This window comes from Arvicanthis niloticus, chromosome 6 (genome assembly GCF_011762505.2).
Source record: "Arvicanthis niloticus isolate mArvNil1 chromosome 6, mArvNil1.pat.X, whole genome shotgun sequence".
In the NCBI taxonomy this organism is placed as follows: Eukaryota; Metazoa; Chordata; class Mammalia; order Rodentia; family Muridae; genus Arvicanthis; species Arvicanthis niloticus.
Genome location: NC_047663.1, coordinates 104426707 through 104498795, shown reverse-complemented (window position 1 = coordinate 104498795; position 72089 = coordinate 104426707). Strand labels below are relative to the sequence as shown.

General features: G+C 38.8%; 1 protein-coding gene across 1 annotated transcript; it reads right to left on the bottom strand.

Moving 5' to 3' along the window:
• Window positions 1-48097: 48097 nt before the first annotated feature.
• On the bottom strand, window positions 48098-49525 carry LOC117710213 (sperm motility kinase 1-like). The gene has a single exon (XM_034504956.2). It carries the CDS (start codon window positions 49523-49525, stop codon window positions 48098-48100), a length of 1428 nt encoding a protein of 475 aa, XP_034360847.1.
• Between the last annotated feature and the right edge of the window lie 22564 nt (window positions 49526-72089).

The window sequence follows — 72089 nt, the reverse complement described above, 5'->3', positions numbered from 1 at the left end:
CCCCAAAGAGTACAGGTTATTTGACTCTGCTGGCCTTTCTGTGGAGTTCCTATCTCCTGTAGCTTTCTTATTTCCCCAACACTTCCATAAGAGTCCCTGAGCTCTGTCAATTGTTTGGCTGAGGGTCTGTGCCAGTTGCTGGGAGGAACCTCTCAAAGGACAGCTATGCTAGGCTCCTGTCTACAAGCATAACAGAGTGTCATTAATAGTTTTAGGGACTGGTGCTTGCCCACGGAATGGATCTAAAGTTGGGCCTGTTATTTATTGGTTGGCCATTCCCTCAGTCTCTGCTCCATCTTTGTCCCTGAATTTCTTTTACACAGGACAAATTTTGGGTCAAAAGTTTTGTGTGTGTGTGGGTTGTGCCCTTATGCATCTACTTGGGGTCCTGCCTGGCTACAGAAGATGGCTCTAGGGCCCACATCCCCACTGCTATGTAACTCAGCATTGTCTCCTGGGAGACTCCTCTATCCCAGGTCTCTAGGATGTCCTGGACATGCTCCCCACACCCCAATTCCCAGCAGCTACAGATTTCCATTTATTCTCCTGGCCTTCTAGCCCTGTCTCCAGTCTCTTCCCATACCTGATCATGACCTTCCCCCCCCCCCCCCCATTCTTCTCTGCATCCCCTCTCCCATCCAGTTCCCTCCCTCCTATTTTATTCTAAGTGAGATTCAAGCCATATCTCTTGGGCATTCCTTCTTGTTTAGCTTCTTTGGGAGACTGGAAATTCTTAACATATGCATTATGATACCATGTCCAGATTAAAAGGAGATTTGAGGGCAGAGGAATCAGCATTTGAATAACACAAGGATATCCTTTACACAATGCACAAAAACATTAAAGCAAGAGGATCATGTAGTTTTTTTTCAGTTTGCTTATATGGTGAATTATGTTTATGGATTTCCATATATTGAACCATCCCTGCATCCTTGGGATGAAGTCTACTTGTTCAGCTATTTTTGATGAGTTCTTGGATTCTTTTTGTGAGTATTTTATTGAGAGTTTTTGCATCAATGTTCATAAAGGAAATTGGTTTGAAATTCTATATCTCTGTTGAGCCTTCATGTGGTTTAGGTATCAGGATGACTGTGGCCTCATAAAATTAGTTTGGCAATGTTTCTTCTGTTTCTGTTTTGTGAAATAGTTTGAGGAGTATTGGTATTAGCTCTTCTTTGAAAATCTGGTAGAATTATACACTAAAACCATCTGGCCCAGGCTGTTTTTTGTGTTTGTTTCATTGGATGGTTTGTTTTGGTTGGACTACTTTTAATTACTGCTTCTATTTCTTTAGGTGTGGTAGAACTATTTAAATAGGTTATCTGATCCAGATTTTAACTTTAGTGATATTTATCAAGAAAATCATCCATTTCACTTAGATTTTCCAATTTTGTGGTGTATAGGCTTTTGAAGTACAATCTAATGATTCTTCAGATTTCCTTCATGTCTGTTGTTATGTCCTCCTTTTCATTTCTGATTTTGTTGTTTTATGTCTCTCTCTCCCTCTGACTTTTAGTTAGTTTGATTAAATGCTTTTCTATCTTGGTGATTTGTTTTTTTTAAAGAACCAGCACTTGGTTTTAATTGAGAGGAATGAGATAAGATGATTCTCTGACAGGCTTCAAACTGGCAATTAAGGAGACTAGGCTTAAATTTTTGTTCCCAAGAACTGGGCAATTCAAGGCAAGTCCAGGCCTCAGAAGCTGCCCTGTTCTCTGGCCTAAGGCAAGGACAATGAGTCAGCAACAGTTACCAGACTTCCTTAGCAATTGTTTCCAGGCCTTTTTCCTAGTAATGGAATGTCCTTAGAGATGGAGTAAGATAAAAGTCACCTATCTCAAAATCCCCTAATGTGCTTTAAATCTGGCCTGCAAGCTCACTTGGTTGTCTCTCAATCTTGGTAATGGGGAGACTCCAGAATTCTGGACTTCTGTAGAATAAAACAATCTTTGTGTTTACATACTATTTGAGACTGGGTGTCATTCTTCAGCAAATCATGAACCCTTACATAATGACACTTTTTATTGTTCTGTCTGTTTCTAATTTAGTAATTTTAGCCTGGAGTTTGACTATTTTCTGCCATCTATTCCTGTTGGGCTACATTTGTTTCTTTTTCTTCTAGAGCTCTCAGGAGTGTTGTTAAGCTGCTAGTATAAGGATTCACTATTTTTTTCTGTGAAGACACTTAATGCTTTCCCCTCAGCACTGCTTTCATTATGCAGCATAAGTTTGTCACATTTCAATATCAGCATAATTTCAGGAAATATTCCAGGTCTTTTTATGGAAATTGGATTAACTCTTAAGGGAAAAATATGAAAGGTTGTCTAACTTGCCTCTCCTGATTAATTTGGGAAGAATTGATACAGGAAACCAGAGGACTCAAGGCAACTGAGAACTCATGAGCAATTTGTACAAAAAAAGTCATTATAATTATTATAGCTCCTTTGATCCCAGAATTAAGAATTTGCAGTTCAGTGGAGAAGCCTGCTTCACAGCCCAGCATGTTCAAGGTTCTATAAAGCACAACAACATTATTTTTCTTCAGAAAATTATCTGAAGTATGGAATATTCTTCATCTATTCTTCAACTATTTTTTAGAAATTTTCTTCTTGAGATATATCAACATCAGATGTTCTCATTCCATGTCACAAATCCATTATATCCTAATGTAACCTTAATTCAAGACCAACATGATCCACCTTTTATTTTTATATTTTAGTATATTCAAAAAGCATGTAAGTATATATAGAAAAGGCAGTCTGTCAACAGATGCTGAATACAAAGATGAACAGGGAGGGGACAAAAAAACAATAGTGCTTACCCTTAAAGATCCAAGAAATTTGGAGATCCATCCAAACCAGGATGGCCACAGTTGTGATTGTGAAAAATGGGAAACAGTTCATCATAACTGTTTTATCTGAAAGGTAAATTGTTAAAATTTATCAGATAAATTAAAACAGCATAAACCAGAGAATTCTGGGCAATCCAGATGCTATTTCAATAAGAGAAAAATCTAGTGCCAACTTATTTTCTAACAGAGTAGTTTTAACTTCTACAAGTCCTTGATTTAATTATCTTAATATTTGAACCGTAAGATTAGTGGTTGTGTTAAGCCCATTTTGTGTTCTCCTGCTGAAGGCCTACCACAAGGCCAGGTGCAGACAAAATAAAACAACAACTATAGTTGTTGCAGAGATATACATAAAATTATAATTGCCACCAGTCAGTGGGAATTTCTCTGTTTTTATGTATGACAATTTGGTGTCAGCAGTGTAGGAATGACATGGCCAATGCCAAATAAACTAGAAAACTGCACTATAAGAATAAAAAAATTATGGTTCCAGAAAAATTATAATTAATTATAATTTCCAGAAAAAATCCAGCCTATAAAGAAATCCATTCCATGTGTTAAGGATTATTTTTTACAACCCAATCCTGAGAGTTTTCCTTATTGTAGTCAAAACATAAACAGTGGCTAAAGAAGAAGTACTGGAAATTTTCCAGAAATTATGTTGTTATGGGGTATAGTATTGTCTTCAACAATGTTAAGATATTCAATAGAATAGATTTCTAATTCCAGAAAATAGTTTCTGTAATAAAATTTGGATAATAGGGTCCCAGTCAATGCAAAGAGAAAGTCTTTTTAAGTCTCCTAGTAGTCAGTTGCAACCATAGATTATTATCCTAGCATCCTAATAACCTACAGCCAATTTGGAGATAGACATATTACTTTGTGCCACAAGTGTATCTTTCTTGGCATTATTCCATTTTTGACCATTACTATATAGCCTTGGTCCTTAAATTCAGCTTATAATTTATTATTCTAAGATCAGTGTTTTCCCTTTATGATAGGATCTGATAAATTATTCCATTAAGTATACTTGAGTTGAACTTGTTAAAAAAATTATTCATCCACTTTTCCCCAGTCATCAATGCCAACTTCCTGAAGTTCAATTAACACAAACATGAACATCTTAACACTGTAGATCAGCCCAACTTTGGTGCTTTCCATAAGGAAGTAGACAATACACAAGAAGCAAAGATTAGATGAATACATATTAATGTCATTATCAAAAGAACCAAAATCATAAGAATTATAGCCTGATGGTTTTGCTCTACGGTTGGTTGAGTTTGTCACCACATATGGATCTTTGCTTGTTGAGCTTGTGGAGATTGCCCATTTTTTTGAACTGGTGATCTGCGTTTTATTGATGAATGTTTCCAGTAGGTCCTGATTGTTAAAACTCTTGTGATTTCATATCAAAATTTTACATATTCATACCTGTTAAACTGAATCTGTAACAACACAAACAATGCCATTTTCCCCATATTTCCACATAACTACTATACCACTCTCAGATAGAAACTTCTATTGCATAGAAAGTTTCTCTTAATTTTTTTTTTAAAAATGAATCTCCTGCTTTTCAGTGCTTTTCAACAGCAGGCATGATATACTCATCTAAGGTTTCAAACTTTAAAGTATATAATTTTTATAAGTTAATCATGAGAGAACCCCAAAACCCAGAGGAGGCTGGACTCCCAGGAGTTCTAACATGCTCAATAGTGTAAGATGCTGAAGGAGCGATGGGTGAGACATGCTAATGCCAGAACAAAGAATGATGCTGACCTGTGAGTTTGCTGAGTGCCCTGATCATGGTTACTGAGAAGCTGTATTGAACATATACGTTCCCGAACCACCATTGCTTACCTATATCCCTGATGGGACAAGCTGCCTTGCCTCAAGACCTTGTGGAACAAAGAATCAACAAGAGAATATATAATGACTCTTGTATTGTTATTAAATATGACAATTATTCAGACTCAATTATGGACTGGTCTAGAAATCAATCCAATATTGGAAATAAGAATCTTTATTTGGAAGTCTAGTTCTGGACATTTTCAGAGACATATTTGGAAATTAACTGCAGTTCTATATGATGTTATTTTAGCAAGAGAAAAGTTTGGGCAGGATCTGGATTTCAAGCAGGTGTTAACACATGTGTTAAGGCTCTTTTAATTGTTAAGTTAAGACACTTTTGTTTCTTCTACAGTATTTAATGTAAATTGCATTCATTGTACAGCTTCTGATTGTGTTTGTGTTTTGAAATCTGGCATGTCAGTAATGGAGGTCTATCAGCCAGGTTTTCTTTTTAGTGTCCTGAGTATCACAGAACCTTGGCATTCTAAAAAATACCTTGCAAGTACTCAAAGAAATGAATCAGGCTTTAAACAGAAGAAAGAGGGTAGTGGGCTAGATTATTGTTGGTATAACAGCTTTAATTACATTGATTACTAGCACCACTGCTTCTGCAATTGCTATAACACAATAAGTCAAGACAGCTATTTTTGTTAATCATTTAGCAAAAAAGTTACTAATATGTTGAATATATAAGAGGATTTAGATAGGCATTTGGAAGAATGGATTGATGCTCTTTATCCTATTCAAATTATTGGAAGGAGGTTCAGAATTTAAGGGTAAAGAGCCATCTCGAATGTCATGCCAAATACCACCATTGGATTTATGTTAGTTCTAAAATTTACAGTGGTAGTCATTATAATTAGGAAGAAGTTTAAAGACACTTGCAGTGTATTTGGCATAATTCTAACACCTCTTGGATGTTTTAATGATACATAGGAGCTTATGCAGTTAAAAAGTGCTGCTCTCCTGAGGATTGGTTTGGCAAATACTGAGGATAAAATTACCCATGGCCTGAGGTCAGTATTTCTATTTTGGTCAAGCTTCAAAAACGGGAAATATAGCTTGATTATGCTATTCCTTTTTTTGTTCAGGGAATACTTTTATTCCTGCCCATCATGTTAAAGCTTGTCTTTAACAACAGCAACATGTTGGCAGCCAAAGTACATGGCTTGAATTTGAAAATGGACCACCCAGACAGAGTTATTAATTTAACAGCCTGGCAAGCCAAGGACAGGTAATATTATGCACAGAGCCTTACCAACCTAAGACAGAAGTGCACTACTTTTGATAATGCATATTCCATGATGGATAAGGAAGGCATTCTTGTCAGAATGATGTAAGATAGGCTCAGTCTTGTTAATGAAATTAAAAAGGGGGAGAGGTAGAGAACTTTTGGGGCTGCTTGGCAAGAATCTGACATTGGCCAAGGACAAGAAATTAGGCTTTAGGCAGGAATCTGACATTAGACTAGAATAAAGAAGTAATTTCAGGTAGGAATCTAAATCTTAGGCTAGAACAAAGAAGTAATTTCAGGCAGGAATATAAATATTAGTCTAGAATAAAGAAGTAATTTCAGACAGGATTCTAAATTTTAGGCTAGAACAAGAAAATAGGCTTCCAAAATGAAAATGACCTTGGGCTAGGACAGGGAATTAAGCTCAGATACTTTAGTCATCCTGATAAGCCCTTAAAAACAGTGATCATGGCAGTGTTCACGTAATTGTGTTTAATGCCTTCCTTGTTGCTTGACTATTTGTGTTTATTGTCTTGCTTGTTTCTTGACTATTTGCATATATTGTATTGCTAGATCCTCAACTAGAGCTGACCTTAATACATGCATGTAATTAAAATGGTATAAAAGCAAAAAGAAGGAGAGGGAATGGGATAGGGGGTTCTAGGAATGGGAAATGGGGAAAATACATCTGTACATCTGTACATCTATATTGTAAATAAATAAAATATCCAATAAATATTAAAAAATCATGAGGGAAAACTAGAGAAACAGTTCACCTTGTTATATTTTAATAGAAAGTATCAAGATATGATTCTGATATTTCACAATGGCTTAAAAAGTCGAGTTTTAAGAACCATTTTATATTTTATGCTATAATCAGAAAAACAAAAAGCCAATGCAAGATACATGGGAGTATTGACAGTATTAATTTCCTTCAGAATACCTAAATAAATGCTGGAATAAATGAGTAATTATACAATTAAGCTTTCCCTAGAGAATGTAGAAGTCTAGTAGAGTACAAAGGGGTTGGGGGCAAAATTGATGTGTACTTACTTAAGGTAACTAAAAAGATGAGTAATGTCCATTGGTCAGAGTCCAGTGGGTCCATTTTTGGTTACTAATTATGGCGTAGGAGAGATACAAACTGATTATATGGATTGTTTACAATCTAGACAAAGAAAACCATTGTTGCAAGATCAAGACTAGACCATGTAATTTTATGCCACTGTTGAAAACCTTTGATAGTTGTAAAGCACACCAATTTATCTACTTGATCATACTTTTTACTAGGGAGCCAGGAAGTACTGAGTTCAATTTGATATGTGTCACACATATCTGATAGATTATCAATTGTTCAACTTGAAAAAATGTCAAAGAGATAAGTTGTAAATAGCCCTGGCTTTGTATTTTGATGCTAATTCCACTTTCCTGGGAGGGGCTGCAGAGGAGGAGTGAATCAGTATACAGATGACTTCTTGTGAACCTTCTGCATACCTTAATTTGTAAAATAAAGGCTAGAGCCAGTGATTGGGCAGTAGAAGGGGAGATGGAGAAAAATGGTTTGGAGGAGAAGAGAGAGAAGAAGGTGACAGGGGAGAAAGATGATAGAGGAGGAAGATGTGAAAGAACAATGGAGGAGAAGCACGTGGCTTGGAAAAACTGCAAGTTATAAGGGATCTCATAGCTGGGGAATAGAGTAGTGTAATGGTAAATCTGCCCAATCTAGGTGTGCAGCTTATATTCATAATTATTGAGTTATGTTTTTTTTTTTTTTTTTTTGGACTGGTCTTATTTGGGTTGGAGATTTACCCCAACAGAGATAGAACTATTTTCATTTCTATGATGGAAGTCACTTTAAAAAGTGCTTCTAAATCTGTGACATATTATGAGCTAGTCATAGAATTACATTGGGGAAGAAATATCCCTTAGCAATACATATACAACATATACCTCATTATGCTGTGTTGATGAAAAGCATTATTTATAAAATCATTATGAATTGTCCATCCTAGACTGACCATCCACAATTGGTACCATCAGTAAAACAGGCAAAGGTTCCATCAATAAAGGACATGTAGAAGACACTGGGAACTACCCAAATAGTATATTTTTAAAAGGAGAATAGATTGCTTTAGGCTAAACTTTGAAACCACATAGAAAAACATGTATAACAGGAAATACTGGTTGGTCTCTCCCTTGAATCTTGTCTTTGTAAATGAATTATGTTTGTATTTAAAATGACTACAAACAATTCTGGGCATATTAAGGACATTTGATGATTTATTGTGCTTTATTGACTTTATGTTTTATTTCCCTCTGTTTTATCTGTTTGTTATAGATTAGTAATTTTGGTAAGATTAAAATTTATAAACTAAGGTAATTTATCTCTGTTTAGATTTTGAGCCTGAAAAATTACAGTCCACCCCATTTGGATCTTCAACTCCATTTGGGAAGTTCAGATTACATGCTCTACTCACTGCCCACAGTCTGCAGGACTCCCAGGAGATCTGCTGCAGCCAGGAAAACAGGTGAGACCACCCACTCAAATAACTGCATTAGCTGGGACCTCAAGGAGCCTAGCAGATGAGGGACCCTCATCCAGCAAAAACAAAACAAAACAAAACAAAACAAAACAAAACAAAACAAAACAAAACAAAACAACTCTATCTCCCTTCCCATCTTCACCTCAGCCAGGGCAGATCACTGTGTCTGCCCCTCTGACCACACCACAGTCTACAGGACTGCCAGGAGATCTGCTACAACCAAGGACTTAAGAGGCAGCCTCCAGACAGAGATACCCAGGAGAATTAACATCAGAAACAATGAGATAGCAAGAAACAAGAAAAAGACCACAAGCAACAAAAACCAATATATTTTGGCACCATCAGAACCTAGTTCTCACACCACAGCAAGCCCTGGATACCTTAAAACACCTGAAAAGCATGGTGCTGATCTAAAATCCCATCTCAGGAAGATAATAAAGACCTTTAAGGAGGATATGAATAACTCACTGAAAGAAATAGAGGAAAACACAGTTACACAGGTAAAAACCCTTAAAGAGGAAAAAAATAAGTCACTTAAACAAATACAGAAAAACACAATCAAACAGGTAAAGGAATGGGACAAAGTGGTCTGATTTCTTTATAAGGGCATTTAGTGCTATCAAGTTTCATTTTAGTACTGCTTTCATTGTGTCCCTTGAGATTAGGTATGTTGTGCCTTCATTTTCATTGAATTCTTTAGAAAGTATAAATTCTTTAGAAAGTCTTTAATTTCTTTATTTTGTCCATGGCCAGGTATCAGTGAGTAGAGAGTTGTTCAGTTTCCATGGGTATGTGGGTTTTCTGTTGTTTTTGTAGTTACTAAATCAAGCCCTAGTCTGTGGTGATCTGATAGGATGCATGGGATTATTTCAATCGTTTTGGATCTGTTGAGGTTTGTTTTGTGACCAGTTTGTTATGGTCAGTTTTGGAAAAGTTACCACAAGGTGCTGAGAAGCTATATTCTTTTGTTTTAGGGTAAAATTTTCTCTATATATCTATTAAATCCATTTGGTTTATAACTTCTATAAGTTTCACTGTGTCTCTGTTTAGTTTCTGTTTCAATGACCTGTTTATTGGTAAGAGTGCTGTGTTTAAGTCTCCCACTATTATTATATGGAGTTCAGTGTGTGTTTTGAGCTTTAGTAAAGTGTCTTTTATAAATGTGAGTGCCCTTGCATTTTGGGCATAGGTGTTCATAATTGAGACTTTCTCCTGGTGGATTTTTCTTTTGATGAATATGAAGTGTCCTTCCTCATCTCACTCGGTATCTTTTGATTGAATGTCTATTTTATTGAATATTAGAATGGCAACTTCAGCTTGTTTTTTGGGACTATTTGCTTGAAAGACTTTTCCAGCTTTTTACTCTGAGGTATTGTCTATCTTTGTCATTGAGGTGTGTCTTCTGTATGCAGCAGAATGCTGGATCCTGCTTGCATATCCGGGCTGTTAGCTTATGTTGTTTTACTGTGGAATTGAATTCATTAATGTTGAGACATATTAAAGATAGATGATTGTGAGTTACTGTTATGTTTGTTGTTGTAGATGTCATTATATGTACATGATTCTCTCCTTGTGTTTTTTTTTGTGAGATGATTAATATCTTGGTTGTTTTTTGTTTGTTTGTTTGTGTAGGTACCCAACTTGTATTGTAGTTTTCCTTCTAGAATCCTCTGTAGGGCTGAATTGGTAGATAGATATTGTTTGAATTTGGTTTTGTCATGAAATATTGTGTTCTTGTAGGGTCTGCATGACCACTGTCCAGGTTCTTTTGGCTTTTAGGGTCTCTGTTAAGGTCTGCCATTATATGTTACTTGGCCTTTTTCCCTTATAGCATTTAATATTCTTTTTTTAAATTGTAGGATTAAAATTTATTTGTTAGGTAATTATATATAAAGTTAATATCCATAATCTTAGGCTTGTGATGTATACAAACACATTTGACAGGGCCTTCTCAGAATTCAGTGGTCCAAAAGAGAAATGTAGATAATGAAAATATTCAAGATAATCACTTATTATAAGGAGCCAGAATAAATATGTAATTGTGTTCAGCAAAGTCAAAGTAAAAAACAAAATCCTAAGAGTGTAATTATATCTTGTGCTGTTACCAAACCACACATTATTTAGGGAATTACAGAAAATATAATTTGAATTTCTCAGGATTTACCTTATTGTGAACATTTTTTTCATTATCATGTCCTTTAATTTAAAAGTACCTTTGTTTTTGAGATTGCCATGTACATGTAATATACTTTTGTAATATGCTGCATTTTTATTGTATATTTTATTTATTTACAATACAAATATCATCCCCTTTCCCTATTTTCCCTTCCTAGAACCCCTTATTCCATCCCCCCTCCTCCTTTTTGCTTTTATACCATTTTAATTACATGTATGTATTAAGGTCAGTTCTAGGTTGAGGGTCTAGCAATACAATTGATGCAAATAGTCAAGGAACAAGCAAGAGAATAAACACAAATAGTCAAAGAACAAGCAAGGCATTTCTGTGTATTTAGTGTTTTGATTATTATGTGACAGGAAAATGTTCTTTTCTGGTCCTATCTATTTGGTATTCTATAGGCTTCTTACACATTTATAGCCATCTCTTTCCTTAAGTTGGGGAATTTTTCTTCTATGATTTTGTTGAAGATGTTGAAGATGAAGAAGCATGGGTCTTTTGAGCTGGGAATGTTCATTTTCTTCTATTCCTATTATTCTTAGGTTTTATCTTTTTATTGTATCCTGGATTTCATAAATGTTTTGGTTTAGAAGTTTTTTTGTTTTGTATTTTCTTTGGCTGTTGTGTCAATACCTTCTAAAGTAGCATGTATACCTGAGATTCTGTCTTCTATTTCTTGTATTCTTTTGTTGATACTTGCATTTGTAGCTCCCGACTTCTTTCCTAGGTTTTCCATTTCCATGGTTGCCTCCATTTGTGATTTCTTTATTGTTTCTACTTCCACTTTTAAGTCTTGGACACTTTGTTCAATTCCTTCACCTGTTTGATTGTGTTTTTCTATATTTCTTTAAGGGATTTATTTGTTTCTTCTTTAAGGGCTTCTACCCATTTATCTGTGTTTTCCTATATTTCTTTCAGTGGTTATTATTATCCTCCTTAATGGACTCTATTATCTTCATGAGATAGGATTTTATGTCAGCATTGTGTTTTTCAGGTATGTTGCTGTATTCAGGGTGTGCTGTGGCAAATGAACTGGGTTCGAATGGTGCCAGAGTATATTGGTTCCTGTTGCTTATGGTCTTGTACTTACTTCTTGCCATCTAGTTATTTCTAGTGCTAACTTGCCTCAGTGTCTGTCTTGCACCTGCCTCCTGTGTCCCTGGATTGCTGCAGGTCTCCTGGGAGACCTATCTCCATGGCTGCTGCATATCTCCTGGGAGGCCTTCATACTATGGGTTCTTCAGAAGGACATACACACTGATAATCTGTTGCCCTGGGTGAAGCAGATCTCTTGGGAGGCTTTTAGACTGTGGGCTCTTGAGAGAAGTGAATAAGCTGATGATCTGTGTGAATAGAAGGTAGATGCAGCAAGGAAGGTGGAGTTCAAGCAGAAGACATGGGCCCTGAGTCTGCTGGGCTCCTGGGAGAGAGGGGGGTCCCAGCTGCTGCAGTTATTTGGGAGGTTCCCTTACTTGTTACCCTGGGTGTATCAGATCACCTGAGAAACCTTCAGACTCTGGAGTCTTCAGAAGGACAGACACACTAATCATCTGCCCTGGTGGAAGGTGCAGTCCAGAAGGGAGGAAGATTTATTATTATAAAGGAATATTTTCCAGAATAAAAAGACATGTGATTAATCTTACAATTGCCTTTATAACAACTCTATCTTGGCTATGTTTTTATTGCTATGATAAAACACTATGGCTAAAAAGCAAGTTGGGAAGGAAAGGGTTTACTTGTCTTACAGTTCCACTTTATAATTCATCATTGAGGAAAATCCAGGACAGGAATTTAAAGAGGGCAGAAACCTGTAGATGGGAGCTGTGACAAAGGCCATAAAGCAGTGCTGCTTGGTGGCTTGCCATCCCTGGCTTATAGAACCCAGGATAACCAGCCCAGGAATGACACCACTCACAACAGACTGGGCTCTTCTCCATCAGTCTCTAATTAAGAAAACTCCTTATGGCCAGGTCTTACGAAGGCATTTTTTCAATACAGGTTCTCTACTTTTAGATAACTCTAACTTTTGTCAAGCTGACATAACCTAGCCAGTAAACTGTCACTTAACCATTTCCAAATGCTTAAAACTTTAAAAAGTCAGCAAAGGCATAGGTCTTATGAAGGCATTTTTTCAATAGAGGTTCTCTACTTTTAGATAACTCTAACTTTTGTCAAGCTGACATAACCTAGCCTGTGGGGCAGAAATCTCGCAGGCGGGGGGAAGGGAGGGAGTCCGGCGACAGAGTCTCAGGGCGGTCCGGCACCAGGGCTTCCCACGCCGCCAGCGGAAGATTCCACATTCACGCAGCTGTCGGTGGGCGGGCCGGTGGCTGCATCGACAAGGTTCCAGGGTTCCAAAAGCTGGGAATCAGGCGGAGAGACCATGGACACGTGGAGTCCGGTTTTCCAAAGCTTTTATTGTTCATGGCATGGTGAATGGATGCAGGTGTTGTGCGCTTCCCCCGCCAAAGGCCAGGGGAGACCAGTCTTATAGGGAAGGGAGAAAGGGGAGGGAATAACTTAATTAGCTACGCCCCTGGCCTTTTGATAATTCATTAATATTTAAATCTCTGGAGGTAGAGACTTGTTAATCACGCCCTCTACCTGTCCTACGTGACTGAAAATAACAGGTTAAATGGAGTTACCTCCAAGGCCCAACATCCCACCCTCTTTTCTTTCATAAAAGGAGGGGCAACTCTGTGTTAATGAGAGATGTGGACCACATGGAAGTAGTCTGGAGTCCCAGAGCGCGGGGAGACAATATGTCGTCCCTGACAGGCAATGTCCTGTTGGGTCTCCTGGCTATCTCAAACCCAGCGCTCTATCAAGGGGGCCTAGGAACAGGGCTAAACATCCTACCGTCCCTAAAAGGGTCTCCGGGGTTTAAAGCCCGTTCAACCAGGCTATGTCCAAACCATGTCTTCACGGCCCAACACTAGCCAGTAAACTGTCACTTAACCATTTCCAAATGCTTAAAACTTTAAAAAGTCAGCAAAGGCATAAGTGATTTTCGAAACATTTTCAGTTTTTATTACCATGAATTGATCATGATAACCTTAGGAATTCATAAATCTTAAACCTCAGATCTCATTCCAAAAATACAAACAACATGAAAGATTAGCTAAAAATTTTCTCCAGAAGCTACCAATTCTGTCAAAATGTTTAGCAATAAGAATTTCTTAGCTGACTCTCAGAATATGGAAACAAACAAACTTAAACTTGACCAAACAAGGCAAGAAATTTAAAGAAGATACAAAACAATAGCACAATGAAATTGAGAATGAATGTAAGGAGTATAAATTCCCGAGTGATGCCAAGAAAACACAAACATAATGCCAATGAAAATAGTAAAGACAATCATGGACATGAGAGTAGAGTCAATAAGAAGATAAACTAAACGAAAATGAAGATGGGATTTAAAAATCCAATGATTCAAGAGAAAACTAAAAGGAAAGCTTTGCAAACAAAATGAATGAAGCAGAAGATAGAATAACAGGTGTCAAAGATAGAATATTTAGACTAAAATGTTATGGAGTTGGCTAATGCTTGCATTATGGATTCCCAAATTGCACGAGAATCCTGCATGTAAAATGCTGAGGGTCTCTGCCTCCAGCTGGTTCTAATTGGTAAATAAAGTTGCTGGTGGCCAGTAGCTGGCTACGGAGACACAGATGTGACTTTGGGATTCTAGGGCAAAGGGACCAAGTAAGAAGCCAAATTGCCATGCCAGGGAAGGAGTTAGATGCAGGCTTAAGAGCTTCAAAAGACAGAGTAACAATCATGTAAGAGCCAGGGAAGAGTGGACCCAGCCCCCTCCCCAATTGGGTCTGAGGTAGCAAAAATAGAATACAGATTTTAATAATTAAGTAATAACTCAGGAATGTCAGATGGGGAGGCATCAGCAATGTAGAAGAACTCACACCACTGCCCCTGGGAAGATTAGAATTGATTAATCAACTACAGCAACAGCAAAAGAACAAAGACTATGAACATTTCTTTAAAGATAAAGTTTTTTTTTTCAAGAACACATAGGGAATGTGGGACACAATGAAAAAAAATGAAACTTTTAAACAATAGACATAAATAATAAAGAAAAATCTCAAGTCAATGGCATAGACCAGATCTTCAACAATATCATAAGGGAAAACTTCTACAAACTAAGAAAGACAAACCTACATAGATATAAGCCCATAGAACACTAAATAGGCAAGACCAGAAAAAACTGACCACAGCAAGAATAGTTAAAACACTAAGTACACATAACAAAATATATGTATCCTAAGCTTTAAAAAGAGAAAAAATTAAAAACATATAAATAAAACTCATTAGCATAACAATTGATATCTCAGTAGAGACTTTGAAAGACAGAAAAATTTGGAGCAATGTATTCAAGTACTATAAGACCACATTGGCCAGCTTAGATTATTTGACTCAGAAAAACTATCTGTCATTGCCCCAGTCCAACGGGGCATTGAACTAGGATCAGAAGACCTGGAAGAGAGAACTGGAGGACAGGGGATGTAAAGAATGAGCGACTTGTCTATAGTCTGATCAAACCAATGATTCTAATTTTTTCACACAGGGGTTATATACATAAAAAGGGAGGATGTGGGGAAGGAGATGACGCAGGAGCATAGGTGTTCTCAGTGGGAGTACAGATATCTTCCAGAACAGGGTTTTGGCTGGGTGAAGAATCAGGGAAGAGGTCACTATGATTCTGTCTATGATTCACTTGTCCTTATCTATGCTGGTACTCTCCACCAAGGCTACCTATCCACAAGGTCTATGACTACCAGTTCTTATCCAGGCTGGTAAATTTCCACCAAGGCTGCCTATTTACAAGATCTTATAGCCAACTGTTCAGTGTTTTTCCACAGACACCAAGACTTTGTGTTAGCAGGCATGTATGTCTGACTCAGGCCTATGGCTGATTTTAAGCTTTCAGTATATAGCAAGGCTGCTCCCAACATGTTATAACTGAAGGGAAAACTTTCCATTATATGAATAGCTTTAAAAATGTATATTCAACAAATCAACCTTAAAGAAAGAACAAAAGGCAATATTTTTTTAACAGAAAAGAGAATAATTATAGGTGAGAGACTGTGGAAATAAATATGAAGCCATAATTATTATAACATGAACTACCACTGAGAAAACAAAAACACCAACAAAAATCAGCATCATGATGACAGAAATTAACACTCATTTCAATAATAACCTTAAATATCAATGGTCAGTCTTCAATTAAAGGACACGAACTTACCGAATGGATCAAAAACAAAACACTGCTACATGTTGTCTACAAGAAGAAATTCTTACCTTTAAACATAAGCAATGCCTTTGAACAAAAGAATGGGCAAAAATACTCTATTCTAATGGGACCAAGAATCATCAGCTGTAGCTACTCTAATATCTGACAAATTAAACTTCAAATTGAAACTATTCAAAAGATATGAAAAAGTTATACTTTATTCTAGTAAAATGAAAAGTTAACCTAGAAGATGCTGTTCCCTCTTCAGATTCATCCCATTAGTGGGAGCAGACACTCAGCGGGGTCTGCACCCTTGGGGAAACTGTATCCTGAGCCATCCCTGGAAGGCCAGTACCCTCAGGGAGACAGGTAAGGCCAGCGGCACACCACCCTATGCACCAGACCCACAGCTGGGAGTAGGAAGCTTGCAGGACCCCCCCCCACAGGTACCCAACCCCGCCCCTGCGGAACTCCACTCCCCTTCTGCCCTCTCCAGATCCATCCCAGTAGCGAGAGCAGACACCCAGCAGGGTCTGCACCCTTGTGGAGACTGTCCTGAGACATCCCTGGGAGGCCAGTGTCCTCAGGGAGGCAGACACTCAGAGGGTCTACACCCTTGTGGAAACTGTATCCTGAGAGGCCAGTGTCCTCAGAGAGAAAGGTAGGGCCAGCTGCGCACCGCCCTATGCACCAGAGCCACAGATGGGAGTAGGAAGCTCTCAGCCCCCCCCCCCCCCCCGTACTGAAACCCTGCCCTTGTGGAATTCCACTCCCCTTCTGCCCCTCTTTTGATCCCAGTGGTGGGAGCAGGCATCCAGCGGGTCTGTACCCCTGTGGAAACTGCATCCCGAGTCAGCCCAGAGCAGTCAGTGTCCTCAGAGAGGCAGACAGCCAGCGGGTCTGCACCCTGGTGGAAACCGTATCCTGAGACATCCTAGAGAGGCCACTGACCTCGGAGCAGGGGGCACCATACCCAGAGTCATCCTAAAGGAGCCACAGAACCCAGAGCAGCAGTCACTTTATCCTGAGACATTCTAGAGAAACCACTGCACTCAGAGCATCGAACACCTAATTGGTCTGCTCTCAAGAAGACACCTTACCCTGAGACATCCTAGAGGAGACACTGCACTCAGAGCAGCTGGAGCTCAGGATCACAGGATCACAGAGACATCTGGACCCTGAGGAGTTCTGACACAAGCAAGATAACTGGAAAGACAGTCCCCAGTCAGAACCAGTGAGAGAGGGTAGCACTAGAGCTAACAAAATGGTGAAAGGCAAGTGCAGGGACGTAAACAACAGAAACCAAAGTTACTTGCCATCACCAGAACCCAGTTCCCCCACCATAGCAAGTCCTGAACACCACATCACACCAGAAAAGCAGGACTCAGAATTAAAATCATTTCTCATGATGATGATGGAGGACTTTAAAAAGGACATAAACAACACTCTCAAAGAATTTGAGGAGAAGGCAGGTAAACAGCTAGAAGCCCTTAAAGAAATGCAAGAAAACACAACCAAACAGGTGAAGGAATTACAGAGAACTGTCCAGGATCTAAAAATTGAAGTAGAAACAATAAAGAAATCTCAAAGGGAGACTACCCTGGAGATGGAAAACCTAGGCAAAAGATCAGAAGTCATAGACGCAAGCATCACCAACAGAATACAAGAGATAGAAGAGAGACTCTCATGCGCAGAAGATACCATGGAAAACATAGACACAATGGTCAAAGAAAATGTGAAATGTTAAAAGCTCCTAGCACAAAACATCCAGGAAATCCAGGACACAATGAGAAGACCAAACCTAAGGATAATAGGTACAGATGAAGGTGAAGATTCCCAACTTAAAGGGCCAGTAAATATCTTCAACAAAATTATAGAGGAAAACTTCCCTAACCGAAAGAAAGAGATGTCCTTAAATATACAAGAAGCCTACAGAACCCCAAATAGACTAGACCAAAAAAGAAATACCTCCTGTCACATAATAATCAAAACATCAAATATACAAAGCAAAGAGAAGATATTAAAAGCAGTAACGGAAAAAGGCAAAGTAACATATAAAGGCAGACCTATAAGAATTATACCAGATTTCTCACCAGAGACCATAAAAGTGAGAAGATCCTGGACTGATATCATACAGGCCCTAAGAGAACACAAATGCCAGCCCAGACTACTATACCCAGCAAAACTCTCAATCAATATTGATGGAGAAACCAAAATATTCCATGATGAATCCAAATTTACACAATATCTTGCCACAAATCCAGCACTTCAAAGGATAATTGGTGGAAAACTCCAACACAAGGAGGGAAACTACAACCTAGAAAAAGCAAGAACCCTAAAAGAAGGTAGCTATACAAACATAACTCCACTGACAATAACATAAATAACAGGAAACAACATTCATTTTTCCTTAATATGTCTTAATATCAATGGACTCAATTCCCCAATAAAAAGACATAGACTATTAGATTGGATACATAAACAGGACCCAGCATTTTGCTGCATACAGGAAACAAAACTTTGTGAAAAAGACAGACACTACCTCAGAGTTAAAGGTTGGAAAACAATCTTCCAAGCAAATGTCCCCAAGAAACAAGCTGGAGTAGTGATTCTAATATCAAATAAAATCGTTTTCAACCAAAAGTAATCAAAAAAGATAAAGAAGGACACTTCATATTCATCAAAGGAAAAATGTACCAAGAGGAACTTGCAATTCTGAACATCTATGCTCCAAATGCAAGGGCACCCACATACATAAAAGAAACTTTACTAAAGCTTAAAGCATACATTGCACCTCACACAATAATAGTGGGAGATTTTAATACCCCACTCTCAGCTATGGAAAGATCATGGAAACAGAAACTAAACTGAGACACAATGAAACTAAGAGAAGTTATGAACCAATTAGACTTAACTGACATCTATAGAATATTTCATCCTAAAACAAAAGAATATACCTTCTTCTCAGCACCTCATGGTACCTTCTCCAAAATAGACCATATAATTGGTCACAAAACAGGCCTCAACAGATACAAAAAGATTGAAATAATCCCTAGTACCTTATCAGACCACCATGGACTAAGACTTGTCTTTGACTTGGACAAAAACAATGGAAAGCCCACATACACGTGGAAACTGAACAATGCTCTACTCAATGATAACTTGGTCAAGGAAGAAATAAAGAAAGAAATTAAAGACTTTTTAGATTTAAATGAAAATGAGGACACATCATATCAAAACCTGTGGGACTCATTGAAAGCAGTACTAAGAGGAAAAATCATAGCTCTAAGTGCTCACAAAAAGAAATTGGAAAGAGCATACATTAACAACTTGACAGCAAACCTGAAAGCATTAGAACAAAAAGAAGCTAATATACCCAAGAGGAGTAGATGGCAGGAAATAATCAAACTCAGGGCTAAAATCAACCAAGTTGAAACAAAAAGAACTATACAAAATATCAACAAAACCAGGAGCTGGTTCTTTGAGAAAATCAACAAGATAGACAAACCCTTAGCCAGACTAACCAAAGGGTGCAGAGACAGTACTCAAATTAATAAAATCAGAACTGAAAAGGGAGACATAACAACAGAAACAGAGGAAATTTAAAAAATCGTCAGATCCTACTACAAAGGCCTATACTCAACAAAATTGGAAAATCTGGATGAAATAGACAATTTTCTAGATAAATACCAGGTACCAATGTTAAATGAAGAGCAGATAAACATCTAAACAGTCGCATAACCACTAAAGAAATAGAAGCAATCATTAAAAACCTCCCCACCAAAAAAAGTCCGGGGCGAGATGGTTTTAGTGCAGAATTCTATCAGACCTTCCAGGAAGACCTAATACCAATTCTCTTCAAACTATTCCACAGAATAGAAACAGAAGGAACATTACCCAATTCATTCTATAAAGCTACAATTACGCTCATACCTAAGCCTCACAAAGACCCAACAAAGAAGGAGAACTACAGACCAATCTCTCTTATGAATATCCATGCAAAAATACTCAATAAAATTCTCGCAAACCAAATCCAACAACACATCAAAGCAATCATCCATCATGATCAAGTAGGCTTTATCCCAGGAATGCAGGGATGGCTCAATATTCGGAAATCCATCAATGTAATCCACTACATAAATAAACTCAAAGAAAAAAACCACATGATCATCTCACTAGATGCTGAGAAAGCATTTGACAAAATACAACATCCCTTCATGTTAAAAGTCTTGGAAAGATTAGGAATTCAAGGTCCATACCTAAACATAGTAAAAGCAATATACAGCAAGCCAGTAGCCAACATCAAACTAAATGGAGAGAAACTTGAAGCAATCCCACTAAGATCAGAGACTAGACAAGGCTGCCCACTCTCTCCCTACCTAGAGCAATTAGACAACAAAATGAAGTCAAAGGGATACAAATAGGAAAGGAAGAAGTCAAAATTTCACAATTTGCAGGTGATATGATAATATACTTAAGTGACCCTAAAACTTCCACCAGAGAACTCCTAAACCTGATAAACAACTTCAGTAAAGTGGCTGGATATAAAATCAACTCAAACAAATCAGTAGCCTTCCTACACTCAAAAGATAAACAGGCTGAGAAAAAAATTATGGAAATGACACTGTTCACAATAGATACAAATAATATTAAATATCTTGGAGTGAATCTAACCAAGCAAGTGGAAGATCTGTATGACAAGAACTTCAAGTCTCTAAAGAAAGAAATCGAAGAAGATCTCAGAAGATGGAAAGATCTCCCATGCTGATGGATTGGCAGGATTAATAAAGTGAAAATGGCCATCTTGCCAAAAGCAATCTACAGATTCAATGCAATCCCTATCAAAATTCCAAATCAATTCTTCATAGAGGTAGAAAGAGCAATTTGCAAATTTATTTGGAACAACAAAAAACCCAGGATAGTGAGAACTATTCTCAACAACAAAAGAACTTCTGGGGGAATCACCATCCCTGACCTCAAACTGTACTACAGAGCAGTAGTGATAAAAACTGAATGGTATTGGTACAGAGACAGGCAGGAAGATCAATGGAATAGAATTGAAGATCCAGAAATGAACCCACACACCTATGATCACTTGATCTTTGACAAAGGAGCTAAAACCATCCAGTAGAAAATGGACAGCATTTTCAGCAAATGGTGCTGGTTCAACTGGAGGTCAACATGTAGAAGGATGCAAATCAATCCATTCATATCTCCTTGTACAAAGCTCAAATCCAAGTGGATAAAAGACCTTAACTTAAAACCAGATACACTGAAACTAATAGAAGAGAAGGTGGGAAAGACCCTCGAATACCTAGGCACAGGGGGAAAGTTCCTGAACAGAACACCAATGGCTTATGCTCTAAGATCAAGAATTGACAAATGGGACCTCATAAAATTGCAAAGCTTCTGTAAGGCAAAGGACATTGTCAATAAGACAAATCGGCAACCAACAGATTGGGAAAAGATCCTAACCAATCCTTCAACCCATAGAGGGCTAATATCCAAGATATACAAAGAACTCAAGAAATTATACTCCAGACAACCATATAACTCTATTTAAAAATGGGGTACAGAGCTAAACAAAGAATTCTCAACAGAGGAAACTCGAATGGCTGAGAAGCACCTTAAGAAATGCTCCACATCCTTAGTCATCAGGGAAATGCAAATCAAAACAACCCTGAGATATCACCTCACACCAGTCAGAATGGCTAAGATCAAAAACTCAGGTGATAGTAGATGCTGGCAAGGATACAAAGAAAGAGGAACACTCCTCCATTGTTGGTGGGATTACAAGCTGGTACAACCACTCTGGAAATCAGTCTGGCGGTTCCTCAGAAAACTGGACATAGCATTACCTGAGGATCCAGCTATAGCACTCCTGAGCATATACCCAGAAGATGCCCCAACATATAATAAAGACATATGCTCCACTCTGTTCATAGCAGCCTTATTTATAATAGCCGGAAGCTGGAAAGAACCAAGATGTCCCTCAACAGAGGAATGGATACAAAAAATGTGGTACATCTATACAATGGAGTATTACTCAGCTATTAAAAATAATGAATTCGAGAAATTTTTAGGTAAATGGATGGATCTAGAAATTATCATCTTGAGTGAGTTAACCCAATCACAAAAAAACACACAGGGTATTTACTCATTGTTAATCAGATGTTAGTCCAAAAGCTTGGTTTAGCGAAGACTCAATCCACAGACCACATGAAGCTCATGAAGAAGGAAGACCAAGAGGGGATGCCTCAGTTCTACTTAGAAAGAGTAACAAAAATGCTCAAGGGAGCAAATATGGAAACAAAACACGGGAGAGAAACTGAAGGAGGGGCCATCAGGAGACCATTCCACCTGGGTATTCATCCTATGTACAGCCACCTAAGCTAAACACCGTTGTGGATGGCTGGAAGTGCATACTGTCAGGAACATGATATAGCTGTCTCCTTAGAGGTCTGCCAAAGACTAACACACTCAGAGGATGATGCTCACAGTTAACCAATGATATAATCAGGAGTTTCCCAATGGAGAACTTAGAGAGAGGACTGAAGGAGCAGAAAGGGTTTGTGACCCCAGGAGGAAAGCAACAATACCAAACAACCAGAGCCCCCAGTGTCTAAACTACCAGCCTGGGAACACATAGGGAGGGACCCAAGACTCCAGCGGTATATGTAGGGGAGGATGGCCTTGTCGGGCATAGGTGGCAGAGGAATTTCTTGGTCCCATAAAAAAATAAACACAGGAGTGGGGGGGAATGTGAGGGTGGGGACGGGATAGTGGGGGGGGGTAAGTACAGTCACTGCCTAATAGAAGCATAAGGAGGAGGATGGGATAGGAGGTTTCTGGGTGGTGGGAGGAAGTGGGGTAAGGGGATAAAATCTGAAATGTAAATATTACAAACAATTTTAAAAAGGGGGGAAAAAGAATAGTTGTTAGAACCAACATCTTTAAAAAAAATGTCAGCCCCCTAGGGGGAAAATTTTTTTTTCTTGATACTAAAACTTGTTCTGAGAATTGTATAGTGTAGAATACACAGCCTTGGTATATCTACTCATCAAGCATAATGAGCAGACCTGCCCAAACCTCCGATGTCCTGGAATTCCATCTGGATATAGTGAAGACATAGTGTCAGAGGCTTATCAACTTACTCTTCCCCCCACCCCTCTTCTAATATCTCAACACCCACCGGTAATCAGCTTGAAGAAGTTAAAGAAGAGTCAGCGCCCCTATTCCCTGGGCTTGGGGACTAATGTGGTTAATAATGGTCTGTCTTTCTAGGGAAAAGTAGTGGTTTTGTTGGAACAGGGAGGATTAGCTAGGACTTATTGCTTAGCCATAACCTACTGGTAGAAATCTGTATAATTATTATCAAGATGAAGTTATAATTTCTTAAATGATACAAAATTTATTTTAATTTCAAATGTAAGGTTTTCATTGGTACGAGCTTCTTATTTATATAAAAGTCAGATGAATATTGATACTCTCATGGGCATTGTGCCTGTATAACACATTTAGTAATACAAGGCCTAGACCCAGTCTCTCTTTAACTTTTTTAACTGATTTGGGACAGTTAACCTATGAGTTAAGGGACTATAGCAAATTCATGGCTTTGAGTTTATTGTTAAGAGGTTTCCCATATTTTATTTAGAAATAGCTGAGAGGAGTGAACAGACAACAGTCCAGGTTACCTTACATGGATAGTTGGTTTTCAAAACATTGGAAGTCCATAGAATTGACGCTACAAATATTTATATATTAATGTCCATTCTGATTAGAGACCTATCTGCTCCTGACAGCTTTCTGTCATGGATTCTAAGAAGAAATTGAGCATCCTTGGAGTTACTCCAGTTGTGTGGTGACAGCCACTAAGCAAGAATTGCCTCTTTCCATCTACAGACAAATTACGGTCCAGAAAAGGACACACATGCAGAATAGTCGACTGATTATATCTGCCTAGACAGAGTAATCAGCCCTTAATAATCCTGCAGCACTAAGGTCTGTCAGATGACTCTGGGCCAGAAGGCTGAAGATTTGATGCTCCAACGTTCGGTAGTATAGGGGCTTTTCAGGTGTTCAGTGGTCCCTATAAATTGGCTAAGTTTTAGAAGCTATGTTTAGTGCTTCCCATAACTTCAGTTAACTCAGTCATTCTGGATTTCTGACGGGGTTGAAGACCTATAGTCTCATAGCCAATCCTGGCTATTTACTTTGAGAGAAAAGATCTGAGTAAATGGTTTTCAGTTGACATTCATTCTAAAGCAAAAAAAAAAAAAAAAAAGCCAGGATCAAAAGTAAGTGTTTTAGTTAGAAGAGATGACAGAGTTTCTGGTTAGTCAACAAAATGATGGACTGGGTATTAGGACTATCTTGTACCTCACTGGTACAATTAGGAATAAGTATACTCTAATTTGATTTTGAGAGAAAAGTTTTATTTTAACAGGAAGAGAGATATGTAGGAGGAGCTAAGTGGGAAGGAGTACTGAGAGGAAGAGATGGAGTAAGGAGAGAAGATGAAGGAGAAGAGAAGCTAGGTAATGAGAGAGAGAAAGAGAGAGGGGCCATGGAGGCAGATGTTCACATGTCTCCACCAGTTAAAGATAGTTTTTATATCTAGGTTGGGTATTGTGTTATGCTTCTGATTGAGCATTACCAAACTTATAAATCCTTTGATTAACATTTAAAAAATTGTATAAAAGCAAAAAGGAAAGGGGGGCATGGGACAGGGGTTTTCTAGGGAGGAGAAATGGGGAAAGTGGATGGCGTCTTAAATGTAAATAAAATATAAAATAAAATTTAAAAAATAAAGAATAAAAAAATAAAATAAACTGCATATTAAGTTCACCAATGATATTAACCAAAAAAGATATAATGTTTTTAGAGCTGAGCTGTTTTAGAGCTGATGGGTCTATCTATTTATCCATCTATCTAAGTGTGTGTGTGCATGCACGCGCGCACGTACACATGTGTGGATATTAGAGAACAACTCACATGACCACCTGAGTTAGTTTTTTACTTCTGCCATGTGAGTTCAGGAATTCAGAAATGCTTCCTGAAGATTGGTAGACAATACCATCCCTTGTTGAGCTACCACACTGGCCTCTAATACTCCTTTTCTTCTTTGCAGTCTTATCTTTTTATTCAGTTTCTACAATAAGCTTGACCATAGTCTGGTTGATCAATCCAATTTACTCTCCATGTATTGAGCTTCTACTCATGATCTTTTTTCATTAACAAGTGTGTGTGTGTGGGGGGGGGGGGCATGGGGTGCTTCTTTTAATTATTAAAAGTGCTTAGAAAATGCTTGAAGTAAATGTTTTAAATGATTTTAATAAAAATTTATCTTTATTGAAACATCCAAATATCTAGGAATTGAGACGATTCTCATTTCAAATCTGTATTTTCTGTTTTAAATATATTAATGAGTTGCCTGCACATTTAAATAGTGTGTACACTATTTTCATGATATGCTCAGCTATATTCAACATGCAGCTATACTTGACTACCAATGTTGATTTGTACTCTGTTCCATGATTTCTATTCAGGCAGCCAAATACCTAAAAACACTACTTGGCTTCTATTTTTTTATTTGACTGTTTTCCCAAAATGTACATCTTGTTTGTTTCCCAGTTAGCCATGTATGTTAGCAAGATGGCCACATACCTGTTTAATCCCTAATGTTAAGAGAATGGAATGTAACAATGGGCTACTGAGGCTTTTCTTTGGTTGGAGTAATGCTACAGTATTCTGGAAATGGCCTCAGTTTTTAAGAATCTTGAATCAATACAAAATACTAAATATTAGAACATATTTATTTTCTCAGCCTCTATCAGTGCTTGAGTTTTCAAACTTTGTTTTCAATCTTCTTAATATTCTTGGAAAGAAACACCCTCAAATCACAACCAAACAAATTGATACAAGCTTCAGCAAGCATATTAGAACCAGTGCAGTTTCAAAGCAAAGATTTGTGTAACTTGGGAACGATAAATCTAAGTTCCCAGGAATTTTTCTTCATTACATATGATAGTTCGGCAGGATTGCATCCCTGACCTTTGTCATTATCAGGAAAAGAGTGTTTACTGCTGTTTTACTCATGTCCCTTTTTTCCATCTAAAATTACAAAAGAAACTTGGCTTGCATTCATACTTTTTGGTAGTAATTGAGAGGATGATATACTGTTGCTTTTTAATGTTAATATGTGTGGGGAAGAAATCTCGCGGGCGGGGGGGGGGATGAGGGAGTCCGGGTTCCATGGCGGTCTGGCATCAGGGTCCCGGGCGGGCTTCCCATACCGCCAGTGGAGGATCCCACATTCATACAGCCACTGCGGGCTGGCGGTGGGTGGCTCAAGTTTCCAAAGGCTGGGAACCTGGCGGTGGCAGATCAGGCAACACGTGGAGTCCGGTTTTCCAAAGCTTTTATTGTTCATGGCATGGTAAATGGATGTAGGCGGTATGCGCTTCCCCCGCCAAAGGCCAGGGGAGTCTCATTTTATAGGGAAGGAAAAAGGGGAGGGAATAATTTAATTAGATATGCCCCTGGCCTTTTGATAATTCATTAATATTTAAATCTCTGGAGGTAGAGACTTGTTAATCACGCCCTCTACCTGTGTCCTACGTGACTGAAGGTAACAGGTTAAATGGAGTTACCTCGTCCAAGGCCCAACAAATATGAAATCTTAAATTTATTGAGCTTGGGATATAAAATAACTATTGCATTTGTAAAATTTATCTCATATTGTTGTATAATGCAGTCTATTTGGAAATCATGCATTGTGGTGTGTGCCTGTAATTACAAGGATAAATGAGGCTAAAATAGGATTTTCATTCAGAGGCAAGGCCACTCCCCTGCTACAACAGATTTACATTAATTCTTCAATATATATTTGGTAAAATTTATCAGTTTAAAGAATTACTAGACACAATTATTAAATGACAAAGCCTTGTAAATTTTGGAACTTCAGTTTTTCCTGTTTTTGTATCCAACTTTGTCAGTTTTCAGCTATTAAATGTTTTTTTTTCTTCTTTTTAAATATTCATTACTTTCATTCTATAAATTGCAATAAAACCCACTTGGTAAAAGGTTAAAATATGGATAAATAGCTCTAATATCTGTGCCATTGCTCCAAATTGATAGTTTTCTGTCTCCACATTGCTTTTTAAAGTTTCTAAAAATCATGATTGGATGTTATTTCAAGATAAATACTATCAGCAACATTTCTTAATGCTCTTTGAGTGGATTTTTATTACGATTTAAGTTTACCTAAAAAGCTAATAAATATACTTCTGATTTTCTGATGTACAGAATGTCAAGAAGCCTAAAATTTAAAGTGTTTCCAAGTTGAAATCTTTCAAAAATTTTAATTTATATGTGTTTGTGCATTTATTTGTATGTGCACCTCTCTGTCTCTGTCTCTCTCTCTCTCTGTCTCTCTCTGTCTCTCTCTGTCTCTCTCTGTCTCTCTGTCTCTGTCTCTCTCTGCCTCTCTCTCTCTCTCTCTCTCTCTCTCTCTCTCTCATTCTGTGTGTGTGTGTGTGCTTGCATTTGTACACATGCATGTATCTACATACATGAACACCCACACAAGGCACAGTGGGCATGTGGATATCAGAAGACAACTTGCAGAAGTCAGTTCTCTCCATTTACCGTGTGTATTCGACGGCCTTCATTGAGCCAACTTACCAGACTTTCAAATTGAATTCTAGGTACCATTTGTAAATCATTGGATTTGAAAATGTGGCTCTATTTTGCTGTGTGGAATCAGTCACATGGAGGCTCACTAGCACTGCGTGATTGTTTGCTAAATGCTATAACCACCTGCTTTCATAGGTAGAGATCTAATTCTAATTTATTTTTACTAATGTAGTATTTTCTCCAAAATAATATCATCATAGTTGAGAGTATAGGTAAACTACGCAAGAAACAGTGAAGGTCACTAACAAAAGCCCCTTTTCACAATCTCTTCCAAAATAGTCACTTAGAAAAACAAATAAATTTAAATTCTCCACCACTACTGTATTCATTTTCAAAAATTGCATTATATTGAAACCAAACATTTACGCTGATTTTTCTTGAGTAATTCTGGATTATGTTACAAAATGTTGACAATCAACAGGCTATAGGATGATATGATTATAAGAACATAGTATAACTAGCTTAAATAACATCAAAGAACAATTAAGAACTCTATATTCTTTCTCTTGATTCAATTTTCAATCTCAAAACTCAAATGGAATTGCATGGCCTTATGACTTTTTAAAGTGATTACTGAGATCAAAAGATGCTCTCTGGTTCTGCAGAATCAGTGATTAACATTTATAAAATGCTGCATCTAATTAGCAAGCTCATTTCAGTTACATGCCTTAAATTGTTCTATTGTTGGTTAAATTGTTCTTGACAGCACTAGATTTCATTATACAATGTAATTTGGTAAGATATATGATTTAGATTTTTCTATGTCAGTATCTCTTATTTAACATAACTTCATCAGACAGAACCATTATAAGGTCTGGACTTTTAGTATATTACAAAAGCAATTCATATAATTTATAAATATGAATTACACTAGCAGAGACTTGATGTGCCAGGGTGGGAGAAAACCTAAGGGGGATCCCCTCTCAGAGGAGAAAGAAAGGGGGATGAGGGAGGGTCTCAGTGAGGGTGGGACCTGAAGGGGTGACAGTGTTTTGGATGTAAATTAATTAATTAAGGATTACAGCAACAGGTCAAAAGAATTTGCTCTTCCATAGTTTATACTAAGAGTAGGCTCAAGTGAGTATCAACACTGTAATTTTCACAGCTCAGCAAATTAGAAAAAGAGCTAGGTTGCGTAATAATGAAAATTTAGAGGTGAAAGAGGCATTAATGTTCATCCAGTCTAAATTGTAATTAAGGTTATGTAACTCTGCTATGTAAGAAGCTAGCCACTTTACATTTTTAAATGTTCAATAATATAAAGTATCATATGTTCACAGGGATCCTACTGCATCTCAATCTTGAGGTAGAACCTTCTCACAGGAAAGCCTTATCTTCTAACCTGACACTATATTGGGTCAAACCTCATTTTTGCTATCTCCTCACTAGGAAACTGACCACAATTCATAATACCATTTTACTTCATTTTAAAAAATCTGTAAGATGAATTTATAGGGATATTAAATAGTAAATATTGATATCATGGTTAATTATTTTTTGTTTCAATTAGACTCATTTGAGAAGACAATTTCATCAGCTTTCCTGGAGTCAAGTCCTTGGTCCATTGCATTCACATTTTTCCTGTCCATGATATAGAGTGTGCGTGCTTCTAATAAATCATTTTTTTTTCCTAAAAGTGCATCCTAAGCCCTAGGAATAACAACTCTAGAGTACACTGTGTAAACCACAGAGTACTCTGTCCATATCACTTTCTGGTCTTTTCATATGTACCTATAAATTGTTTCAAAATACATTTGTAAAACTGAAAGTTTGTATAAAGAATGTAAGACCTTGTACAAATCTCTTAGTTCTTATTATGACTACCAACAAGGGATGTTCAGATGAAAATCTTGCTCATATCACATACTGGGAATTAACATGACAAAAGAAATAGAAATTTAAAAGTAACTTAAAGTCGTAAATTAAAATAAAGTTAAAAAAGTGATAGTGGTAAGATAGTTTTGAGTTTCTACTACATATTTATTTTTTATGCTTTAGTTTATTTTCAGAATACACATACATACATTCTAGGCAAGTAGACTATGCAATACTTGTTAGATTTTTGCATAGCCTCTACTTTCATATATAATTTTTCTAAGTTTGTGTTGCGTTCCCAGAGGGCAATAACCAAGGTTTCTTTTTATATGTCCACAAAACCAGATATATAACATAACAAACAAGCAAATGTTTTACTTGAGACATAAAAATATTGAATTTTATGTACTATTATAATCTCTGGAATCTGCTCGGACACGTATTCTGCACATCAACACAAGCTCCTTCTCCTATCACTGGAAACCATTCCTCCTCCTTCATATCCAACTTCCAGATGCAGTATAGCCCTAAATATATTGTACCATGTCCAAGCGAAGTGAGTCTGCCAGATCATCCCCTTTACACAGTCTCCAATTCCCATATCTAGCCAGTTCCCGTATCTAGTGAATTGGATTAGTCTTGACAGTCCCACACATGACACTAACTAACTCCAGGCTTAAACTAGATGATTGTCTTGCATGCAAATCCAGCCATGTTTGTCCAACTGACTTCATTTCTCCCTCATCATATCTAACCTTCAGGATCAATCTGGATTGCATATCCTATACTCTGTACTAGCTTGTTGTATACATATCAAACATAGAACTAAATAAAAAATTACCCATCCCCAGATATTATTCCCCAAATACAAACAATATAAAGATCAAGACAATATTCTGCCACAAAAGAAAATGTTTTTATCATTTCTATAGAAATGTTCTCCAATACAAATTATTTAGATGAATGAAATATATATATATATATATATATATATATATATATATATATATATATATGAAAGGAACATGTAGAAATAGTGGGAAATATGAAGAGTATAAATCTTCAAATTATAGGCACAGATTTGGTGGAAGAATCCCAGGTCAATGTCATGGACCACATCTTCAACAAGATAATAGAAACAAAAAAGGCACATATGATAAAAAGCTTATTAGAGTAATAACTTATTTCTTACTAAAAACTTTGAAAACAAATAGATCCTAGAAGAATGCACTCAGTTTAATGATCACAAATGAACAACCAACACTGTATCATAAGCTGCAATATCTGTCACAATTGAAGAAGGAAGAAAACAATTTCTATGATATAACAGACTATCAGAATTTGTATGTACTATACCAACACTAAACAGCATGTTGGAATCATCACCTTTAACTGAAGAGAAGAACAAGCACAGCCAAGATACTCTAGACAGAAAATAAATGAAACAATAATTAATGAAACACAAAATACTCCTAGCACACAAACAAAATGGGACAATTAAAATACAAGTTTCAATAATAACTTTAATAGTAATGACCTCAATTCTTCAATCAAAGACAGAAGTTAGCTGAATGTATCAAGAGAAAAAAAATCTTTCAACTCAGTTTTAAAAATAAACATCACCTTAACGTGAAAGAATGGTATCATGGATGACTAATTATAGTCCCGATATGTTCACATATTTGGATGCTTATACCTCAGTTGGTGGAATTGTTTGGGAAAGATTAGGATGTATGGCTTTATTGGAGGAGGTATATCACTGGGAATAGATCTTGAGGTTTCAAAAGTCATCCCACTCTTAGTGATGGGTATCAAATGTAAGCTTTCAGTTACTGCTCTAGCATTATGCCTGCCTGCTGATATACTCCCTGCCACTGTCATCATGGAATCACCCTATGGAGCTGTAAGTTCTAATAAACTCTTTAATTTATAAGTTTCCTTGATCAGGGTGGTGTCTCTTCACAGCAGTAGAAAGTTAAATAAGAGAAATTTAAAAAGTGTTTCATTCAAATTAAACCAAGGGTCAAGCTGGCATTGCTGTAATAAAAATCTGACAAAATAGAGTTAAAACTAAAACTATTAAAAAGAGATTAAAATGGATGATTTATTGTAATCAAGGTATCAATTAAGAACTAATAAAAACCCAAACATAGTTGAACCAAACTGTGATATACAAAATTTAATAAAGCCATGAAATTGGAACTAAATATATAAATATGTAACTAACATCAGCTAATTCATAGATTGCTTTGATATCCCAATAAACACTCATCTCATCTTGTAAGAAAAATCAGAAAAATGTCAAAATTAAATTATGTATAAAATGGATTTAACATATCTACAGAATATTCTGCTGAAATACCAATGACTACACAAATCTCAAACTACCACCTTAATAGCACGCCTGAAATCTCTAGAGCAAAAATGAAAAGATAATATCCAAAAGAAATAGAAGGCAGCAAATAATAAAACTAAAAATGGAAATCAATAAAATAGACAGAAAAAATACAAAAAATTAGGAAAACAAAGATCTTTACCAATCCTATAGCCAATAGAAGAATAATATCCAATATATACAAAGAACTCAAGAAGTTAGACTCCATAAAATCAAATAACCCTGTTAGAAAATGGGAAACAGAGCCAAACAAAGAATTTTCAACTGAGGAATCTCAAATGGCCTACAATCATCTAAAGAAATGTTCAACATTATTAGTCATCAGGGAAATGCAAAACAAAACAACCCTGAGATTCCACCTCACACCACTCAGAATGGCTAAGATCCAAAACTCAGGTGATAGCAGATGATGGCAAGGATGTAGAAAAAGATGAACACTCCTCCACTGTTGGTGGGATTGCAAGCTGATACAACCACTTTGGAAATCAGTCTGGCAGTTCCTCAGAAAATTGGGCATAGTATTTCCTGAGGATCCAGCTATACCACTCCTGAGCATATACCCAAAAGATGCTCCAGCATACAACAAGGACACAAGCTCCACTATGTTCATAGCAGCCTTACTTATAATAGCCAGAATCTAGAAAGAACCCAGATGTCCTTCAACAGAGGAATGCATACAGAAAATGTGGTACATTTACACAATGAAATACTATGCAGTTATTAAAAATAATGAATTCATGAAATTATTAGGCAAATGAATGGAATTAGAAAATATCAGGCTAAGTGAGGTAACCCAATCACAAAAGAAGACACATGGTATGCACTCACTGATAAGTGGGTATTAGCCCAAAAGCTCTGAATACCCAAGATATAACTCACAGTCCACATGAAACTCAAGAAGATGGAACACCAAAGCGTGGGCACTTTGTTTCTTCTTAGAAGGTGTAACAAAATACTCACAGGAGCAAATACTGAGACAATGTATGGAGCAGAGACTGGAGGACTGACTATCAGGAGACTGATCCATCTTGGGATCCATCCCAGGTGTAATCACCAAATGCAAACATTGTTGTGGATGTCAGGAAGTACAGGCTGACAGGAGCCAGATATAGCTGTCTCCTGAGAGGCTCTGCCAAAGCATGACATGTACAGAGGCAGATGCTCACAGCTAACCATTGAACTGATCATGAGGTTCCCAATGGAGGAGTTAGGGAGAAGACTAAAAGAGTAGAAGGGGCTTATGGCCCCATGGGGAGAGTGACAATACTGACCAACCAGAGCCCTCAGGGTCTAAAAAGCTAGCCTGAGAACACACATGGAAGGACCTATAGCTCTAGCTGTATATGTAGTGGAGGATAGCCTTCTTAGGCATCAGTTAGAGAGAAAGGCCCTGGTCCTGTGAAGGCTAGATGCTCCAGTGTGAGGAAATTAGAGGGTGGGGAGGTGGGAGTGGGTAGATGGTTGGAGGCACAACCTCATAGAAGTAAGAGCATGGGGGATGGTATAAGGGGTTTATGGGGGGATGAGAATGAGGAAAGGGGATAACACATGAAATACAGATAAATAAGTTATCCAGTAATAATAATAATAACAACAACAACAACAACAACAACAACAACAACAACAACAATAATAATAATAATAATAATAATAATCAGATAATGAAACTGGCTATTGCAGTCTAGATTTTGAGACTTTTTGTCAACAATTTAATATTACCTATATTACTGGGATTCCTTACAATTGTTGAATAAAAAGGACTGTGGAAGAGGCCCATGGAACTTTAAAACAATATCTTCATAAAATAAAAAAAGGGAGTATATCTCCATATACCACAAATTTATTTAAATCATGTTATTTTATTTTAATATTTTTTAAAATTTAGATTTCAAGGAACTTTCTGCTGAGTGTCTATGGCACTCTACAACTATGCATACTTATACCTAGGTGAAAGGGAAGGATCCACTTACTGGCATATGACATGATCACAATTATGTATTTAATATGGGGAAAAGGGCATGTTTGTGTTTTTTCTTCAGGATGCTGAAGGAGCATTGTGGCTGCCAGAGCAAAGAGTGAGACATGCTGATGCTGATACAAAGAATGATGCTGACCTGTCAGCTTATTGAGTGCCCTGACAATGGTGACTGGGAAGCTATATTGGACACATGTTACTGACTCACCTTTGCTTACCTATATCCCAGATGAGACAAGCTGCCTTGCCTCAAGTTTTTAGACCTTGTGTAACAGAGAATCAAAATGAGAAGTTATAATGACTCTTGAATTTTTCTTAAATGTTACCAGTTATTTGGACTCAATCATGAACTGGTCTAGAAATCACAAATATTGGAAATAACAGGGTTCATTTGAAAAGCTGGTTCTGGACATTTTCAGAGACATATTTGGAAGTTAGCTGCAGTTCTCTATGATGTGATGTTAATAAGAGATAAAGCTGGGACAGGATCTGGATTTCAAACAAGTGTTAGTACATGTTTTAATGCTCCTTTAATTGTCAAGTTAAAATTACTTTTGTTTCTTCTACAGTATTTAATATAAGTTGCACTGATTATACACTTTCTAATTGTGATACTGTGCTGAAACCTGGCATTTCAGTTAAGGAGGCCTATCCAACCAGCTTTTGTTTATTTCCCAGAGTATTACAGAACTTTGATTTTCTGGGGAAAAAAAAGCTTGCAAGTACTGGAAGAAGTGAGTCAGGCTTTAAGCAAAAGCAAGAGGGTAGTGGGCTTGATTACTGCTGGTATAACAGCTTTAATTACACTAATTGCTAGCACTTCTCTAATTGCTTTGACACAAGAAGTTAAGACAGCTACTTTTGTTAATCACTTAGCAAAATGTGTTACTAATGTGTTGAATATACAAGAGGATTTAGATAGGCATTTGAAACAATGGATTGATGTTTTTTATCCTATTTACTTTATTGAAAGGAGGTTCATGAGGAGCCATCTTGGGTGTCATGCCAAATACCATTGAATTCTTGTTAGCTTTAAATTTTACAGTGGTAGTCATGATAACTAGAAAAAAGTTTAAAGATACTTGCAGTGTATTTGGCATAATTCTAATGCCTCTCTGGATGTTTAAACTTTGCTATGTGAGCTTATGAAGTTAAAGAATGCTGCTCTGCTGAGGATTGCTTCAGCAAATACTGCAGATAAAATTACCCATGGCCTGAGGTCAGTATTTCTATTTTGGTCAAGCTTCAAGAATGGCATATATAGCTTGATCATGCTAGTCCTTTTTGTCCTGGGATTACTTTTATTCCTGTTCATTGTGTTAAAGCTTATCTTTAACAACATCAACATGTTGGCAGCCAAAGTACATGGCTTGAAACTGAAAATGGACCCCCCCAGACAGAGTTATTAAACTAACAGGCTAGCAAGCCAAGGATGGGTAATATTCTACACAGAGCCTTACCAACCTAAAACATAAATTCATTGCCTTTGATAATGCATATTCCATGATGAGTAAGGAAGGCATTCTTGTCAGAATGACCTAAGACATGCTCAGTCTTGTTAATGGAATAAAAAAAAAAAAAAAAAAAAAGGAGAAAGGCAGAGGACCTTTGGCAAGTATCTGACATTGGCCAAGGACAAGGAAATGAGCTTCAGGCAGGAATATGACATTAGTTTAGGACAAAGACGTAATTTCAGGCAATAATCTAAATCTTAGGCTAGAACAAGGAAGTGGGCTTCAGACATGAAAATGACTTTGGGCTTGGACAGGGAAGTTGGCTCAGATATTTTGGTCATTCTGATAAAACTTTAGAAACAGTGATCATGGGAGTGTTCACTGAACTTTGTTTATTGCCTTGTTTGTTCTTTGACTATTTGTGTTTATTGTCTTGCTTGTTTCTTGACTACTTGCGTCTATTGTATTGCTAGTCCCTAAACCTAGAACTGACCTTAATACTTGCATGTAATTAAATCGGTATAATATCAAAAAGGAGGATGGAGGGTGGGTTAGGGGGTTTCTAGGGAAGAAAATGGGGAAAGTGGATGACATCTGAAATGTAAATAAATAAAATATCCAATAAAAAAACAAAGTCACAGTGAAAGTGATAGAGGTTATGAATCAAATGGATTTAACAGGTATCTATAAACTATTTTACCTAGTTTCACTGTGTCTTTGTTCAGCTTTTGTTATGATCTGTTATGTTAGGAGCCACAGTGAGCATGACAGCATTTGCCATTACAAGATGGCGCGGGCATCCTGTGCTCCCACAAGTAAACAACTAACTGCGCAGGTGCAAAAGGCAAAAGTGCGCCAAAGTCACTGCCCATCCCCGGGGCGTAATATGGGGTGATGAGTGAACAGCCAATCAGAAGTGAACACGCCACTCTAGGGTACATATAGCAGTGCCTTTCCCAGGCTTTGGGTCTTTCCGCTTCTGCTGATACAAGAATAAAGCCTCGCTGTAGTAACCATCCGAACACTGCCTCACGTGTCTCTTTCTCGGGAGAAGGGGACTCAAAAAGGGGCACAGAACAATTTGGTGCCGAAACCCGGGAATTTCAAGGCGGCACGGGAGACCCCCGAGATTCAGGGCGGGTTAAAAGACTACAGGATCGAGGTACGTCTCTGAGAGGTATGTTTGGGGTTGCGAGCGGATTTTCACCCATTGTCGCCTCTGCAGTAGTCGGCCTCTTGCTTGTGTTGCTTTCGTTTTTAGCTTATTTGTGTTGTGAGGATCCAGCTCACAGCACAGCTATTAGGGCAAGTCAAGAGGTTTCAAGAGAGGTCCATTCCAGGCTATCAGAAACAGAGCATGTTAGCCAGCATCAGGCCAAGGAGCCTGGGGAAATAGATCAGGCCAAGGAGCCTGGAAAGGAGAAGCAGGCAAAAAAGCCTGGGCAACAGAGGCAGGCCAAGGAGCCTCGTCATAGAAAAGAGTACTCAAAAGGAACAGGGGCCACTGCAGGGCCTATTAAGGTTAAGGACCCTTCACCGGCTGGTGGAGAGAGAGCAGTGGTCAAAAGGACCCCCCTATATCCCATTAAGGAGCTTGCCTCCATAGACCTTGGCAGCTCCGAGGAGGAGAGCCTAGAGGAGGAAGCAGCCGCCTATGCAAAAAAATAGCAGTTCTGGGATAAGACTAAGAAAGATCTTGAATCCCTCGGCCCCGCCCTTGCCTCTGGCCTATGCTCCGGGCAGCGTCTCTAATTCATTTCTCAGCCCAGGAGATCGGAGACAGCTACAGCTTGCATTTCTGGTCTTTGACGTGGCAGAAGGCGCTCATGTTCATGCCCCAGTCGAGTATAGGCAGGTCAAAGAATTAGCTGAGGCAGTATGTGCATATGGAATTGGGGCTAATTTTACCATATCTCAAGTGGAGATTAAGTACAGCTGATATGACGCCAGGAGACTGGCAGGACACAGTGAAGGTGGTACTTACCAATATGGGCCAATATTTGGAATGGAAAGCACTCTGGCATGAGCAGTTACAAGCATAAGCCAGAGCTAATGCAAGCATTGAGGGTCAACAATTATGGACTTTTGACATGCTGGCTGGAGTTGGCGTACACGAGAAGGACCAGACCGCTCACCCTTGGCAGGTATATGCACAAATAACACAGCTGCTGTTAAGACCTTCTTATGTGTCATAAGGATTTAATTACTTTACAGATCTCATACCCCTTATTATTAAACACCTTGGAACAGTGGGGTCTACATGTTGCTACTGAGAAAGTTCAATTTTCAGAAATTGGCTCCTTTTTAGGGACGGTTATCTATCCAGAAAATATAATTCCTCAGAAATTGGAGATTCGTAGAGACCATTTACATACTTTGAATGATTTTCAGAAATTATTAGGTGATGTAAATTGGTTAAGACCATTTTTAAAAATTCCCTCGGCCGAGCTGAAACATTTATTTGATATTTTGGAAGGGGATGCTCATATTTCCTCACCGAGGGCCTTAACAACGGCTGTGAGCTGTGCTCGGCAAGTAGTAGAAAATGCTTTACAAGATGCCCAGTTAAAAAGCATAGATGAAACCAAAACCTTTGACTTATGTGTTTTTAAAACTAGACACTTACCAGCTGCTATGTTATGGCAGGAGGGGCCTTTGTTATGGGTTCATCCCAATGCTTCTCCCGCAAAGATTATTGAAAGGTATCCAGATGCAGTTGCTCAGCTTGCCCTTCATGGACTAAAAGCAGCCATTACCCATTTTGGAAGGGAGCCTAAGGTTTTGATAGTGCCTTATACTGCCCATCAAGTCCAAATACTAACAGCGACCTCTGATGTTTGGGCAGTGCTGGTTACTTCCTTCAGTGGTCAAATAGATAATCATTATCCTAAGCATCCCATCTTAAAATTTGCCTTAACTCAAGCTATCACATTTCCACATATTGTGTCTCAGGAGCCACTCCCGGATGGAATGGTAGTTTATACGGACGGGTCAAAAACAGGAGTGGGTGCCTATGTGGTTAATGATAAGGTTACATCCTAACAATACCATGAAACCTCACCTCAAATTGTGGAATGCTTAGTGGTGTCAGAGGTTCTGGAAATCTTTCCAGGTCCCTTAAATATTGCTTCAGATTCCTTCTATGTGGTTAATGCAGTGAAAGCATTAGAAGTTGCTGGGTTAATTAAGACATCTAGCAGACTTGTAGAAGTTTTTCAAAAGATTCAGCTTACCCTGTCTTTATACTTACTTCGCTGTCTTTATAACTCATATTAGGGCTCACTCAGGCTTACCTGGACCTATGTCAGATCGAGCCTCAAAGTTGATTGCAATTGCCTTTTTGCCAAAATTTGATTTGGCTAAAGCCTTTCATAAAAGGTTTCATGTGACAGCTGAGACGCTATGATGTCGATTTAACATCACTAGAAAGGAGGCTAGAGATATCATGACTCAATGCCAAAACTGCTGTCAATTCTTACCTGTTCCCCATACCGGAATTAACCCTCGGGGAATTAGGCCATTACAGATCTGGCAAATGGATGTTACCCACATCCCATCCTTTGGCAAATTACAATATTTGCATGTCTCCATTGATACCTGTTCTGGAGTTATGTTCACCTCTCCATTGACTGGAGAAAAGGCGGCCCATGTTATTCAACATTGTCTTGAGGCTTGGAGTGCCTGGGGAAAGCCTAAAATCCTTAAAACTGACAATGGACCAGCCTACACTTCTCAAAAGTTTGGACAATTTTGTTGCCAAATGGAGGAGACACATCTGACGGGTCTTCCTTACAACCCTCAGGGACAGGGCATCATTGAGTGTGCTCATCGTACCCTTAAAACTTATTTGATAAAACAAAAAGGAGAAGTTGAGGAAGCTCTGCCCACGGTGCCCCGGGTTATTGTCTCTCTGGCACTTTTTACTCTTAATTTTTTTAATTTGGACAGTTAGGGCAACACAGCGGCTGATCGCCATTGCCTGGAACCAACTAGGCCAAAAGAAATGGGTTCCTAGTATATATAGTGAATTTAGATGGGCTATCCTATCTGCTTTTCCAAAACCTATGCCTTTGCCCTCTTAAAAGGCGCCGCTTCTGCTAAACAGAATTTCTCCTATACCTTTAACTATACTGAGCAAATTAATGCCTCACTCCAGTTTGTGTGTATCCTCCATTTCTTTTCATCTTATCCAACTACTCCTTTAATACTTGTACCAATGTAACTTGCTTTATGTCCCAGTGCTGGTCTGCTCTTGTCTATAAGCAGGCCCTAATAGCCAGAATACCACAGTGGATCCCTATCCCCGTTCAGACATCTGGGACCTTGACTTTATTTCGACAGAAGAGAGATTTTGATATAACGACAGCCATTGTCACAGCTATTATGCTCGGAGCAGACGGTGCTACCGTTGGAGCTATTGCCATGTTTCACCAAGTACAAACCACTGAATTTGTTAATATTTGGCAGAAAGAGTTAGCCAGGCAATGGCTACCCACTCTTCCTCCACAGCAGAATTGAAAGGAGGTATTATGATACTCAATCAGAGATTAGATTTGGTTGAGGGAAGACTGGATATCTTATTTCAGTTGACATAAATTGGCTGTGAAAGGAAATTCGGAGCTTTGTGTATTACCAACATTCAATACGAAAACTTTACAAAAGCAGCCAATCTCTCGCGTAAATTGCCCTTATATCTTTCAGGAAATTGGTCTGAAAATTTTGGTAATCTTCTTGAACAACTTCACAGAGAAATTATTCTTGTCAACTCCACCCGCCTGGATCCCTCCATCATTAAAGCACTTTCTTCTTGAATTTCTTCTGCCTTTTCTTTCTTTAAGGAAAGGGTGGGGATAGGCCTGTTTGGTGCAGCCCTATGTTGTGGATTAGTGTTCATGTTATGGTTGGTCTGTAAGCTCAGAGCCCAACAAAAACGTGACAAGGTCTCTATCGCCCAAGCATTCGTAGCCTTGGAACAAGGATCTTCCCCTGAAATTTGGTTATCTATGCTAAGAAAGTAACTGATGACTGAGACCCTCAGTCGATGCACCCCAAGGGTTCAGCCCATTGCACTGGGTCGATGAGAGGTCTAAGTCTAGCCAGCCCTTGCCTGAATAACTGTGGTACCTGAATATTTAGAGGTGTTTGCAAGTGGGTACTCAACAGGGAATGTTCCATGAGTATGGATAGATTTCCTGAAAGTATGCCTGATTGCACAAAGGTTTGATGCCAAGAAACCTCCTCCCCTGGTTGCGCCCCAGGGTGGAGGCTCCCTTTCCCTGACAAAAGGCATCGAGATGGGTATTGGAAGTATTACTCATTGCATGACGACAAGAGAAGAAACCCATTACAGTATCTCATTTTGCACAGGGGATCAGGCCTCTGCTTTCCCTCACTGAGTTGGTGCCACGCTTGATAGGCAAAAGGCTGTTTCATCTTAATAAAATAGAAAGGGGGAGATGTAGGGAGCTATGGCGAGCGGTGACAACATTCGCCATTACAAGATGGCGCTGCCATCCGGTGCTCCTACAAGTAAACAACTAAACTGCGCAGGTGCAAGAGGCAAAAGTGCGCCAAGTCACTACCCATCCCGGGGAGTAATATGGGGTGATGAGTGAACAGCCAATCAGAAGTGAACACGCCACTCTAGGGTGCATATAAGCAGTGCCTTTTCTGGGCTTGGGGTCTTCTGCTTCAGCTGATACAAGAATAAAGCCTCGCTGTAGTAACTACCCGAAAACTGCCTCCCGTGTCTCTCTTGCGGGCGAGGGGACTTGGAAGGGTCATGGAACAATAGACAATGATTATCAAGGTGAGATTAAAGTAATGGCCAAGGCAATTCAGAATATAGTCACCATTCCAACAGGAAGGAGGATAGCTCAACTATTGCTACTTCCATTGGTCCCTACTAATCACAAATATAAGAGTTCTAAGATAGGGGATCAAGGCTTTGGTTTCTCTGATGCATACTGGGTACAACCTATAGTTAAACACAAACCTATGACGAACGACACTATGGCTGGATGGAAAGGCATTCCAAGGCTTGGTTGACACAGAAGCTGATGTGACTATCCTAAAACAAAGTGATTGACCTGCCACCTGGCCTCTGACCCAACCTTAACCAATCTAAGGGGTATTGGCCAAAGTCAAAATCCACATCAAAGCTCTAAGGTGCTGATAAAGAAGGAAATACAGGAAATATACAACCCTATGTCATCACAGGCCTCCCCATTAATCTCTGGGGCAGAGATCTGTTATCCCAGTTGGGATTGATTATGTGCAGCCCCAATGAAGTAATCATGGCTCAAATGGTAAACTCTGGATTTTCCCCAGGGAAAGGATTAGGAAAAAGTGAAGAAGGGATTACTCATCCTGTTGAGGTCCATAGTAACCCTGGAAGAAGAGGCTTGGGGTATTTTTGATGAGGGCTACTGATTCAGCTGCACCCCTAGGCCTTTGTGTGGATCCCATCACCTGTAAGGGGGACTCACCTGTCTGGGTGGATCAGTGGTCCCTAACCACTGAAAAATTACAAGCTGCTCAATTGCTAGTGCTCGAGAAATTACAGGCAAGACATTTAGAGGAGAGTAACTCTCCCTGGAATACCCCAATATTTGTCATTAGGAAAAAGTCAGGAAAGTGGAGACTGTTGCAAGACCTGAGGGCTGTTAATGCAACCATGATTAGGATGGGAGCCTTACAACCTGGGCTGCCCACACCAGTGGCCATACCTTTAGGCTATTTTAAAATAGTTATAGATTTAAAAGACTGTTTTTTTTTTTCTATCCCATTGCTTCCTAATGACAGAAACTGCTTTGCTTTCAGTGTTCCTGCTATAAATTTTAGAGAACCTATGAAGAGATATCAATGGAAGGTCTTGCCTCAGGGTATGGCTAACAGTCCTACCTTGTGCCAAAAATTTGTGGCTTCCACCATAGAGGGTGTTAGAACTATGTGGAAGCAAATCTATATGATTCATTTCATGGATGATATTTTAATAGCAGGAAAAGCTGGAAAACAGGTACTCCAGTGCTTTGATAATCTTAGAACAGCTTTACAGACTGCAGGACTACAAATAGCACCAGAAAAGGTACAATTACAAGATCCATATACCTATTTAGGATTTCAAATTAATGGTTCACATATTATTAATAGTAAGACCACCTTGAGGACTGATTCCCTTAAAACACTTAATGATTTTCAAAAATTATTGGGAGACATTAATTGGCTAAGACCATATTTGAAACTCATGACAGGAGAATTGAAGCCTCTGTTTGAGATTCTCAAAGGAGATCCTGACCCTAAGTCTGACAGGGCTCTAACAGAGGAGGGTAGAAAAGCCTTACAGAAGGTGGAGAGTGCTATTTCATCCCAATTTGTAACTCATATTAATTATCCTAAGCCTTTACATGTACTTGTAGATACATACAGTGTTTTCATTTATGCGACATTACAATCTGGAGAAACAAGCAAGCATGTGATCACTCATATGCTTGCTACAATTGCTGTATTGGGTGTGCCTAAACAGATGAAGACTGACAATGGCCCAGGTTATAAAAGCTCCAGTTTCCACCAATTCTATGAAAAATTGGGAATACTACATAAAACGGGTATTCCATATAATCCAGAGGGTCAAGGTATGGTAGAAAGGGTGCATCGAACAATTAAATGTCAATTTGAAAAAAATTAAAAAGGGGGAATGGTACCCTACCAAGGGGTCCCCCAGAAATATCCTTCATCACACGCTCTTTATTTTGAATTTTTTTTTAAACTTTGGATTCTGAAGGAAAATCTGCTGCAGATAGATTCTGGCATCCTGATACCAAAAGAAATTTTGCAACAGTTCTCTGGAAAGACACACTAACTGGAATCTGGAATGGGCCAAATCCAGTGCTTATCTGGGGAAGAGGTTCTGTCTGCATATATTTCCAAACTACAGATGCCACACGCTGGCTGACAGAGAGACTGATCAAACAAATAGACAACAATAACAAATCCAGGGAGAAGAAACCCCCTGAGAAGCATATTTTTTCTTTGCAGGAAACATGAAGATGCTTCTCAATTGCCTTCAAACTGGAACAGATCAACCAGCAAACCTGACTTGGAAAGTCCTCAGTGTGGAAGGAGACATCACCACCTGTACCTCCAGGGTGGCTCTATTGGACTCTTGGTTCCCCAACTTATGATTTAGTGAGGAACATTGTTTAGACCCAGGAGAAAACCCACTACCACAGTTACTATAGTTGTTTTTTGGGTTTGACATTGACTGAAGCAGGAATGGGGATTTCTCTACTTGTTTTGTTAAGATCAAAGCTATGATCAGTTCTGTATTTCAATAGATTTAGATTCTGCTATAACACATTTGTAAACAGAATAGACGAGGCTTATACTTTTTACTCCTCGGACAGAGGGAGTTATTGGTTGCCCTTAAAAAAGAGTGTTGCTGTTATACTGACTATTCAGGCATTTTTAAGTCTCTTGGGTCCATGCTGTTAAACAAACTGATGGCTTTGTACAACAACAGATAGACGCTATTCAAATGAAACCCATACAAGTCTATCATTACAGGCTGGAAGTAGGGGATTCTAAAACCTCTGTCATCAATACTAATGAGGATTAACCCCTAACTTACACGCTAAGCCAGATAGTCAATGATGGGTAAGAGAACACTTCAAGAAACTTGCCCCTAAAAAGGGAGGCCTCACTATCCTAAGACAGGAGCTCAACCAATGGCTGTTGAGCATCCAAAGACAGGAAAGGGCTGGGGCCCTTTGTTCCGACCTAAGGCAGGCACAATTTCCATAATTTTTCCAGCCTTCCCTTTTGAAAAAAATTAAAAAGGGGGGACATGTGGGGAGATGACAGAAGGCAGCTATCATCCTTGCAGCCATCTTGAGCCATATACCCTGACAAGAGACTTGTTTTCAATAGCCTACAACAGCTGAGCACACTCTGATAACATCTTGTTTTATATATCCAGGATTTTTCCTTGGGTGTGTGTGACTTAAAAGTATGACTTAAAGGTGTGGCTTAAGAAGTGAGACTTATAACAGGTGAGAGACAGACGGAAGAGGGGGCTGGAAACTTGGAACTTGGAAGCACTAGGACTAGGAACTAGGGATTAGGAAATAGAAACTCGGAACTTGGAGGCACCAGGAACTAGGAAATAGGGACTAGGAACTCGAGACTTGGGACTTGAACTAGGAACAAGAAACTTGGAAAGAGAGAAGAGAGACTTGAGAGTAAATGGGACTGAATCACACTCTGTCTGGTCTCCATTCTTTGTGTCTGCCCTCACTCTCTCTCTTGCTGAACCCTGACCCGTGGACCGGAGCAGCAGTACAAGCCAGAACAATTTAGCCCCCAAAGCTTGGTGCAGTGCAGGCTCTAACAATTTTGGCCCCCAAGCTCTTGGCATTGTGGGTCCCAACATTTGGCAGAACAGTCCCCGACAATGGTTGTGCAAAATAACTGGGGATGTAGCTATATTGTAGAATGGCTGACTGGCATGCATGAACACCTGAGTTCTAAAACATAAACAAGGCAGCAGGATTAGAAGTCCCATGTCATCCTCAGCTACATAAAGAGTTCAATGCACACTTGGGATACATTGACATCCTGTCTCAAAGAAAAAGCAGGGAGGCAATGAGGTGGCTCAGAATAAACAATGCTGTCCTAGAGCAATAACCTGAGTGCAAACCCCCAGAATCCATTTGACAGTTGGAACAATAGCATGCACATCTATACACCCATAGCTCGTTGCTGAAGTGGACAGCAGAAGCAAGAAGAGCTCCCAAAAGAAAAGGCCAGCTAGCCTGACTTAGCACAGAAACCAGAGACATTGTCTCAACTAAGGTAGAAAGTGAGTCCTCCCACTTGAAGGCACCTTCAAATGCAGGCACTGAAGACATACACGAGGGGTGGGGGGGGTGAGGGGTGAAAGGTGGAGGTGGAGGGATGCACTCTGACTTTTTTAACTTACAGGTTTACTGGACCATAACCCACAAAAACCAAGGATCATCTGTACTTCACAATGAGAGTAGGAGTCTTTAAAAAAATGTATTAACCATATATAATCTTTACTAAATATGGGTTTAACAGGAACACAAAGCATGATGGACAGACAAGGCACAGCCACTTTAAAGCATAGTCTCCCTTTGTTCTGCCCCTTCCTTCCGCATGAAACTTGGGGAGCTGGTTGGATCCTGAGCATTCCTATGAGCCTCAATGCTCCCCAAAGCCACAACAACTCAGTCCCCATGCCTCACTCATGTGGGGTGTTTCATATGTAGATGTTCAACCTCCTGCCATCTGTCCTGTGGGTGTTAAAAGTAAGACAGGTGGGACCCTGGATCCACAGAGAAATTAACAGGTATCCTAAGTGCTTCTGTGGGTTAAGACAATGCTCAATTTAAGCAAATTCAGTATGGTGAGTAAAAATACAACACAACCCACAGGTAGCATGTTACTGGATGCTGGAGTTCCCTCTTCTGTACACCATGATGAGAGAAATGATTTGAAAACAACTCAGAAGCTTAAGCACCATTTTTTTTTTTACACTTTGAAAGAAAAATGAGATAGGAAAGCTAAAACTAAGCACCTTGGTGAGAGGAGAAACAACTGTGCCCTCTTGACTTTACATCCAAAACTGCAATGGATCAGTGCAAGCATGCTTAGGACTTTGGATGGCATTCAGAGAACATAGAGAAAGGGTCCGATGCCTCCCAGCCTGGAGCAAGTTGAATTAGGACACAGGATAGGACTCTGGTGTGGCTTTAAACACTGATGGTCTTGGGATATTCTAGCTCTCTAACTATATTGAATGCTGATAACTTCTAAAACGTCCTAAAAACTTCCTTGTACATTCTGAGGGTTAAAGGCCACTGGCTTAGGTGATTAACACCAGTAGCCTAATAGTGGAGGATTAAGTAAAGTAGCCTTTGATCTATCACTGCAGGAATTGTGCACCTTTAACTTTCAGCTTGCTAGTTCAAGTCGCAGGAAGAAAAAGAACACTTTGAACAGTGATTGAGCATTTATTTCTAAGTTGTAAAAGTTTCCACGAAAACTCTCCAAGAAAAAGGGGGAAATCATAATGATCATGACAATCCTAAGTGGGACAGGGAAATTCTAAAAAGAGGGGAATAAAGGGAATAATGCTAAGCAAGGCCTGGACAAGGAGAATGAGTGTGTGTGTGTGTGTGAGAGAGAGAGAGAGAGAGAGAGAGAGAGAGAGAGAGAGAGAGAGAGCTCTTCTCCTTGTCCTCAGCACTTATTCATCTTTCAGAATACATGACCATATGGTAAAAATGTCATCACAAGTTTATACATAAATTCAAATCATAAATTGAATATGAAGTTTACAACAGTGAAAGTTTACATGCATATCCATTAGAAGAAATTATCTGGCTAAACACTCAGCACCTGTCATAGCTCCACAGGTACATGGAGGGTTAAAAACATAACTAAAGGTTATTAGTGAAGTTTTGCATAGATAAACAATATTGTATCTTCTGTCCTAGCACCCATAACAAATCATTAGTTCTCCTCTTATGACCTTAGGTTAATGGTTTTACAACCTCTTAGAATGTGCTCTGAGTAGTAGAATGACTGGATACTATCTAGAAGGAATTAACTGGTGACACCTGGAAGATTGGCAGAGTTCTCATTGCAGTTTTGAGTATCATAAAGGATCTAATAGCAGTCCCACTATAAAAGAACTTAATAAATACTGATATAATTTTAGGAATTCTTATAGGATCATCATTAAAAATTAAGAAGTCATCTTTTGTCAATACAGCATCACTAAAAGACAGTACATCATTGTTCTACAGAGAGCTGCTCAAAGTGTGGGCTAATACCTAGCGATTGTGATACATGTTTAATAACAGGAAGGCATATCAAGCAGAATCTTTCCTAAAATAATTTTCTCATGGGCCTTGCCCATAGGAGAAAATCTATTGTGGATTATTCTAATTCTAGGAGACTATCTCAGGAAGGTCACCTGAGCTAGTTATTAGCTTGTCCTATGATGGCTCCTGACAATGACTTCAGGCTTTGGGCAGCTTAGAATGTTACGTCTTTGCCCAGGGCCAGAGGTAGAACTCAGGTTCTATTCCTGTCCACAAAGAGATCACTTTCCAATAATGATCTTCTGAGTGACTCTGCTCTCTCCACCCACTTTCATATGGTATCTTAAATTTTGATTTGAGGGGGCCATTATGCTTCTTTTTCTTAAAATTAGAGTTAGCAGAGAAATGGGCAATGAAGTTTAAAGCTGGTCCCCCATGAGGATAGAAGGTAACAAGAAAAAGACAGTGCCATATTTACTGGCTCTATGGGGGAATTTCTTTGTCTTTCTTTCAGGGTTCTGGTAGTTATCAGCAAACTTTGGCTTATCAACACATCACTTATCCATATCTCTATCATTCAACGATATTCTGCCTCTATAGACTTTATTCTAAGATTAGTGTGCAGTCTTTATGATAAATTTGATTGTAAAAGAGAGATTTGAGAATGACTGTAATCTACCCCATCAAGAGGAGCAGCACAGGGACATGCCCCAGTCCAACAAGATACTTGGCAGGCAGAAGAGCATCTGTCTTCAAGCTCACGTTCAGTCTGTTACCAGGATCCTCCGGAAGGCGGCTGTCTTGCCTATATCCCTGAGGAATGGAATCCATACCAAGACTCCTGAGCCATTTGGTGTGGATCTTTGGATCTTTCCAGGCCTCTAGAGTTTCTGCATGGATCCCTCCCAGCAGCTCCTTGAGTCTGTTCATGAATGATCCCCAACACCGTGACCTCATAATCCACAGGACTCAGCACCTTTAGCTGGCCTCTGGCTTCCTGTCTTTTCTGCTATGCCTCTCTTTGGGGCACCACTCTTCTCTTCCTGCGTGGCACACAGCAGCAGAGTTGTAATAAACTTTCCCCAATCCTCCTTGTCCACTTCTTCCAGCTCCTGTATGCACCTCGGATTGAGTTCACACTCAGATTGCTCTGTGTCCCTGTGGAGACACTGTCCTTATAAAAAGTGAACATACTTTTCTGTGGGCAGTGGGGCAGCATTACAGGTTCAGTGGCACTTCTTCTTAGCCTCTGTCCTACCTGCTCTTTGTTCTCAGAAGAGTCAGTTTTTAAAGATAATGAAAGAAAGACTCGAATGGCTGGTGGATTGGTCATCCTCTTTTGGTAACAAGGGAAGGTGGTAGGATCTGTGAGAGTGGGGAAAGGTGTTACTCCTGGTTTCACTGGCTCAGGATGGCTGGTGTAGTCATCCTGCTGGTGTGCCTGGCATTGTAGTAGGCTGTAAATTGCCATAGGTTCATTATACAGCTTATCAGTGAAAGATTTCTGGACCTCACGTGGGTCGAACCCCATATCTGCCATGACCGTCATGATTTCAGGGTCCAGGTGGCTAGGGTCCATCTTATCAGAGTGACTTGATGAACTTGGCTCTTCTTTCTTAAGCCACGGGTGTTCCATGATGTCCTTCAGTGCTGGTCTTTCTAGAGGGTTTACGGTTAGAAGTAACCGGATAATCTCTTGTAGCTCTTTTGAGAGGTGGCAGTGGCAGGGAATAACATACCGTCCTAGTAAAACCTGGCTTTCAAGTTCTTCATAGGTAGCACCTTGAAATGGCAGGGCTCCAGTTACCATAAAATACAGAATGATGCCTAAGTTCCATGTGTCAACTTTGGTGCCATCATATGGTTGTTCCAGGAAGAATTCTGGGGCAGAAAATTGAAATGGACCACAAAACCTAGACAGCTTCATTCCGGGCTCGACTAAGGCACCCAGCCCAAAGTCTACAATTTTGACTTTGCCTGTAGAATCAACCATGATATTGTCTGGCTTGAGATCTTGGTGAACTACACCGATGTCATGGCAGTAGCACATGGCATGAACGATTTGCCTGAATATATTCTGGGCTAGGTCCTCATGTAGGAAGCCAGATTGCTCGATCCAGTCAGTTAGCTCATATCCATCAACCAGTTCCAGGATCAGAAAGACATTCCTCTCGGTTTCAATGATTTGGTGCAGAGAAACGATGTTGGGATGGTTCATCTTCTTCATTATCCCCACTTCCGTACTAATTAGGTAGTAGTGTATTTTCTCCTTTAGCAGGACTTTTATCGCCACGGCTGTGCCCGTGAGCCGGTGGTTGGCCAGTTTCACTTGTGCGTAGCTTCCCTCGCCTATGGTCCTTACAATGTCATACTGGGCCACAAGGGGCTCATATGCAGGGGTGGGCTCTGCTGTCAACTCATCCTTTGGACCACACATCACTGGTAGCAAGGCTACCCAGACAAACAGATATAAACAAACTAGGTAGGTAGGTAGGTTGGTAGAGGACAGGTAGGTATGGGTAGGTAGGTAGATGATAGGTAGGTAGATGATAGGTAGATATAAAAAATTAATAGGTAAAATGAAAATAAATTAAAAAATAAATCAAAACAAAACAAAATCCACCCTCTCTCTAAAATACGCACACCAAGTAAAAGCCAAAAAACCCAAACACCCAGGTAAACACACACAAACACATACACATACAAAGGTACACACACACACACACACACACTTACACTCACACAAGTTCACTATAAATCAGTCAAATTACAAAGAACACTGCACCGACCAGACGCCTCTCCAAACACCAACAGAAAGCCAACCTTGTTCATCCTCCTGTATATCTGCTGGTTCAGACACTCTCACAATGGTCCTCCTGATGACATCATACAGGACACAGACCAGTTACCATGGATACAGCTCATACTAAGGGAAAGTAGTCCAGAGTCTTAGGTGTGCTTTGGAGACTGACATTTGAGCTTTTAAAATGAAAGTTTCAATATCCTTCTGGTTTCTGGCTTGAAAGTCTAGAATGCCTTCTGTTTTCAAGACCTCTTGCCCCCATCCATTCACTATTACACAGGTTTTTTTCAATTATGGCTAGTTGGTTGTAAACCATTGTAACCACTTAATAATATAATATTGTTTATAATATGTAATAAAATTACCTGTGAAGCTATTTGTAAGATACCTTTATAGATTTTTAAATACATATGACTCCTTCACACTCAATGAAGTAATTTGACATGATTTCAATTGCCTGTATACTATCAACATGGCAATAGCTACCTTGATCATCACCACAAGTTGCTGGGTGATCCTAGTGAGCATAGCATCTGAAGCCCTAGAGTACAGTATCAGAGAGCCAGAGAAGCATGATATCTTGATAGTCAATACCCAGGCTCCTCTTTAACTGACCGTTGACCATGTTGAGAAGGGTGTGTTCTCCCCCTGGGATACAAGGCTCTGTCTTGAAGCTGTTCTCTGTGTTGCTTCTGCCTGTGAATCCTTACTGAATTTCTCTCTGCAGCCCTAGATCTGCCTGTTTGGTCTCATGGCTGCCTCTGCCATTGGTAGCTGGATTTTATATAATGGAACAGAGCTGCTACATTCCACCCATGATTTTACCGGTTTTGACAATTGTACTTCAGCTGTCTTCTCTGTTGCCTAGGACAAGGGCTGCTGCAGAGTGGCTTGTAATAAATGTTGTAGCATGAATGAATGAACTGTCTTATTCATTAATTGATGCAGGATGACCTAGACCTACTGTGGGTAGCACCATCCCTAGGCTGCTGGGATTGGGCTACATAAGAAAGCTAGTAAAGTGTAAGTTGTAAAGAAAGCCAGCAAGTAGCATTCCTCCATTCTTTCTGCTTTGAGTTCTTACCCTCTTCCTCCTCGATGACAGACAGTGAGCTAGAATCGTAACATGAAATAGATCCTTGGTTCCTAAAATTGCTTTTGCTGGAAGTGTTCTTATCACAGCAACAGATGATACTCTGACATTTTGTAAGGCAAGTAGCAGATTGCTACCACCTCAAATGAATGGGCAGACTAGATATATGTATCAATAGATGTGAGGTGATTGTGCTGGAGGCAAAGCTGGCTTCTTCCACAGCCAAGAAGCACCATTGCACAGAACTAAACCTCTGCTAAGCAATTTTAGCATGTAGGTAAACAGTAATTTATTTCAATTGCTACCAGTTTTTAGAGTTAGAAGAGTTTTCAGATAACTCAATACAGTGAGAGGCAAGAGACTAATTAGTAATAAACTAGAGGAGTGAACTCAAAACAATGAGTGTGTTGTGGACCATAACTTTTCCATACATAGAAAAATACTTAAGATACACTTTCTTGCTTCTCATAAGTGGTTAGAAAACCTGAATCCACAATAAGCCTGCTTTGCTCTGGGTAGGAGGGGTGTATGTCCTTGTCCTTTCCTATTTATGGGGCCACTGTGGAAAAACAAACAAACAAACACTTATGTATTGAATCTTTCCAAAAGGCTCAGGAGAAGATGTAATGTGTTTCTAAAGAGCACCTGAACATCTTTGCTTTAATAATTATATTACCGACAAATAAAGAAATGCACACTTATAAAAAAATAAATGCAAACCATTTTCCACGGCAATGAAGGAAATCCTATCCTGGATTGTTCGCCTTCTACAAGTCTTATTTCTCAGCTAGCAACCAGCAGTAGCGTGCACCAGCCGGATGAACAGAAAGAAGTAGACCAGAGGTTAACTGGTGAGGGGCAAAAATGGAAAGCTAAAAGGCTCCTCGCCTAAAACACATGAGAACATTGGGAACTGCCAGATGACAGATGAAAGAGGGTGTTCAGAGGGAAACAGAGAAGGCTGTGCCCTCAGTAAAGATAGAAGAGGGACAAATAAATACTGCTAAAATGTCAGGACTGGAATTTCTAATTCTTCATCTTAAGTTACTGTTCATCTTGTTTCATGTTGTAACTTTATTAACAAAAAAAAAAAAAAAAGAAAAAAAGAAAAGAAGAGAAAAAGAAAAGAAAAAGAAAACAAAAACCCTTCAGTCAATGAACTGTCTGCTATGGGGCTGGAGAGATGATTAAGAACCTTTGCCACTCTTCAACAGGAACCAAGTCAGTTCCCAGCACCTGTAACCATGGCTCCAGGGTTCCAATGCAATCTTTGGCCATAGTGGGCACTGAACTCACATGGCATACACTTCACACACACACACACACACACACACACACACACACATGTCCCTCTGTACGTACAAACACGAGTTTCAACTTGGAAGTCTCATGTCAGTTATGTCAGCAGAGGGCAAATGAAAACACTGAGCCAATACTGGACAACCCTTTGCCCTCTTTTTTAAAAAATTTGTTTCCCCATTTAATTGTTTTTTATTTTAGCATACCTTTAAGCTTATTTAAAAAGTTACAGAAATAATACCAAAGCTTTGACCCAGGATCCCCAATTTTTAAAGCTTTGCTACTCTCACAGAGTTTTTCAGACTTTTGTGAGACAGGCATTTCTCTCCCCAGGGTATGTCTGAGGAAACTGAACCCCAGAGAGTGTAGTAACTGACGTAAGATCACACAACAGTCCAGAGGCAGAGCCAAGATTCAAACTCAGGCCTGGCAGTCCTTAAAGCATCTGTGTGGGCAGAGGCAGTGTGAATCCATAGATTCCTTTTCTGCTCTTAGTTTCTTTTCTTTTTTTTTATTGGATATTTTATCTACATTTCAGATGTATATCCCTTTTCCTCATTTCCCCCCCACCCAGAAAGCCCCATTCCATCCCCCCTCCTGATTCTATGAGGATGTGCCCCCAAACACCCACCCACTCCCACCTTGGGAAACCCTTTGCCCTCTTTTAGAGGATGATTCTTGGTCCTTTTGCTTCAATTCAAGTTCCTGAACTATAAAAATCATCACCAATTGAGGATGATTTCCCAGGCTGGTCCTCCAGCATGTAGTTTGTTCAGCATTTGGAAGGTATAAACATATTATAAGATTTCATGGAGTCTACAGATGAACTGAAGGCCCAAGAAACTGGTTAGGTTTGTGACAGAATGAATATTAGTACTTGGATCTTTTCTCTTCATGAGGCCTTGCTTCTCTCCACTGGATGAATCTCTCTCTCTCTCTCTCTCTCTCTCTCTCTCTCTCTCTCTCTCTCTCTCTCTCTCTCTGTAAGCTCCAGGGAACCACTCCTCAGCCACCTAGCATGAGAGTTACAGGTGTACATCAGAGTACTCAGCTTTAACATGGGTGCTGGGGAATCAAATCTTGGGTCCTAATGCTTACAAACTACCTTGCCAGTCCCTTCTGTTGTTGTTGTTGCTGCTGCTGTTGCTGCTGCTATTACTGTTTCTAGACACTCAGTAGCTGATATTTTGTACCTAGTATGTTGAAGGAGGCACAAGTTGCCTCCCAGCAGTCTTGAACTTACTATGGTTTAAGGTTTCTCAATTTCACAGCTCATAATGGAGCAAAAGCAATCTAGATTCAGGAGAAACATTCTATTTCTTCTGGATTTTTTTCCATCCTAATATCATGATCGTCTTTTACCATGCTGAATGGTGTCTTGTGGGGAGATGACAAAGGCATCTATCATCCTTGTAGCCATCTTGAGCCATATACCCTGACAAGAGACTTGTTTTCAACAGCCTACAACAGCTGAGCACACTCTGATAACATCTTGTTTTAGATACCCTGGATTTTCCCTTGGGTGTGTGAGACTTAAAGGTGTGATTTAGAGCCGAGACTTAAAGGTGTAACTTAAAGGTGTAATTTAGAGATAAGACTTAAAGGCATGACTTAAAGGCTAAATGCATGACTTAACAGCATAGCTTAGAAGTGAGACATATAAAAGGCAAGAGGCAGACAGAAGAAATTATTCTTAAGTATTAGGCACTTGGAGTAGGCACTTGAGACTCAAGACAGACAACTAAGATTAGACATTAGACACTTGAGATCAGACACTATCAGTGTAGGCACTTGTACTTGGACTAGACACTTGGAAGAAGTAACTTGGAACTGGGAAAGAGACTAGCAACTTAGGACTGGGATTAGGACCTGAGACTTGGTACTAGGAACTTAGAACTTGGAACTAGGGACTTGGAGAGAAGAAGAGAGACTGAAGAATAAATAGGATTGAAGCACACTCTGTCTGGTCTCCATTCCTCGTGTCCATCCTCACTCTCTCTCATGCTGAACAATGGACCCGCAGACCAGAGCAGCTTGGTGCAGTGCGGGCTCTAACAATTTAGGCCCCAAGGCTTTTGGCAGTGCGGGTTCCAACATTGATAGAGTGGTCCACAACATTTTTGGCGCCTAACGTGGGGCAGCTCGGGCTGCAACACTTAGTTTCTTTTCTTTTTTTATTGGATATTTTATTTACATTTCAGATGTATATCCCCTTTCCTCATTCTGTCTCCCACCCAGAAAGCCCCTATCCCATCCCCTCTCCTCCTGCTTCTGTGAGGATGTGCCCCTAAACATGAAAGGCCCCCAGGAAGGGAGGACCTCACCCAAGTCTCAGGAATTTTCTGCCACCCAGTAACTCATAAGACACGGAACTTGATGCAATCAGAAAGAGATATATTTCAATCAACATGTTGAGGTCAAGACCTGTAGCCCATGCAGGAGCAATGGGGTCTGACCCTGGGGCTTTGGAGACAGAGAGAATTTAAAGTCAAAAACCACAACTCAAGGGGGAAAAACCACAACCCAGGGGGAGTGAAGGAGGATTATTGGAGAGTATCTGTAGAAAATCCCAGCCCATTATTCAGTTTGTGACAGCGTCCAAGGAACAGACATGGGGAACATTTTGTATAGACTATTCTCTAAAAGCCTATTCATAATCAACCATGTATCTTGTGGTCAGCCAAGTTCCTGAAATACAGAGCTCATGACCAAGCTGACCTGCACTCTTGGTTCTGCCCAGCCTGCTAGGAGATTTTGAAATTTTTTAACTCTTTCAAACACCCACCCACACCCACCTTGGGAAACCCTTTGCCCTCTTTCAGAGGATGATTCTTGGTCCCCAAAGCTTGGGGCAGTGTGGGTTCCAACATTTGGCAAAGCTGACCCCGACAGGGGATGGGGAACAGAGGTAGCCAATAGAAAGTTCCAGATGCCAGGAAAGCAAGAGGCTCCCAGGACCTAATGGGGATGAGATTAGCTGAAATGCCCAACAAAGGAAAGGTGAAACCTGTAGAGACCATATCCAGAGGTAAGGCACAGCCCCTGGTTGAGGGATGGGGCCACCCACCCTTCTCAGAAATTTTAACTCAGAATTGCTCTTATCTAAAAGAAATACAGGGACAAAGAGTGGAACAGAGATTGAAGGAAAAACCATCCAGAGACTGCCTCACCTGTGGCATTCATCCCATATGCAGCCACCAAACCTAGTCACTATTGTTACTACCAAGAAGTGCTTGCTGACAGTAGAGTGATATAGCTGTCTCCTGAGAGGCTCTGCCCGAGCTTGAAGCTAACCATTGGACTGAGTTCCAGGACCACACTGGAGGAGTTAAGAGAAAGACCGAAGGAGCTAAAGGGGTTTGGACCTCATAGGGAAAATAATATCAACCAACCAGAACCCCCAGAGTTCCCAGGGATTAAACTACCAACCAAAGAATATACATGGATGAACCCATGGCTCCAGCTGCACGCACATGCAGCAGAGAATGGCCTCATCTGGTATCAATGAGAGGGGAAGCCCTTGGTCCTGTGAAGGCTTGATGCACCAGCATAGGGGAATGTTAGGTCAGTTATGTGAGAGTGGGTGAGTTCTATCAGGGAACACCCTGATAGAAGCAGTGGAAAGGGGGTGGGTTAGGGGGTTTGCTGAGGGGAAACCAGGAAGCAGGATAACATTTGACGTGTAAATAAATAAAATAAACTATAAAAATTTAAAAAAAAAATCATACCATCTGTCGGGCCTTGGATGAGGTAACTTCATTCAACTTGTGCCCTTCAGTTATGTAGGATGCAGGTAGAGGGCATGATTGACATAAAGGCCAGGGGCATAACTAATTAAGTTATTCCCTCCCCTTTCCCCCCTCCCTATAAAAGTCAGGTTCCCCTGGCTTTTGGGGGGAGCGCGCACCATCTACACCCACTCATCACGCCATGAACAATAAAAGCTTTGGAAAACCAGACTGCACATGTCGCCTGGGCCTTCTGGCACCTGCCACCAGATTCCCAGCCTTTGGAACCCTGAACCTTGCCAATGCAGCCGCTGGCCTGCCTGCAACGGCTGCGTAAATGTGGGACCCTCCGCCAGCAGAATGGAAAACTTGCCCAGGACTCCACCACTGGACTTCCCCGCGAGTGTTTTTTCCCACAACCATCCTCGTCCAAATTCTCAGATGTTACAAGAGAGGAGGGCATAGAAAGCTTTAATAGTAACAGATGGTGGAAGTCTGCAACAAAGCAATGTCTTCTGGACATGATGGGATCACATCACACATGGACTCACAGTAGCTCTAACTGCTTTCACAAGGCATACAAATACCAAAATGCAAGGCTGGATAACAAAGGGATTCACAAAGTTCTATCCCTATCTGAGGAACATTTGATGAATATGAGGAAAAAGTCATTTTCTTCAGATATGGTCTGATATGCTGCTGATATTTCAGTAAACTGGCCTACACCCATGCATACAATGAGGGCTCAAAGGGATTTAAAAAGAGTACATCAATTTTGGAAAGAAAAGTGGTAGTGAGTGGACAGAAAAGTTGGAGGATAAGGATTAGAGGATGTATCTGATCAAAACACATCATATGTATGTATGAAATTCTCAAAGAATAAATATTGATACATTATTTGCGGCACTGTAAAAGCTTATCCTTGAAATATCACCATTGGACTTCTCTCCTACAATATTGATATATGATCTGTAACATCATCAGAACAAAACTCTTTTTCTAGTGAAAAGTGGGTTCTATTCTAGATAATAACTTTGAATGTGACAACAAACTTATTAAATTCAACATCAGTGTCTTTTTCTTCAGCCGATTATCTTCTACAACATTGAAATTTAAAATAATACCATGTCATCACGTTGTTTACTTTCATGCTCCAAACAATCAAATACAAGAGTATTTTAAATGTTTTAATTATCCCCTTGAAAATCAAATAAATTTATTTTTCTTAATTTTATGATATAAGTTTTTCATCTAGTCAAAATGAATTGTGTAGAAGAAAATGGAATTGCTACCAGGCATCTGAATATAGTAGCATCTGCTGTGTTTACACTCTGTAACCACAAATTTCATAAAGCTTCATTGGATTTTGTACAACATTCTTCACAAATTATTAAGGAGTGATAGCTATGGTGATTGTCATTTTATTAGATAAAAATATTTAAAAAGCTATAGATTTTATACATTGGAAAACTTTTACTTGCTAATTTCCAATATGTGTTTTATGTATCTTGTATGTAAGTTTTTATGATAGAAATTAGCCTTTCTTCAATTGTGAGTTTGAAATTTGAAGACTTTATTTGTGCATATGTGTGGGCATAAGTGCATGCATGGATACACATAAGCACTGTCAACTTTAAAAACAAACTTTTTCTTGATAGTTTATAAAAAATGTCCCATTAAGATTTATGGTTCTAACTAAATGTTATTTTAAATGTTTCTTCTATTTTTTGAGATTATATCATCCCTATCCTTTCCTTCCTGTAAACTCTTTTCTTTTTTGTTTTTTGTTTTGTTTTTTTGTTTGTTTGTTTTTGTTTGTTTGTTTTTTGTTTTTTGTTTGTTTTTCTAGACAGGGTTTCTCTGTGTAGTCCTGGCTGTCCTGGAACTCACTCTGTAGACCAGGCTGGCCTTGTAAACTTTTTCATATACTCCTTTTTCTTCCCTTGCAAATTCATAGCAGTTCTTTCCATTAAGTGTTGTTACATATTTTGAAGTACATAAAACAACCTCTTAATTCATAAAATGTTACTTATAGATATATAATTTTAGGGATGACAGTTTGGTATTATATAACAAATTTATGTGCTCTTCTCTATGCAGGATTGTTTTTCTCACTTTATTCTTATCTCTTCCTTGACTACTGTCAGTTCCATCTTATCTACTTTCAAGGTAAACAGTTATTTAAATATATATAAAGAGGGTGGTATTATATTAAGTGTTAGTTTAGAAATAAATCTTATGCAACTGCTTTAAATTCACAAAAGCACCATATCTGGTAGGTAAAATTATCTTCATTTTTTGATAAAAAAAATCATGTCCCAAGTCCAATAATTTGCCCAATAACATTTACTTATTTTCTATCTGAAGCCAATGTATATTACAATCCAGGATGATGTATATTGTACAACTGTAGGGAATAGTTTTTACTTGGCTTATTATATGACTGGTACTCATTGATGTGGTGTTATCCAGTGCTATAGTTTCAAATTTCTCTGGAAAGTCTAATCATTTTAGGGTACTATGTTTCTACATTATTAAATTATTTGTATAGAATTATCAATTATAAATAGGAGTTCAGAAAAGTTTGAGAGCTGTTGTTTGCATTAGTCTTCTTAGAACGGACAATCAATATTTTTACATAATTGTTTTACATAAGATAATCCTTAAAAGCCTTCTAGTCTGGACCAAGCACTGAGCAGATCCTGGGCTGCAGCTCTGCACTGAATCTCACAGAACCCAGAAGAAGCTGGGCTCCCAGGAGCTCTAATGAAGGCAGTATCTTAGGTAAGGAGACAGCAACACCCACCCCATACAGGGAGTAACTGGGACTCACTAGGACCCAGGAATTCACTCCTGGCAAGGAACCCTGGTTCCTTCCTGTCTGTAAATGAGCACTGAGCAGATCTTGGGCCTCAGCTCTAACTCTAGTAGCAACACCCACCCCACACAGTTCTGACACAACCAAGATAATAAGAAAGACAGTCTCCAGTCAGACACAGGGAAGGTAGCACGAAGGAGATCAAGATGGCAAAAGGCAAGTGCAAGAATATAAGCATCAGCAACCCAGAGTTCTTCACATCATCAGAACCTAGTTCTCCCACACTAGAAAGTCCTGAATTTAATATATCACCAGGAAAGCAAGATTCAGATTTAAAATCACTTCTAATGATGATGATAGAGGACTTTAAGAAGGACATAAATAACACTCTCAAAGAAATTGAGGAGAACACAGGTAAACAGATAGAAGCCCTTAAGGATAGAAGCCCTTAAAGAGGAAATGCAAAAATCCCTTAAAGAATTACAAGAGAACACAACCAAACAGGCGAAGGAATTGAATAAAACCATCCAGGATATAAAAATGGAAGTAGAAACAATACAGAAATCTCAAAGGGAGACTACCCTGGAGATAGAAAACCTAGAAAAGAAATCAGGAGTCATAAACGCAAGCATCACCAACAGAATACAAGAGATAGAAGAGAGAATCTCGGGTGCAGAAGATACCATAGAAAACATTGACACAACTGTCAAAGAAAATGCAAAATGCAAAATGCAAAAAGCTCCTAACCCAAAATATTCAGGAAATCTAGGACACAATGAGAAGACCAAACCTAAGGATAATAGGTATAGATGAGAGTGAAGATTCCCAACATTAAAAGCCAATAAATATCTTCAACAAAATTATAGAAGAAAACTTCACTAACCTAAAGAATGAGATGCCCATACAAGAAGCCTACAGAATGCCAAATAGACTAGACCAGAAAAGAAATACCTCCCATCACATAATAATCAAAACACCAAATGCACAAAACAAAGAAAGAATATTAAATTCAGTAAGGGAAAAATGCCAAGTAATATATAAAGGCAGACCTATTAGGATTACACCAGACTTCTCACCAGATACTATAAAAACCAGAAGATGGTGGACTGATGTCATACAGCCCCAAAGGGACCACAAATGCCAACCCAGGCTACTATACCCAGCAAAACTCTCAATTACCATAGATGGACAAACCAAGATATTCCATAACAAAACCAAATTTATACAATATCTTTCCACAAACACAGCACTACAAAGGATAATAGTGGGAAAACTCCAATACAGGGAGGGAAATTATACCCTAGAAAGAGCAAGAAAGTAATTCTCTGCCAACAAATTCAAAAGAAGATAATCACACAAACAATGCCACTGATAATAGCAAAAATAACAGAAAACAACAATCTCCTCTCCTTAATACCACTTAACATCAAAGGACTCAGTTCCCCAGTAAAAATATATAGGCTAATGGACTGGATACATAAACGGGACCCAGCATTTTGCTGCATACAGGAAATCCACCTCAGTGACAAAGACAGACACTACCTTAGAGTAAAAGGCTGGAAAACAATTTTTCAAGCAAATAATCCTAAGAAACAAGCTGGAAAAGCTATTCTAAAACCTCCAGCCTAAGAACACAAATAAAGGGACTCATGGCTCTACCTGTATAGGTAGTTGAGAGTGGCCTCGTCAGACATCAATGGACGTGGAGGGCCTTGTTGCCTGAAAGTTTGGATTCCCTAGTGTTGGGCAATTCGAGATAGGGGGGCAGGAATGGGAGGATGGTGGGAGTACACCCTCATAGAAATAGGAGGAGGGGGGATGGGATAAGGTGTTTTGGGGGGTGGGAATGGGAGAAGATATAACATTGAAAGGTAAATAAATAAAATATCCAATTAAAAAACAGATAATGGGTCTGGCAATTGTAGTTGAACAGTCGAAACTTTTTGTCAACAATTTATTATGGGGATTTCATACAATCCTCAAGGACAAGATATTGTGGAAGAGGCCCATGGAACTTTAAAAAGATTGCTGAGAGATACTGTTGCTGAGACAAAGAATGATGCTGACTGGTGACTTGCTGAGTGTCCTGACAAGGGTGACTGGGGAGCTGTATTGGACATATGTTCCTGACCCATCTTTGCTTGACTATATCCCAGATGGAACAAGCTGCCTTGCCTCAAGTTTTTAGACCTTGTGGGATAGAGAATCGAAAAGAGAAATTATGTCTCTTGTATTCGTCTTAAAGATGCCCAGCTATTAGGACTCAATCAAGTACTGGTCTAGAAATCAATCTAATATGAGAAATAACAGTCTACTTTTGGAAGACTGGATCTGGACTTTGTCAGAGACATATTTGGAAGCTAGCTGTAGCTAACTATGATGTTAGGATAGAAAGAGATAATGTTGGGACAGGATCTGGATTTCAAACAAGGCTTAGTGCATGTTTTAAGACTCTTTTAATTGTAAGGTAAAAGTCTCTTCTACAGCATTTGTTGTAAGTTGCATTGACTGTATAATTTCCAATTATGTTAGTGTGTTGAAACCTGACATGTCTGTTATGGGGGTCTACCGACCAGCTTTTGTCTCACTGCCCTGAGTATTAGAAAACCTTGATTCTTGGAAAAAAGCTTGAATGTGAAGCTTGAAAGCAGGAAGAAGAAAGTTGGGCTTTAAGCAAAAGGGTAGCAGGCTCAATTATTGCTGGTATAACAGCTTTAATTCTATTAATTACTAGGACCACTGCTTCTGAAGTAGCATTGATACAAGGAGTCAGGACAACTATTTTTGTTAATCATCTAGGAAAAAAAATGTTACTAATGTATTGAATATATGAAAGGATTTATATAGGTACCTGGAACAATGACTAATGCTCTATAACTCATTCAAATTATCTGAAGGAGGTTCAGGGTTTAAGAGTTAGGAGCCATCCCAAGTGTTATGACAAATATTATTGGAGTAGTGTTACTTTTGAAATTCACAATGATTGCCACTATAATTAGAAAAAAGTTTAAAGACACCTGTAGGATATTTGGCATAATCCTCACACCTCTCTGGGTGGGTTAACTTTGTATAATGAGATTATAAATTTAAAGAATGCTGTTCTGTTGACCTTTGATGCTGCAGATAATGGTGATAAAATTATCCATAGCCTGAACTCCGTATTTCCATTTTGGACAAACCCCAGGAATACTTTTATTCCTGCCCATCATGTTAAAGTTTATCTTGAACAACATCAACATGTTGGCAGCCAAAGTACATGGCTTAAATCTGTAAAGGGACACCCAGACAGAGTTATTAAATTAACAGGCTGGCAAGCCAAGGATGGGTAAGATTCTGCCCAGAGTCTTACCAACCTAAGACAGAAGTGCATTGCCTTTGATAACGCATATTTCATGATGGACAAGGAAGGCATTCTTGTCAGAACAACCTAAGTCAAGCTCAGTGTTAACAAAATAAAAAAGGGGGAGAGGTAGAGAGCCATTGGGACTGCTTGGCAAAAAGCTGACATGGGCCAAGGACAAGGAAAGGGGCTGCTTGACAGGAATAAGACATTGTCCAAGGACAAGGAAGTAGGCTTCGAGCAGGAATCTGACATTAGACTAGAACAAAGAAGTAATTTCAGGTAGGAGTCTACACTGTAGGCTACAACAAAGAAGTAATCTCAAACAAGAATCTAAATATTAGGCCAGAACAAAAATTTCAGACAGGAATCTAAATTTTAGGCTAGAACAAGAAAGTAGGCTTCAGACATGAAAATGACCTTGGGCCAGGATAGGGAAGTAGGCTCAGATATTTTGGTCATCTTGATAAGCCTTTAGAAACAGTGATCACAGGAGTGTTCAGGTAACTGGGTTTAATGCCTTGCTTTTTCTTTGACGATTTGTGTTTATTGTATTGCTTGTTCCTCAACTATTCGCATCTATTGTACTGCTAGACCTTCAACCTAGAACTGAACTTAAAACATGATGTAATCAAAATGGTATAAAAGAATGAAAAAGAGGGGGTATAGAATAGCAGGTTTCTAGGGAGGGGAAATGGGGAAAGGGGATGACATCTGTATTGTAAATAAATATAATATTTAATAAAAATTAAACTAAAAAAGGATTACTAAGTAATCACACCAAAAAGATAATCCTTAAAAATATTCCTACTCATATTTTCATTTGCTTTGCTTTGGCAATGTCAAAAATCTACTTGTTGTTCTAATCCTGAAACCTAATGGTATTAAGAATAAGACATGGAAGAAAATTAAATTTAGATTAAGTCATGAGAGTGAGACCCCATAATGGCATTGTTGGTTAATAAGGAAGTTCATTACTAGATTAAAAAAAAATGCTAACTCCATGTTCTTGAACTTTCAGACTTTACAAGTATAAAACTTACTTACAAAAGTCTCAATTTATTCAAAACCAGATACATATACAACTGAATTGATGCATAGTATGCTTTCCAAATAAGGGTCATTCATGTGATGAACATCTGTAGTGATATGGTTAAATGAGCAAAGACAATTTCAAGGCATTTGTTGTCCTAATTACTAGCAAGATTGCAGACAATGCCTGAAACTACAAATACAGAATGAACTAATAAGCTAATTAGAGCATAACAAGTCTTTGCCAAATAACTTCGTAAGAAAACTGTATCTTTGAACTGCACTCCTGAGTATTTCTCAGTAATGTGAAAGTTCATTATGGGAAATACTATTAAGTTTTGGCAAGTTTGTGGATTATATTTCTCTCATTAGTACTGAGAATTCTGAAGCTTGGAGTGAAGGGAAGTGGAATATTTTTGGGTACTGGGTGAGCCATCAGGAAACTCTTTACTAAGATTCTGCTCAGAATCGTTCTTCTAAATCTACATGTTTTCAATCCTCATTTATAGTGTGTACAAGTTTTCAGGGCTTTATTATCATCAACAATTTAGTTTAGTCATTATCATATTGCCTAGAGCCTCCCAGCCTACAGAAGGTAATGGTAGGTGCACAGAGTAGGACTCTGGTGTGACTTTAAAGTCTGAGGGTCTCTGGACATTCTAGCTCTTTAACTGTACTAAAATGCTGATGATGACATTAAAAAAAAATCCTAAAAAAGTTCTTGCTTTTTCTGAGGACTAAAAGCTGCTGGCTTAGGCAATTAATACCTGTAGCCTAACAGCAGAGTATTAAATAATGTGACCTTGGTTCTATCTCAGTAGGAACTTCTCAGGTCTAACTTTCAGCCTGCTAGTGAGAAATCACAGGAAGAAAAAGGGACACACTGAAAAGTAATTATAGTGTTTATTACTAAGTTGTAAATAGTTTCCTATGAAAGCTAACTAAGGGGAAAATTGGTAATTATCCTAAGTGTGAGAAAGGGAAAAAATACTACTCTAAGTAGAAGTAGGGGAACAGAAAAATTTCTTCTCTACTTTTTTATCTCTTTGTCCTCAATACTTATACATCTTTCAGAATACATGATCACATGTTCAAAAGTTCATCACAAGTTCACACAAAAAAATTAAATCATAAATTGAAATAGAAGTTTACAACAGAGAATGTTTACATGCATATTTTTAGGAGTAATTATCTGGCTAAACATTCATCATCTGATGAACTGAGGAAATTTAAAAAATCATCAGATCCTACTGCAAACCTATACTTGACAAACCTGGAAAAGCTAGATGAAATGGTTGCTTTTCTAGACAGATACCACACACCAAAGTTAAATCAAAAGAAGGTAAACTAGTAAACAGGCCCACATCCTCTAAGGAAATACAAGAAGTGATTAAAAACCTGCCAACCAAAAACAGCCCAGGGTCAGGTGGCTTTAGTGCAGAATTCTACCAGAACTTCAAAGAAGAACTATTACTAATACTCCTCAAACTATTCCATAAAATACAAACAGAAGGAATACAACCTAATTCATCCTATAAAGCCACAATTTCTCTGATACCTAAACCATACAAGGATCTAACAATAAAAAGAGAACTTCAGACCAATTTCCCTTATGAATATTGGTGCAAAAATACTCAATAAAATTCTTGCAAACCAAATACAAGAATACATCAAAACCATCATTTACCATGATCAAGTAGGCTTTCTCCTAGAGATGCAAAGTTGGTTCAATATATGAAAATCCATTAATATAGTCCACTATATAACTAACTCAAAGAAAAAAAAATCACATGATCATCTCATTAGGTGCTGAAAAAGCATTTGACAAAATATAATACCCCTTCCTGTTAAAAGTATTGGGGGGATCAGGAATTCAAGGCCTATACTTAAACATAATAATAGCAATTTACAGCAAACCAACAGCCAATATCAAATTAAATAAAGAGATATTAGAAGCAACTCCACTAAATTTAGGGACAACACAAGGATGCCCACTCTCCCCATATCTATTCAATATAGTACTCAAACTTTATCTAGAGCAATAAAACAACAAAAGAAGATCAAGGGGATACAAATTGGTAAAGAAGTTAATATATCACTATTGCAGATGATATAATAAGCAACCCCAAAAATTCTACCAGAGAACTTCTACAGCTAATAAACTGTAAGGTCCAGTGTCTGTTCCAACAAATGGCAGGGCCACTTGGCAAGGCAGGATGAGGGGAGTTTGACTGTGTTTACCCCATGCCTTACTGCTGGGGCAGGTGTGGGCTATTGTGCAGCATCAGGAAACTACTTCAGGGCTTGGGAAGTATAGTCTGAGGCATGGGACAGCCAGAGCTTGTTTGGAGGTCCCTAGGTCTATTAAGAGCCTGGGGTCGTTGGATTCCTAGGATCTTGGATACCCAGGTGCTGATGGAAGTCTAGGAAGAGCTGAGAATGGAATCTGGGCCTGAGGGCTGGATTTGACCCAGGGCCAGGGGTAAAAGTGGGATGCTCCAGCTGGTCTCACGGGGAAAGTTCTTAACTTGACTGTAGGCTTGGGCTTGGTGGCAGTTGTGGATGGAATTGCAAAGAGGTCATCTACAGGAGACTAGCCAGCAAAAGCCTTCTCCATGTCTCCCCATGGTAGATCCTGATGAAAAGAGGCAGTCCTTCGTTTTAAGGCACTTATTGTCATGGTGGAAAGTGAATGAGTAAAACCATACACCCTTTTACAGGGTGGGCCTGAGGTTAAATACCTTTTGCAGGGAGAAAAGTCTGGGAATGAAAGCTTATTGGCTATGCCTTCTAGGCCTCTATGTACCTTATTAGCATAGAGATCTGTCTTGAGTCTACATGACCACAGGTCACGTTCTTTTTTGCACCAAATGTGGGGGTCTTGGGGCATTGCCCTTACTAATGGCCACAAATCTATGGGGAGCTGTGGCTAATGACAGAAGGCTGGTGCCCTGGAGCAGGCAAAACTCCTACAGTCTCTTCAGGTCCAACAAGGTTTCTAGCTTTAGCTGAACTGGGGAGTAGGCTATCTTTCATGATCCCACAGTAAACAACTTCAGCAAAGTGGCTGGATTTAAAATTAACTCAAATAAATCAGAAGCTGTCCTTAACACAAATGATAAATAGACTGAGATAGAAATTTGACAAACAACATCCTTCGCAATAGTCACAAATAATAAAGTACCTTGAGGTAACTCTACCCAAACAAGAGAAAGATCTATATGACAAGAACTTTATGTTTCTCAAGAAAGAAATTAAAGAAGACCTCAGAAAAAGGAGAGATCTCCCATGCTCATGGATTGATAGAATTAACTTAGTAAAGTTGGCCATCCTACCAAAAGCAATCTACAGGATCAACACAATCCCTATCACATTCCCAATATAATTCTTCAAAGACATTCAAAGAAAAGTTTTCAAATTCATCTGGAGAAACACAAAACCCAGGATAGCAAAACAATTATTAACAATAAAAATACTTCTGAAGGAATTACCATCCCTGACCTCAAGCTTTACTACAGAGCAATAGTGATATAAAAAAATGCATGGTCTTTGTACACAGACAGACAAGTAGGTCAATAGAATGGATCTGAAGACCCAGAAATAAAACCACACACTTATAGACACTTGATCTTTGACAAAGAAGCCAAAAATATACAATGGAAAAAGAACACATCTTTGATAAATGGTGCTGGTCTAATTGGCAGTCTGTATGTAAAAAAATGGAAATAGATACATATTTGTCACATTGCGCAAAGCTGAAGTCCAAGTGGATCAAGCACCTCAAAAGAAAACCAGATACTTGGAATCTAATAGAAGAAAAAGTAGGAAAGAGACTCAAACACATTGGTATAGGAGGAAATTTCCTAAATAGAACTCCAAAAGCTCAGGCTCTAAGATCAAGAATTGATCAATGTGACCTCATGAAACTGGAAAGTTTCTGCAAGGCAGAGGACATAGTCAAAAGGACAAACCAGCAAGCTACAGATTGGGAAAAAAATCTTCACCATCCCCAGATCTGATTGAGGGCTAATATCCAAAATATATAAAGAACTCAAGAATCTAACCTCCAAAACAAACAAACAACCCAATAAAAAAAAAAATGAGGTATAGAATTAAACATGAAATTCACAACAAAGGAATTTCAAATGTCTGAGAAGCACTTTTAAAATGTTCAAAGTTTTTAGTGATCAGAGAAATGCAAATCAAAATGACCCTGAGATTTCACCTTATACCAATCAGAATGGCTAAGTTCAAAAACTCAGGTGAAAGCACATGCTGGCCAGGATGTAGAGAAAGAGCAACACTCATTCATTGCTGGTGGGTTTGCAAACTGGTACAACCACTCTGGTAGTCAATCTGGAGGTTTCTCAGAAAAACTGGAAATACTCGAAGATCCAGCTCTACCATTTTTGTCCATATACCCAACAGATGCCCCACCATACCACAGGGGCAAATGTTCCACTGTTTTCATAGTGGCCTGATTTGTGACTGTCAGAAACTGGAAACAAGATGTCCCACGTTAAAACTTTTCCATTCAATTCATCCAACTGAGCCACAGTATCTCTGACCTTAAAGTGTGGCACAAGGAAAACACAGATGTGCTAGTGTCCCTCTCACCCTTTTGAGTCTATAGGATTAGTGTAGTGCCTATCTTCTGAACATTTCCATTGTAAAAGATTGTATTTTACACCACATTAAAATTTCTCCAAGCCTTACAATCTTTTCATCATCACTAAGCCAAGGGATATCAAGTATCTCCAAGTCTTCTTTAGTAGGTCATCTTTTGTCAAATGCTTCAGCTAACCATTAAAGCAAACTTTTGACAACTATTTTCTTTTAATTTTGTCAGCTTCCATATTAAGCCTAGAATCTCTACTGATTGAGCCCATATTAATAAATTCAGCCTGACCTGGTTTTCTGTTCCTTCTACCCCAATACCATTAAAATCCATTCCTACACATATTTCCCCAGAATTCTGCTTTAATGAATTAGAAAACTCTTTAAGCCCTTTAATGATACAATGCACATCCTCATGTACTACACTTTCTGTGTTCTCTCTAGGTGCCTGGTTTGCCTTAAGTCTGGTCTAGAGGCAACTATTGGTAAGTCCTGAGGAATATCAGTATTGTCTTTCCTGGTAACCCCTTCAGGGAATGTTTTTGCTGCTTTAATAGATAAAGAAGTATTAATTTCCTTAGATGAAGGCAATATTTCAAGTAGTGTATGGTTAGAGTACATCTGTTGAGAGTGGAAAGACTACTTCCTTAGGTCAGATAAACCTTGAGTCTCAGGGTTAAAAGTTCTTAGCTTCAGTGGAGAATTCGCACATATCTTTTTCCCAAGTTGTAGAATCCCTTTCTTTACCAATTAACTGTGGATGCCCTCCAGTCTGAGACTTAAATTTTCATTTTAATCCCATCAATTTTATACTGAAGGCTTCATTTTGCTTTTCTGCATTTTGAGCTCCATGGCTGCTGGAGAGAAGATTCTCTTCCAGGACACAGTTAACCACCTTCAGTGGTTAAGGCTGTTTACATGCACCTGGAGCTGGACAGTTTAATCATTGAGTTCATTGATATCCTTCTTCACAATATTCTAAGATGCTAGAATTTGGATAACTTTATCACAGAGTTCATTTGTTTAGTATGTCAATTTATCCAGAGATACTAGAAACAACTAACCATCATAATTATTTTCTTAATATATTGTCAAAAGCTTAATATGCAGGGTCACCAAATTTCTCCTTTTTTATATTTTTACTACGAAAATAATAGTAGTGGTAATATTTAAATTTACATATTTGTTTCAAGTTTTTTTTATTTGTTCTCCTACACATGCCCTTCAACGTTTCCAGTCCTCATCCTAACCAGTGTGAGTAAAATCTACAAGTCTTCTCAGCATTTGAATGTAGCCAAAGACTATGTGCTTAGGTATCTAGAATACTCACAGCTAGAATTCCAAGTCACACACACACACATACACACACACACACACACACACACACACACACACACACACACAGAGAGAGAGAGAGAGAGACCACCACCACATGTTATATTTTGAGACATAGGCTGTCTAAGTTGCAATTTCTGTAGAAGGGTCCCCTTTTCCATGATGTGTATCATGTCTGATCATTATTGGTGACAGAACTTTTTTTGTACAGATTGGAGAGATGACTGGAAGCTGGAGAAAAGGAAAAATAAATATTGCAACTGAGAATTGAAAGGCTGGAAACATAAAGAGTGATACTGGGGATATCAAAACCATTTATTTGAATTTGAATAGCAAGTTAGATTTCCTAAAGAAGAAAAATACTAAGACTCTAAACTTAGGGTCAAAATCAGTTGACTCAGTAACTTAAAAGGCATTGATATTTCACAATTCTGATGGTGAGTGAAACCAAGATGAAGAACCTCTAGAGTATATAACAAGGACAATATTGATAAAGATTTACATGGTCCACAGGATAAAATAGCTGATAGTTGCCAGACATGAGTGACTGTATTAAGGCAGAACATAGGAATAACATTTTGTCTTTGGATTTTCCTTCAAAACATCGGCATTCCATAAAACTACCAGGAGCTTCACATAACCAATGGAATAAATTGTTTTTGTATACATGGAAAAAAATTGTAGATAATGCTTCCAAATTCTTCCATAGCCCCTATAACTATATTTACTGTATTATATTGAACATATTAATTTCCTGACTATATTACCTACTAATTTGGAAGCTCCTTGACTGTAGAGTGTGAGATGTGGAAAAAGATTGGAGTGAATAAAGTTCAGAGTGAATGTACACAGATGACATGAGCATGGACATGCCAAAGAGTCCCAATGCCTTGTTTCTACTCATTCTTATTTTATTTCTTCATAGCAAAAAAATAATAATAATAATAATCACTTTACTTCCATCAAGTTTGATTTGTGTAACCAATAGGATAAAATAAACCCTTTTCTTTTGCAATTCTTTTTAGTCATGGTGTTTTTTTTATTATTGATGAAACAGAATAACAACCTAGAATAATTGCTTAATAATTTTTAAACTAATGATTTCTTTAGAGAGGAGCAATAAATGCATTGAATAAGTTTTATTCATAGAGATAAATTGCTATGTAAAAAATAAAGTTTTGTAGTATAAACATTTTATCTGGAGGTTATTAAATTACAGACATACACACAAACACCTTTTAACAGTGTCATGATCTTTCCATTTCAAATGAGAATGCCAAGCCAAAGAAGTTAAGAACCAGCCCCCCCACCCCCACCCCCCGACACGTCTTCAATAGATACCTGGCTTATAATGAATTTGACCTCTTGTGAACATAACTCTTTAACTTTTCTATGTAACTATGTCTTTGCTGCTACATCTTATATTAGTACCTCTGGAAGAGTGAAAATACTTATTAAAAACAATTTAAGGAAGAAATAATTTATTTTAACTCACAAATTCAAAGACTGACAAAATATGAGGAAGACTGAAATGGGTTTCAGGTTTAATCAGAATGTGGTTACTTACCGTCATAGCGTCCATGCTACCATTGCTCTAGTCAGGCAAATTGTAGTCAGGGTTCTCAGATGGGTGAAACTGATGATTACTTTTCTCTTCCAACTATGTATGTATAGCACTTTGAAAGCCAGCCAGTATGGATGAAATATTCAGAGGAATACTAGCTTTATTTGTTTCATTTTCTGTGACTCTACTTTGTGGTATCTACAACAATTTACTCTTACTGTCAAGTGTTAGAAGTTTACTAAGCACATTGACAGTAGCCTGTAGTGTTTATGGGTCTGTTGTCTGTGCCTTGGACTACTCTCCATGCCTTGAAACACTTGCCACCTGACCCTACTGTCCTTGAGAGTTGGAGGTGAGTCAAAGATACAGACTCTGGGAGCAGGTGAAAAACACTGCATCAAGCTGTCAAACACTGCTGCAAGCTCTTTTAATACACTCCACCTATGCCCTATTGGTCCCAAGAAACCATCTTCTCTAAACACTAGTTCCCAATTGGCTAGTATTGTCTGCACCAGCAATCCTTGGTCTCTTAGACAGTCCTCAATTAGGTCCTCTTACAGGAGATGCTTTTATGGTTTTGCAGCCCCCAAGTGTTTACATAGAGGAGGCCCTACTGTCCCTTCTACAGGGGTCCAAGGGACCACACTTGCCAACAACTCAAATGAGGTGACCCATTCTTAATAATGAGTTTTGTTGTTTTTTTTTTTTAATTTTATCTTTTTTCAGGTTTTATGCCTTTGTTTTATGTGCATTTTTATAAGTATGCTCCTCCAACTCAATATAGAACAAGATATTTTATACACTTACCTCCTTTTTCCTTTACTTTGATTTTTCATTTCTTAATACCTAGTGCCAGGAGCCTCCTGGCCTAAAGAGGGTAGAGATAAGGCAGAGAGTAGAGATAAGGCAGTGAGTAGAGCACTGGTGTGGCTTTAAAGTCTGAGGGTCTCCAGATGTTCTAGCTGTCTATACTGAAATGCTGATGATAACTTCTAAAATGCCCTAAAAACTTTCTTGCTCTTTCTGAGGGTAAAAAGCTGCTGGCTTAGGCAAATGACACCTGTAGACTGACAGCAGGGGATTAAGTAATGCAGCCTTTGTTCTATCTCAGCAGGAACTGTGCTGCTAGTCAGAAGGCATAGGAAGAAAAAGGAACACTTTGAAAAGTGATTATAGCTTTTATTACTAAGTTGTATAAAGTGTCCTATGAAAGCTATTTTTAAAAAGGTGGAAAAGCAGAAAGATCCTAAGCAGGGTAAGGGAAAAATTTCTCTCATCTTTGTTCTCAGTACTTATACATCTTTCAGAATACATGATCACATGTTTAAAAGTTCATCACAAGTTCACACATAAAATCAAGTCATAACCTGAA

Excerpts from the sequence above, each read along its gene's own strand:
- LOC117710213 (XM_034504956.2), bottom strand. The coding sequence starts at position 49,525 with ATGTGTGGTCCAAAGGATGAGTTGACAGCAGAGCCCACCCCTGCATAT.